This window comes from Bombina bombina, chromosome 2 (genome assembly GCF_027579735.1).
Source record: "Bombina bombina isolate aBomBom1 chromosome 2, aBomBom1.pri, whole genome shotgun sequence".
NCBI classification, from domain to species: Eukaryota; Metazoa; Chordata; class Amphibia; order Anura; family Bombinatoridae; genus Bombina; species Bombina bombina.
In genome coordinates this window covers 1,360,342,560-1,360,414,648 of record NC_069500.1, presented here as the reverse complement: position 1 = coordinate 1,360,414,648, position 72,089 = coordinate 1,360,342,560, and positions in this window count along the sequence as shown.

Below are 72,089 nucleotides of genomic sequence, written 5' to 3'. Positions count from 1 at the left end.
GTCATCCCAGGCAGATCTTATAGGGAAATGAAACCCCAAATTGTTCTTTCATGATTCAGATAAAGGGCTCCATTTATGAAGCAGCGGCCTCTGCTTTGTAGTCCCTTTATTTCAGGTTCGCCTGAAATGGAAGTTGACGGATTGAAATCATACGGATCCGATCGGGACGATTGATAGCCTCTGCTAGTGGCCAATTGTCCACCAGTGAGCAGGGGCTGGCATTGCACACGCATTTCTAATGAAATGCTTGTGCAATGTTAAATGCAGACAGCGTATGCTTTCTGCATTTAGTGATGATGAGCAGACATGATTTGCTGTAGTGAATCATGTCCACTCAACAGTTTATAAATCTACCCTAGGGAATACAATTTTAAACAGCTTTCCAATTTACTTCTACTATAAAATTTGCTTCATACTCTTGGTATCCCTTGCTGAATTATTAGCAATGCACTACTGAGAGGTAGCTGAACACATCAGTTGAGCCAATAAGAAGAGGCATATATGTGCAGCCACATATCAGGAGCTAGCTCCCAGTAGTGCATTGCTACTAAAGAACAAAGAATACCAAGAACAAAACAAATCAGATATTAAAAAATTGGACAGTTGCTTAAAATGGCATGCTCTATTTAAATAAAAAAATTGGATTTCATGTCCCTTTAAGACCGCTGATCTCTTAACTTGTGGCAGAAGGCTGTCGCCAGCTCCAGAGTTGCATTTGCAGCTTCATGAATAAAGCTATAGAAATAATTGGAATGGGTGCCTGTATTTGTCAGCCCATGTATCTGTCTACACTTCTGTATTTATGTGCCTCTATATAATGTTTATCAGTTATGTGTCTGGTTATGAATATAAAACTTGCTTGATTCTCAGTCTAAGCAATGCTGCTTGCCATTCTTCACAAGGGATTATCCACTTGAATTCTTCCATTAAGTTTCCATTTTTCATTTGCATTTCATGAGATGAAAAATGGTTCTTCCGAAATCTTGTGTGATTTAATTTGATAACTCTGAATGCGCTAATGGAGTGAAATAAATAAGCTTAGTTATTGCTATGTACAATTTGTTGCACATTACAACTAAAACCCGTTCTCTCTTCTCTCTGGTGATTATATTTAAAAAAAAAAAAAAAAAATAGATGATCTGAAAAATAATCAAATTCAGATTATGTTACTCAACAAGTGCATTAGTAAAAAGGTGAAATATTTACTTTAGTCAGTAGAGCATTACATAAATGTATCTCCTGAGCTAGGAAAGTAAATCTCTGAATTCAACATTTTATCATATTTGTTTAATGCAAGTTAAGGTGTACCTGCAAAAAAAATAATAATATATATACTGTATGTTGGGTGTAATGTCAGATATCGGGTAATTCTAGGATTACCCAGGTAAAACTATTACCCAGTGGCTGTGGGTCAAGCCCGATGTAAGAGCGTACATCAGGCTTTACCCGGTTAATCCTAGTATTACCCAAACGCTTCTGGATAAAGCTAATCACAGCACTATTTTAGTCCTTTGAAGACAATAGTTCTTGCAAATCACTGCATCAAACATTTATATGATGTGCTATAATTCCCCATCTTCAGTATCTTTTTTGCCTCCAACTGGGGGGTTCAAGGTGGGCAAAGCTCCCCTTGTAAACCTCATTAAGGTTCACTTGGGGTGGATGCCAGAGGATCGGTGGGGTTCTCCCTTCAACCCCCCAAGTCAGAGGCAAAAAAAATTGTGCACATGGGCTTTATCCAGAAGCGTTACCTAGGATTACACGGGTAAAGCCCGATGTATGGTCTAATACCCTGTATATATATATATATATATATATATATATATATATATATATATATATATATATATATATATATACAAAACACAGAAGTGGACTGCACTCGCATACAAGGTCATAGGATGTGTACCCAGTCCAGTATCAGAGTTAAGTCCACTTTGGTGTTTTGTCTGTATCATGGGAGATTACAGAAGCCTGTGTACTCTTGGGAGGTTCCCAGTTTGTTTGAGAACTTGCATTGTTTAGCTGTATTAGGGACCCAAGATAGGGAGAGACCTTGACGTGGTTACTGGGCTTGACCCATTTTGTCCAAATGCAGTAACTAACTCTTCCAGTTTTGCTTTTAATCTTAGCGGAGTGCTTGCAAGAAGTGAGTGCCAGACTTCCTCTGTGTGTTGTGTATATATAATATATATATATATATATATATATATATATACAGTGGGGCAAAAAAGTATTTAGTCAGCCACCAATTGTGCAAGTTCTCCCACTTAAGAAGATGAGAGAGGCCTGTAATTTTCATCATAGGTATACCTCAACTATGAGAGACAAAATGTGGAAACAAATCCAGACAATCACATTGTCTGATTTGGAAAGAATTTATTTGCATATTATGGTGGAAAATAAGTATTTGGTCACCTACAAACAAGCAAGATTTCTGGCTCTCACAGACCTGTATCTTCTTATTTAAGAGGCTCCTCTGTCCTCCACTCATTACCCGTATTAATGGCACCTGTTTGAACTTGTTATCAGTTTAAAAGACACCTGTCCACAACCTCAAACAGTCACACTCCAAACTCCACTATGGTGAAGACCAAAGAGCTGTCGAAGGACACCAGCAACAAAATTGTAGACCTGCACCAGGCTGGGAAGACTGAATCTGCAATAGGAAAGCAGCTTGGTGTGAAGAAATCAACTGTGGGAGCAATAATAAGAAAATGGAAGACATACAAGACCACTGATAATCTCCCTCAATCTGGGGCTCCACGCAAGATCTCACCCTGTGGGGTCAAAATGATCACAAGAACGGTGAGCAAACATCCCATAACCACACTGGGGACCTAGTGAATGACCTGCAGAGAGCTGGGACGAACGTAACAAAGGCTACCATCAGTAACACACTACGCCGCCAGGGACTCAGATCCTGCAGGGCCAGACGTGTGCCCCTGCTTAAGCCAGTACATGTCCGGGCCCATCTGAAGTATGATTGGGAGAATGTCATATGGTCAGATGAAACCAAAGTAGAACTGCTTTGTGGAAACACAACTCGTTTGGAGGAGAGAGAGTGCTGAGTTGCAAGCAAAGAACACCATACCTACTGTGAAGCATGGGGGTGGCAACATTATGCTTTGGGGCTGTTTCTCTGCAAAGGGAACAGGAGACTGATCCATGTACATGAAAGAATGAATGGGGCCATGTATCGTGAGATTTTGAGTGCAAACCTCCTTCCATCAGCAAGGGCATTGAAGATGAAACGTGACTGGGTCTTTCAGCATGACAATGAACCCAAACACACCGCACAGGCAACAAAGGAGTGGCTTCGTAAGAAGCATTTCAAGGTCCTAGAGTGGCCTAGCCAGTCTCCAGATTCAACCCCATAGAAAACCTTTGGAGGGAGTAGAAAGTTTGTGTTGCCCAGCGACAGCCCCAAAACATCACTGCTCTAGAGGAGATCTGCATGCAGGAATGGGCCAACATACCAGCAACAGTGTGTGACAACCTTGTGAAGACTTACAGAAAACATTTGACCTCTGTCATTGCCAACAAAGGATATATAACAAAGTATTGAGATTAACTTTTGATATTGACCAAATACTTATTTTCCACCATAATTTGCAAATAAATTATTTCCAAATCAGACAATGTGAATGTCTGGATTTGTTTCCACATTTTGTCTTTCATATTTGAGGTATACCTATGATGAAAATTACAGGCTCTCTCATCTTCTTAACTGGGAGAACTTGCACAATTGGTGGCTGACTAAATACTTTTTTGCCCCACTGTATATAGTTCCAAGGTAATTTTGCACTCCAATAACCAACTCACTATGCAGCTGCCAGGGTGCAAAGTAAAAAATAATGCAGTTTTCCAGGAAGAGACTGCACTCACTGGGCTTGTATAAAAAAATAGCTTTTATTTAACACAGGTTAAATAGGGAATCGAGCGTGAGTTTCGATGCCTTACTGGCATCTTTATCAAATGTTCCCAAGTAGTTAGAATAGCAACATCACCAGTGTGATGTCCCAAAGGAGGTCTGGTTAAAAGTGAAAACGTTCTGACTTTTATAGTCACTCCTCTATGAGCAATCAGTAAACCGCATAGAGCGATGTGTAATTTAACTTGCCACTCCACATCTGATTCAATGTGTTCCATCGTTGCTTCATGCTGATTAGATCCTTCCTCACATGTGCCTTTCACTATGATGGAAAACAGAGAGCCACATGGCTAATTTGCATACTACCAACATGGCTGTTAAGCCCCACCCCTTTGGTATGCGTCATAGAGCCAGATAGTAGTCAGTGGGAATTTAAACACTTTTACTGTCGGGTGATACACACGTTATTGTTTCCAGTGACACCACCGTCACCTCTGGACATAAAACTTCATGAACGTGCCCCACATTTCATATAGCAGGTAATTCAGAGAAAATGTGTTAGTCCCATGGTTCTTCATATATTGCCAAATATCGTAGCCTCAAGTTGTTATGTTCAGGCTTCAACCACTTGCAGATGATGTTTCATATCGTGTTGAAGGGAAGATTGCTCATACTGGGAGAACTTAATTTGTTGGATAAGAAGGCATCCAACAATTTAGTGAAAATGACAAATAAAATCACTTACTGCCCCACTGCACACAATAGGAGAATAGTATGTATTGTCCCAGGAGGAGACTTTTGTGAATACTATTATAATTGCAGAACAATGCTTTTTATTTATATAGTCGAAGAGTTAACCACATTAATGATCTGTCATGCTCCGGTGTATATGCGCTCAGGACACAGACCCTCGGGGCAGTGGTAGGGAATTGGAGACAGGGACCCCTGACCCGGGGAAGAGTATACTGGACGTGGATAGATGATATTCTGTGATTCATAGTTGCAAGAAGTTATTGTAGAATTCATGGAAAGTGAACCATATGTATACAATATACAGGTATACCCGCTCATACAGCGGGTTAGGGACCGGAGCCCCGCTGTAAAGTGAAAACCGCCTGAAAGTGAAACAAGGCAGTTTTAGCTTTCTTTTCACTTGCCAGTGTGTTTAAAAACTTGAAAACGTGTTTGAACTAACTTATATTAGGGGTGCAATGGTGCTACGTTTAGTTTAACACTAGCACAGCACAGTATTCAATAAACACTGTACCTGTAAAATAGTGACAATTACTGTAGTACAATTTGCCAGACAATAGCACTGAGACACAGATTGCACTGTAATGCTGTAAACAGAGTGAACTAAGCATAACAAAATCGTGCCAGTCACTTTTCTCGCAATCTCAGGATGAATACAGCACTGTTTCAAAATCCTTGGAGGTTGACCTTCAGCTCCACAAAGCGCTGTATTAGCGAAGCGCTGTAAGTGAGGTATACCTGTATTCTGGCTTCAATGGAAACATAAATTGATACTGTGACTTATAGTTAATAGGTGTAGCTGCAGGATACATGAGTGAATATAACAATGCAAGATGTTCAGGCTTCAGAGTAAACTGGTAGAAGATTGACTCATAGATGCAAACTAAGGTTTGTTGCAGGTTCACAGAACATAATATTATATAGAGCCATATGTCAGTAATAAGCAGAGCAGCACAGGTGATAAACAAGTTGCAAGTTTAAGGCATCAAATACTGTTTGAGCATATATTGGAGAATCACAGGAAAACTGTTTAACTGAACACATAGATGCAGAGTTCTGAATATATTAACATATTTAGAGGAGGATATTTCAGCTATGACAACTTATGCAGAGAATAGTTATGAAGTTCTGAGTAAGATGCTGTTGTAGTAATTAGAGAGTGAATATAACCAAATGCATACTTGTAATTTAGAATAAAGTTCAGAGTTTGTTAAGTAGCAGTGTCCATGAAACAAAATGGATTTATATGGATACTTGTGATTAGATGATTTTAAGCATAGCTAAAAGGAAAGGTTGTAGTTTGAATATGCTGGTAAAATCCATGCTGGGACAGTCACAGACCTCTTTTCTGGAACAAAACTTTAAAGCTAATGCAATGCACATTAGGCCTGAGATGGTTTAAAAAGAGGCTGAGGAAATCAGGTGCATGAATGATTAATTAATTAGACAGGTAAGTTGAATGCAGATACTCCCCAAACAGTATGATTGTCAGTAGCAGGGAAGGCCTTCGGGCACCCAACCCAATCCAAATGGAGAGAGAACATGGAGAGCCGGTAGTAGCTGCATGGAGGTAGTCCAATCCGAAATCAAGAATGGAGGGTTGGAGATCTCTTGAAAAATCAAAATGACAATGCGAAGGCCATGGATTTCAGGTATCAAAAGATCTTGAAAATGATGAAAGAAAAACTTGTCGACTTTCTTGTAGTCTAGTCGACTTTCTTGTAGTCATCATGAGAATGCTTTAACATAACATACAATGAGCTTCCAACCACGGAATCATCCTGAGGGTTGATAGGAGAATGTACTTCATGACAGATTACCATGTACACAGCCAATGAAAAGGCACCCAGTCCTAGACTTATGAATAGGTTTCCTCCACTTGAGAAATAGAGATGCAGCATTCTGGATTGTAAACCAGATTATCCACTTTTGGATTAGAGATTTGAGTATCCTCAGAATTAATCTCTTGTTTGAGGATTAGATATACTCCAAAACAAAAAGCTATAGCCATGTCTACCCAATGTCAGGGTGCCAGGAATCAGACTGAGACGAGAAGTGCAAAAATAATCACACCTTTATTAATAACAAAAAGTAATAAAAAGTCCACAAGTCAAATAACAAGCCAGGAGTCAAAGCCAGAGCTGGTAGTCAGACGAGCCGAGTCAGAAACCAGGAGGTACATCAGACAGCCAGGTAATACACAGGAACAGGAACTCACAAACAGGTCTGAGACAACGCAAGGGCAAATTATACTGAACAGAGGCCCTTTTAATAATAAGTGATGACATCACAATTCTGAGACTGCAACCTGTCTCACACGGATGATGTACAACAGTTTTGGCCATAAGAGAGCGTGCAGGAAATGAGCAGCATCACACACTCTGCACCAGATTCAGCAAGAAAAGGTAAGCAAAATGGCTGCCAGCAGCACATGGCAAACAAGCAGGGGAAAAAACCCTGACACCCAAAAGCAGGGCTTTCTTCAAAGTAGGAGATAGGAGTGTAGAGTGTAAAAATGTGACCAGTTATTGCCATCTTCTGGTTCAATATCAAATGTGTCCTTACTGGATTCAGAATAAAGAGTGTCCTCACTAGGATCAGGTATATGAATACCTATTATGGGGCCAGGTTTAGGAATGTCCTCACTAAGATCAGGTAAAGGAATGCCCACACCAGGGCAAGGTTCAGAAATACCCACATCAGGGCAAGGTTCCGGAATATCCTCAGTAGGATAAGGTACAGGAATGCCCACTTCAGGGCAAGGTTCAGGAATGCCCACACCCGGGCAAAGTTTAGGAATATCCTCAGTAGGATAAGGTACAGGAATGCCCACACCAGGGAAGGTTTGAGTACAGAAGAACTGAGGACAGGTGTGCCAACATCAAGGCTTTGCTCATGGACAAGAGGCTTGAAGATTGTTATGCCCTCATTAGGGTTAGAAACATGAGTGTCCAAATTTGGGACAGTTGCTGAGATACTTGTACTGGGATATGGTTCAACTATAAAAAAAAGAAAAAGAACCCACTTTAGAGCTAGGAACCATACTCTCTTCTGAGCAAAGGGCAAGGCTTTGTTCAGGGTTCACAAACAAAGAATTTACAAGACCCACTTAAGAGCCAAGAACCATATGCGCTTCTGAGCAGAGGGCATGGCTATCTTCACGATCAAGTATTATTTACACCCATTTCCGGGTTAAACAAAGGAATACCCATACCAGGGTAAAAAACAGGAGAGTCCACCTTGATGCCAGGTTTAGTAGTATCATCAGGGGAAACAGGGAAAGGGAATGGCCACTGGGAAATCTTGTTGAAAATTTTTAGTACATGTTTCAGGGTCAAGAATGTCCACTTGGGAACTAGGTTTTATAATATCCTCATAGGGTTCAGTATCAGGAATTCCTGTACAGGGAACAGATGTAGTAGAAAATGTAGGTTGATGCAAAGTATCTCGCAAGGAAAACATTTTTTTAGATGCAGGAACAGAAGAACTTTGAGAAGGTGGAGTGTACTGAAATATGGCACTCTCAGGTACTGCACTGAGAGTCAGGCACTGACTCCTACTGATAACCAGTCGAATTTTGTGACCAAAAACCCCTGTACAATCCACCTTATAACAGTCTATACGCAACAGATGGGACATTTTGGGAATGACAAAAGTCTTGCGAGCTGGAGAAACAAACCTGCAAGGATGGTTTGTAACAGAGCAAGGAATGTTTTTGATCTGTTGGTCAAAATAGACCCCAAAAGATGTTACTAGAAAGAACATGGCTAAAATCTACAAGAGCGGGGTGCTTCAGCTGTGGAAATTGTGTCACTGCAACAGCTTACTCGTAGGAGAATCCTTTCAACACCCACCCGAAAATAAGCGATATGAACCCACATTTCCAATTCATTCATTCCTTTACTTCAATAAAACCAACACAAAGTTTTGGGGAAGAAAAGGCAGCAGCTTATTTATTAACAGAATAACAACTATTAAACTTTTGTTTACTCAACAATTGACAAACCATTTGTTTCTCTTTAAAATACTCCCAAGTGCTTAATTATTGACCTCTCTTTTAGCCCCCACCCTTTTAGGGGGGGCGTAAACCATCACTTTATTTTATGTTACCAACCAAAGTACCAGCCACTATCCATCAGGCGTAAGCCTCAATAGACCATAGCAAGCACCCCGCCATAGCTGCGACAAAACCCATTGAACCTAAACTCTGGGAGGGAGGGGGGGCAAAAGACACCTGCTGTACTGCTCCAGAAAATGGCTTCTGACATCTTCCAGCAAGGCAGGGTATATAACCCCTCCTATTCAACTCCACCCTTCAGCGGAACCATCCATTCTGATGGTAAGTAGGGGTCAATGCGCCCTTATTCTATTTCCTTCAAACGGGCTTTCTTGACCCCACATTTCCAATTCATTCATTCCTTTACTTCAATAAAACCAACACACAAGTTTTGGGAAAGGAAAGGCCGCAGCTTATTTATTAACAAAATAACAACCATTAAACTTTTGTTTACTCAACAATTGACAACCATTTGTTTCTCTTTAAAATACTCCCCAGTGCTTGCTTATTACCTCTCTTTTAGCCCCACCCTCTTAGGGCGGGGCGTCCATCATCACTTTATTTTCTGTTACCAACCAAAGTAGCAGCCCCCTATCCATCAGGCGTAAGCTTCAATAGAACATAGCAAAGCACCCCCGCCACAACTCGCTTTCAGCGAGTACCACCACACAAAGCCAAGGCCTTTTCGATCCCTTCCCTCAGTGGTAAAATTGAACAGGTGCAACCCCCACCTCTTTTAAATGCACCCCATCTTTCAGGTAGAAACACCTACCCGACTCGCCCTCAAATTCAACATGTCAGAGCCCAAAGCCCCCCCAATTTCTTCTACAAACCCGCTATACCATCCGTTTTTCCTTACGTCTAGATGCCTCCAGCTTCTTGATATCCCAGGCTGACCGCCAGACCAGCCTACTCTCAATCTCTGACCATATTATTATTAAACCCGGAAACAACTCCCGTAATCTCCTCAAACCCAACTTCATCTCTTCTACAAGATCCTTTTGGGGCATGCGACCCAAATCATTCCCACCCACGCGTGAACCACTAAAAACATGAGGTGGACTAAACCTTCTGGCATACTCCACCACTGTTCTCACAACCTGGCCCCACTTCATTCCCCATATCCCAAACCACCTCAAAGAGACCCTCTCCTCTGGGAAACCCGTTGCATGCTATTTTCTCTAACTGCCGCTGCCTTTCGTGCCGAATAAACATAGGAGTGTGCTAAGATCCAACACCTCACTGGACCTGTCAAATGAAAGAAATCATACCTCATCAGCCAACCCCGACGGCAGCACTCAACCCGGTCTCACATACCCCCCAGAATCTCTCTGACCGCCACCTACCGATCCTCCTAATGACCATCCGTATTTAGACCCAAACTTGCCGCCTTCCGTTGCCGCCCCAATCCGTGAACGAATGGACCCAAAATCCATTTCCCCTCAACCCCAATCACCGCCAGTCCCTTCCGCAATACCACCGTAAACTGGAATCTGGATAAAGATGAGCCATCTGCATGCACCAACAACGGCCCTGCAGAATGGTTGGTCGCCTAAAATACACCCGCACCACTCCCTCGGGCAGCAACGTCCCCCAATCTCCCTCAACAGCACCATAAACCCTTTACCTTCTGGTCCGACTTGGACTCCGAAACCCATAACTCCGCCACCTCCCATCTTTTAGCATCACCTCCCTGCCTCCCCAGGCCATTCCGATCCCCCCGATTCTTTCCCATACAGCTCCAACACCCCTGAATGCCCCAAAAAAGGCTAATACAAAAGCCAGTTCTAAACATATGTTCTACTGCGCCGTGAAGCACAAACCTCACCCCAATCTCTCTACCATACCTTCCAGAATGGCAAAAGTTATCGGCCTCCGGCCATCCGGCCTGGCCCCACCCCTGCACAGTCCTCTCACCGCCATACGCAACCACGAACACTTTAGTCCAATCCTCACCTCCCAACATCTGAAACAAAAATGCCAATGCCGCCATCCTCTTGCAACATTCCGAAGGCAATAGCCTCTCCCTTCCCCAGCACTGTATCCAACGAAAAAGCAAACCTAACTCCCTTTCACCTGCCCTTTGTACATTCTCCTGCTCCACAAATTCCCACCACAGCTGACCACACTTGGGCGTCCGCCCCTCCATGTGCTCGGGGCTACCGCCCCTTTCACCAGATTCAATGCTCCTGACAACCAAGCTGCCACAGATCCCCCGCACATTCAACTTCTTCTCTGTCCGCCTCTGGGGCCACCTCCCGGAACCTGTCCCACTGGAATCGGGACAGAGAATCAGCAATCACATTGTACCGCCCCAGGACATGCACTGCCCTAAACAAAATATTGCAACGCAAACACTCCAGCACAGAGACTCTAAGCAGCCGTATCACCGACTGCGAATTAGCCGTAAGACGGTTAATGGCCCACACCACACCCAAATTGTCAGAATGAAAACAAACCCTCTTGTTACTTAACATTTCCGGCCAGATTCTCAAAGCTACCACCAACGGAAACAGCTCCAAGAACATTAAGTTCTTGGTCAGCCCCCAACCTACAGAGATAAGGGTATTCAATGACAAGGGTTTGTGATAAGATTCAAGAACATAAAAGACTATACAGATCTAATACAGGAGGAAGAGGGCCATGCTTACAGTCTACAGGTTGAATGTGCAGAGAAATAAGGTTTGGGGTAGATTATCACATGGATTGTAGTTGCAGAAGTGAGTCAACGCATTATTTCTTTTGAAAAATGATCATGGCTCATAGTACTCCACACAACATGAGACACACCTCCTGCCACTAGGAAGAGGCCAAGAACCCGTAAAAGGGCCCAAAATCCCTCCCACCTCCCATCTCGATTCAGTTTAGCTCTTGGCCTCTCAGGAGTTGGTTGAGAATAGAGTTGTTCCAGCTACTTGCTTATGGATTTATATTTGGCAGCTCAGACCAATGTGAGACCCTTAATCCCTGGGACTTTTCATTCACAAAGAAGACAGAAGAGAGACTTCACAGCAGTTGAATGATACAGGGACATAGGAATACCCTGTTATTTGCACAGTATTACCCTATGGGACTTAAGCCATAACTACCCCCTGGTCTGGTCTGTGCTTTTTAAGGCATGAAACAGACTGATATACTGCAGGAAAGTTCCTCTGTCCTGAAAAGCACTTGCTGTGCAAAAAGAGGCTGATTTGGTGTGGTAACTATAGAACAAGCTATTATGTTATAGGTGGTTCCTGTTTTGATCCATTCTCTTTTTGTGTGTGTATGTTTTCTGATATCAAACTATTAATAATCCTTGTACTTATGTCACATCCCTACAATGACTTCTGACTAGACAACAGCGTCATTAGCCTGATGGATGTGCTTGACTGTGGCAATTGTTTTAACTTACGCTTATAAATAACAACTCAAAGCTAATAAAACTACTCACATCCATTAAAAACGATAATTAAAAAGCTTGGACAAATGACAAATCATGTCATATAGCAAACACCACTTAAAGAGTTTTTTTATGTTTGTTGGATAAAAGACAACATTATGTAGAGTAGCTTAAGAAAACATAAATAACAATGTATAGAATTGCACTTATATTATAATTCATCCCTATACAAGTTGATATTACTGAGTAAATAAAAGAATACATCATTAAAACTGAGAGCTATGAACAGTACATCAGCAGCTACTGGGTCAGATATTATTGGATGTAATTGACTGATAACTAACATATGCTAGTAAACAAATATAGATCTGCAAGCTAATTCTATGTGTCAGCCAATGGATGTGAGTGGCAGGTACTATCTAGTCTAGAAAATTATCATCTTCCCCTCCATCTCCACAATACTTATACATCCATTCTTTTCAGTCTAACAGACGTGCATGAGATATTTATGGCTTTAACCATTTTGCTCAGTAGTTAAAGAAACGCCTTATAAATAATTCATACAGCGTTGCATCCAGAATATAGCTTAAATGATTGTACTATGCTTTCACATATTACAAATCCTCCTAAATGGTTTAACTGTACACAGCAAAAAACTTTGAAGAGCAGTTTCATTGTTTATTTTACCTGTAATTTAAATTTGACTTTTTTTTTTTTTCACCGCCACAACCACCACCGAGTAGATGGAGAACATTAAAGGGATAGTAAACACCAAAAATGTTATTTTTTAAAAAGATAGATAATCCCTTTATTTACCATTCCCCAGTTTTGCATAACCAACACTGTTATAGAAATATACTTTTTACCTCTGTGATTACCTTGTATCTAAGCTTCTGCAGACTGCCTCATTATCTCAGATGTTTTCACAGACTTGCATTTCAGGCAATTAGTGCTGACTCTTAAATAAATTCACGTGCGTGAGCACAGTGTTATCTATATGAAACACATGAACTAACACCCTCTAGCTGTGAAAAACTGTCAAATGCATTCAGATGAGAGACGGCCTTCAAAGACTTAGAAATTAGCATATGAGCCTACCTAGGTTTAGCTTTAAACTAAGAATAAAAAGAGAACAAAGCAAATTTGATGATAAAAGTAAATTAGAAAGTTGTTTAAAATGACTTACCCTATCTGAATAGGGTTGCCAGGTGTCTGGTATATGACTGGACAGTTCAGGTAACTGGCCGGTAAATTCTGTTTTTAAAAAACCAGACAAATAAATGTCAATTTTTTTTTAGCTCTTAGCATGATTCATGCCTCTCGGCCTCTCCAGCTATACCAAACCCAGCCCATGTTCCACCCACCATCACTTCTTCTGCGACTCTGTTACTGTCTGGAGCTGGACTCCGGAGTACTGGCAGCAGCAAGCAGACAGGACAGCTTACTTCCCTGTAAGACTCAGTGACTGAGTGTCGGACATCACGTGATCATACATGTGACGTCACGTCAGCGGTAAGACCCACACTGCATTCATTCATACATGCTGCTGTGTGACATTCAGCAAGCAAGATTAAATACATCAATCTAAAATACTTTTGCAGCCTGTGACGGTTGTCAGCTGGACTGAGATTAGATGAGTTACAAATTACACATACATGAGGTATGTCTAATCTTAGTTTAATTGTTATATAGTACTTATATACTGTCTATGTCCACAATCTGCTTATATACACACACAAATATATCTTTTTTTCTGCCACAAGACCAACTACCACCCCCACATCGTTATCTGCTGACTGTCCAGTATTTTTTTGAAGGACAGAGGGGAACCCTATATCTGAATCATGAAATTCTAATTATGGACTTTACTATACCTTTAAGTTTTGCCACCTCGTCCATGTTCTTTTGTACAGATATGAATTACATGTTACAGGGTGGAACATACTCATGTGCTGCTGCAATATCAGTTTTCCTCCCTGTAGTATGTATAACTCATAGATGTCTAGGAGAACACGGGAGAGCTGGCAAACTAAGGGCTAAGTTACAAGTGCACGGTATATATTTTTTTGCGTTTGTGAAAACTCTGCTAGAGTTACTCTTATTGCACTAGTTGGGTTGTGCTTGTATTAAAAGCAAAAAAAATAATAATTAGCGCAAGCGGTAACCCGACTAGCACAAAAAACCATATCGCATGCACATTTACGTAATTCCCCATATAAGTCAATGGAGACAAAAAAGTTTAAAAAAAACCCTAACATCCGATTCTCTTGCGCACACACCATGACATATTCTCATTCTCGTTAACCCAACATGAAAATATGAATATTTCATATTCCAATTTTGTTTTCATAATAAAATATGTTCTATTTATACATGAAGAAATATTTATACATATATCTGATGTTTTTTTACACAAATATAAATTATACCTCTATATCTATATGATTATATATATGTATAGATATATAGAGGTATATTGAAATATCTATTTGTAAATACATAGAACATATTGTGCTATGTGCATACCATTGGAATGTGAAATATTTTCAGTATATACATAGTTAAACAAATCTATATACATAAAAATGCATCATTAGTTATGTATCTGTATGAATCTCTATGTTAAAGCCCTTTACTTGCTTTTTTTCTTTTAACACCTAAGATTTCATATGTTTGATCCCTTATAACTTTTGTGTGCAATATTTTTTTAATATTTTTTATTAGATAGTGTTATTATGAGTGTAAGTGTACTTTGTAATGTATTTTTAATGTGTTTTGTGCAAATTTTTATTTTTGGAAAACATTTAACCACAGCTCTGAGATTGCAGTAATGATTCTGGCGTAAATCAAGATTGCGCAATGAAATCGCATTTCCACTCCAATTATAATATCAGCGCAATGAAAAATGCTTGCATAAACACAATATTTCCTACGCAAAACCGTTTGTGCCTCGCTTGTAATCTAGCCCTAAGTAATTGCTATGAAATTCAGAAACCTACATGCTGCAGAGAAGATCCATGGACAGGTTTAAGGGACATGAAATCCAAAATATATTTTTCATGATTCAGACAGAGAGCCTGATACTCAAAAACTCCCCAGCATAGACACAGCTTATTATGCTAAGCATTCAGGGGCGTATTAACGGATAGGCCAACAAGGCCAGTGCCTAGGGTGGCGGATTTTGGGGGGCGGCACTTGTCCACACCACACTGCACTAACGCTGCTAATTGCTTTGAAAAAAATATTTTTTTTTTACTTTGAGCAGGCGTTCACGGGTCAACCAGCCTACTTCCACTATCTGCCGCACATCAGTTCTTGAGCCCGGGAGTCACGCATATGCACACGTGATCTCCCAGGCCAGACGGCAATGGAGGTGAGACTGAGTCACAAGAATGTCAGGGCGCCAGAGAGATGGGGAACGGGAAAGTAAGGTATGCCAAGGCCTTTTTTACTAGTGATCATGCAAGTAAAGGTTCCATCAGGGGTGGGGTGTGTTACACTAGTGTCAGGCTGTCAGCACATTCTCAGACACTTGCAGTCTCAGGCATTTCCTCTCTGTTCTTCTGCTCGCAGTCCTTTCTGATGTTTTTACCACAGGGCTGTGAGAAGAAGCAGAGAGAGAAAAATGACTGAGAGGTCATAAACACTTTAGCTCAGTGCTGGCAGCAGTGATGTAAATGGGGACACAGAAGCAGACTGGAGGTGTGACAGATTCCAATGTGCAGTGAGGTACTTGACAAACTGTTGGCTCAGCTGGCCTCCTTCCCTACCTGCTCTCTTCATAGTACGTTCCTCATTACTGGGTCTTTAAACTTTTATAAAATCTTTCAGAGAGTGCAGGGCCAAGCGGTGCCGAAGCAGTTGTTACAGATTACATCAACACTGTTTGGCCCTGCACACTCTGAAAGATTTAATAAAAGTTTAGAGATCCAGTAATGAGGAACGTACCATGGAAAAAGCTGGCAGGGAAGGAGTCCAGTCCCCGCCCTCACTGAGACCACCGTCTGCCCTCCCCTGCTACTGCAAGTTAAGCATTTGCACAGCTATTAGTTACAGTTTTTCTTCAGTTATTGCATTTTTTGTCAGCAATTTTTCATATTGAGTACTCAGTTGGTCAGGTGGATTAGTAGTAAGGTGGACAGGATGAACTTAAATGAGCGGCACAGAATATTTTTTAAAGTTTAAAACAGTGTTGGGCTGTTAGAAGACAGGGCAGATTGCAGATGATCAGTTGTATTTTAAAGAAGGAGGCTCCTATATTAGTGTAAAATTATTTTAAAAATATTGAAATGCTAATGGTGTACATATGCATACTGTGCATCACCTACTTTACTAACATAGTGGATTATATGTTATTGAATAAATAAATATATTAAAAAGTTAGGATAATAAGCAAAACAAAACCCTATAAACAAGGTTGAATTGAATCCGCAGTAAAGACACTCAGACCTTACAACATAAATGTACCTCCAGGTGCTGATAAATGCATACTAGGCATTCACAGTCCCCCAAATAAACTGTTCATGTATGTTTGTGTATGAGTGTATATATGTATGTATGTGTGTGTGTGTATGAGAGTGGCTGTGTGTGTGTGTGTGTGTGTGTGTGTGTGTGAGAGTGGCTGTGTGTGAAGGAGAGTGGCTGTGTGTGTGAGGGAGAGTGGCTGTGTGTGTGTGTGAGGGAGAGGGGTTGTGTGTGTGTGTGAGGTAGAGGGGTTGTGTGTATATATATATATTAAAATTATACCATGACCAAAAATGATTATGGCCGAAAAACAGCCTAAAACTTAGGGGGGGTAGGGGGCAGCAGAATTTTAAGTGCCTAGGGCAGCACAAAACCTAAATATGCCACTGCAAGCATTATTTTGTCAGTAAGTGTCTCTCCTTCACAAAAAGCATATTTCGTGATCGCCAGTCTATGACATACACAATCCCAAGGTAAACTGTTCCTTTAAAACAATCCCAGAGTAATACTGGTGAAGCATCTTATAGAATCTCACCAGACCAGAGAGCTTTATATAGTAACATAGTAACATAGTAGATGAGGTTGAAAAAAAAGACAGAAGTCCATCTTTTTCAACTTATACATATCTATTATACTTACAAAAAGCTCCAATTGAACTTAAATTAATCCCATTAAAAGGTGACCCATTTAGCTTAAGAGAATCGGACCCAGAGTGTTAAATGTAAAAAAAAAAAACTTTCCAATTTACCATTATCAAATGTATTTAATTTTCTCTGTAACCTCTGTTAAAAAGTAGCAAGGTATGCTCAAAAGTACTGGCCTTGTGTGCCTTAGACAATTACAGTTTACCTACCTAGGTATTCTCTTCTACAAAGAATATCACCAGAATGAAGAATATTTGATAATTCTGGTTAACTTACAGCAAGCACAGCTCTGATGATCCTACAGACACCCAGAACCTACCAACTCCAGCCTAAAATTCCTCAACTCCTCACACCTCCAGCATACAAGTATCTAAACACAAAGGCCTCTAGCTATCAAGCCATCAACCGCAAATACGCTAGAATTCTGCAGCGTATTTGTGGCGAGGCTGATTCGCCTTAGTTATCAAGCCCTACAGCCCGGCAAAAGTACAATTTAGTGATGTAACCTACGATCCGCCGGACTCAGTCTGACACAGATCGATGGTTACGTCACTACAGATGTTCCAAACGCATGTTTGGCACAATCTGACTACTTTTGGTAGTTATCAAATACCTACCAGGTACGCTCGCCACTATTCCGGGCCACCATACCTGGTTTTCAATCCGCCGCCCTAGAGGCAGCGGTTCCCATAGGAATCAATGGGAGTCTGACAGCAGCGAGAGCTCATGTTCGTTGCTGCCCGATATCCCATTGATTTCTATGGGAAGTGTCTACACCTAACACCCTAACATGTACCCCGAGTCTAAACACCCCTAATCTGCCCCCCCTACACCGCTGCCTACATTATACTTATTAACCCCTAAATCGCCACTACCGGACCCCGCCGCAACTAAATAAACTTACTAACCCCTAAACAGCCGCTCCCGGACCTCGTCGCAGCTATAATAAATATATTAACCCCTAAACCGCCGCTCCCGGACCCCGCCTCCACATACATAATACCTATTAACCCCTAATCTGCCGCCCCCTATACCGCCGCCACCTATATTAAATTTATTAACCCCTATCCTGCCCCCTATACCGCCGCCACCTATCTTAAACTTATTAACCCCTATCCTGCCCCCCTACACCACTGCCACCTATCTTAAACTTATTAACCCCTATCCTGCCCCCCCCTACACCGCTGCCACTATATTAAACTTATTAACCCCTAAACCTAAGTCTAACCCTAATCCTAACACCCCCTAACTTAAATAATATTTTAATAAATCTAAATAAAAATTACTATTATTAACTAAATTATTCCTATTTAAAAATAAATACTTACCTATAAAATAAACCCTAAGATAGCTACAATATAACTAATAGTTATATTGTAGCTATTTTAGGATTTAATTTTATTTTACAGGCAACTTTGTATTTATTTTAACCAGGTACAATAGTTATTAAATAGTTATTAACTATTTAATAACTACCTAGCTAAAAAACTTACAAAATTACCTCTAAAATAAATCCTAACCTAAGTTACAATTAAACCTAACACTACACAATCATTAAATTAATTAAATAAATTAACTACAATTACCTAAAATTAAATTTAATTAAATAAACTAAACTATAGTACAAAGAAAAACACACTAAATTACAGAAAATAAAAAAAGAATTACAAGAAGTTTAAACTAATTACACCTAATCTAAGCCCCCTAATAAAATAGAAAGCCCCCAAAATAAAAAATGCCCTACCCTATTCTAAATTACATAGTAATCAGCTCTTTTACCAGCCCTTAAAAGGGCTTTTTGCGGGGGGCGTGTCTAGGCGGCGTCCATGACAGGACGTGTTATCAGGAGCTCTAGAAGAATATCTGTACAATCCGCCGATTATACACAGATAATTGCGGCATATATGGGAAAAAAGCATTTTCTTTGCCTGCAGTATAATCCACTGAACTGATCAATACCAAATTTGCTGACTTAATGACTCTGGAGCGCTGATCTGGACCGCTGTGGCCTCTGGCGGCGGCCTCTACTGAGACCTCAGCACCCCCCCCGGTCATCCGGGTAAGGCATTCCCTACTGGATTGCAATCCTTCTCTATAGGAGAAAACACCTACCATTCATGCCACCTATGTCTGCTATGCCATCCTTGTTCTGGGGGATAAACAGGAGTGAGGATTGAGAGATTTCACTACTACTCGAGTATCTGTAAGAAATGGCGCCTTGTTTCACTATGCTACTTCAGACTGTGACCCGCTTACTAGAGGAGCATCACGACAGGATACTACAGACCTTGCTGGCTGAAACCGATAGTCTGCGAGAGCTCATAAAGCAAGCTAGACTTCCATATAATGCCCCAGAAGCTTCCCCGGAGAAAGTAGACAAAGAAGCCAGCCCCCAAGCGCACCTCCTAAACACACCAGAGCCCTCGCTACAGGTCCAGGTCCCGGATGGGACATCACAGTACCGTGGTCTGAGTACACCGGTAGGTACCGCTTTAAGGGTGCAGGATTCCTCTGATCACTCATCGGGAAAGTTAGCGGTAACGAGAGGTTCCTTTGTGGGGAGACCCGCGTGCACAGCTAGAGCGGATTTGAATGTCGCCTCTCCCGGTCTTGAGGGGACCTATCGTGGGCAGAGACACGGGAGGAGGCTGGCCTTGGTGATATCGCCATATCTGCTGTCAGAGGACACCACACTGGGGACACTTATCTCGCCTAGATTTATAGGCAAAAGCCACCGCACTGAAAGTTCCACAAAGAGGGGAGGGTGGTCCGAGCCTAGCCTCTGCAGCATACCCAATACACAGTTTACACCGCACAGTCCCCCTTTTTATGGGTCACAACCCCTACTATTTACAAATGAAGATGCAACAAGGAGAACAGGCATCGGATAAGGAGTTGCTCTCTCTGGTTTTGATGTGCGGCATTTAGACAGATTGTCGTATCAGCATACCCGCAGAACTCACTATAAGGATCAGCAGACATGTTCATTCCCTGCTTATACTATGTACGGGGTCACTTTCCACTATGAACATTGATAGACTGGGAAATTTGCCAACTACATTAAGTCCTTTGTTTCTTACAGGATAACATAAGGAACATTAACCGACAGCTCAATGTAGAACAGAACTAACTTATAAAGCAGGTTGAACAATCTATATGTTAAAGGCTTTTGGCCCTACACTCTGCTTTCTTTCCTATGTGCATGCCTCTATAGTTAAGCCGCACCTACATGTGTCACTGTACAACAGTAATTAATGTGGCAGCATCTCTTGCTTAGACCTAAATGTAAATATTCTGCTCTACATTGCTATGCTCCCTAAGTGTTTCCCCTTACAAACTACCTATATGTCACAAAATGACTTATGTTAATGTCTGTGTTGGGGGTAATATCTGGTGATCTATTAGAGTTATAATGGGCACTGTTGTATTTTTATATATGTCCTTTACTAGAAGTGCTTTGTTGCGGGGGGTGGGTAGGCTCATCTTCCTACTCCAGGATCAGGGGTATTACTCCACTTTGATGTCATATGGAGGAAAGATATTTCATCAGGATAGTGCCCCGCAAACACATGTTTTTTGTTTTTTTTTTTGTTTCCATGTTTGTAGTTATGTTAGTTGAATGGGAGATATCTTCCTAATTTTTAGAGCAGTATCTACGTTAGTTTGCTATTCAGTATTTTGGAGTGATCTGACTGTGCATTCTGGGCGACCCTTCTCCTCACAGGCTATCCCTATGTACTTAGAGGCCCCCCTGCAGAAGTTAACTAGAAAATAGTCCTCATAATGGATAATAGCTAACATAACATCAGTTAATCCTCTTTTTTGCGCAGCCAGCGGCCGAGGTAGCGCAATACTTTGAGGGTAACTACTGGGAAGAAAAAAATAACAAACGGGAGAGCCAAGTAATAGTGGGCTTGACTAAGGGGCTGCCCTGGTTTGGGATTTAAAACACCCGAAATGTCACTATCTGGGAGAACCGGAGGTCACTTATGGCCTAAGGAGGTTGGCTCTGTAGTTGAAAGATATATTAATGGCAGCAAAGATAGTTCAACACCCCTATTTGAAGTCACCTTTAGTCCCCTGTCAACCTTAATGTGTAATAGGGTTCGCCATGTTCAACTCCAATTCTCCTTCATTGCGGACATAGGCTTAGTCAAGAGAGAGTACGCTTAGAACAAGCTTTGGACACCAGTGTCATATGTCCCTTATAATTGATTATTATCCTCATTTTTCCTGTAATTTTACTTTGATATGGCAGACATAGGAATATATCACTTTGTGTCATTATAAAATTCTACGGTCCACAAGTGACCGCACTTATCATTAGTGTCCCCCTATTGAGTCACATATATTTTCATGGGTCCAAGAGTGGCCCCTAGAAGTGTGGGGGGCATATACCTATATATTAAAAACATCAAATGAGGTTTATTACTAGTGTTAAATAGCTTTACTTACTATTCTATTGGTTTGACTTTTAATTATCTTTGTATCTTATTGTTATGCACTTCCATGTCATGCTTGGGTAACATAATGTATCTACTGTATTCACTATTGAGCATTGTCTTGGAGCTGTATTTATGAATAACCTCAATAAAAAAAAAAAAAAAAAAAAAAGGGCTTTTTGCGGGGCATTGCCTCAAAGAAATCAGCAATTTTACCTGTAAAAAAAAATACAACCCCCCCAACATTAAAACCCACCACCCACATACCCCTACTCTAACCCACCCAAACCCCCCTTAAAAAAACCTAACACTAACCCCCTGAAGATCACCCTACCTTGAGCCGTGTTCACCCAGCCAGGCCGAATTCTTCATCCAAGCGGGGCAAGAAGAGGTCCTCCATCCGGCCGAAGTCTTCATCAAAGCAGGGCAGAAGAGGTCCTCCATCCGGTAGAAGTCTTCATCCAAGCGGTGTCTTCTATCTTCATCCAACCGCAGCTCCATCTTGCAGACCTCCGACGCGGAACATCCTGCTGGCCCGACGACTACCCGACGAATGAAGGTTCCTTTAAGGGACGTCATCCAAGATGGCGTCCCTCGAATTCCGATTGGCTTATAGGATTCTATCAGTCAATCGGAATTAAGGTAGGAAAAATCTGATTGGCTGATTCAATCAGCCAATTGGATTAAAGTTCAATCCGATTGGCTGATCCAATCAGCCAATCGGATTGACCTCGCATTCTATTGGCTGTTCCGATCAGGTGATCTTCAGGGGGTTAGTGTTAGGTTTTTTTAAGGGAGGTTTGGGTGGGTTAGAGTAGGGTTATGTGGGTGGTGGGTTTTAATGTTGGGGGGTTGTATTTTTTTTACAGGTAAAAGAGCTGATTACTTTGGGGCAATGCCCCGCAAAAAGCCCTTTTAAAGGCTGGTAAAAGAGCTGATTACTTTGTAATTTAGAATAGGGTAGGGCATTTTTTTTATTTTGGGGGGCTTTATTATTTTATTAGGGGGCTTAGATTAGGTGTAATTAGTTTAAACTTCTTGTAATTCTTTTTTTATTTTCTGTAATTTAGTGTTTGTTTTTTTTTGTACTATAGTTTAGTTTATTTAATTGAATTTAATTTTAGGTAATTGGAGTTAATTTATTTAATTAATTTAATGATAGTGTAGTGTTAGGTTTAATTGTAACTTAGGTTAGGATTTATTTTACAGGTAATTTTGTAAGTATTTTAGCTAGGTAGTTATTAAATAGTTATTAACTATTTAATAACTATTGTACCTGTTTAAAATAAATACAAAGTTGCCTGTAAAATAAAAATAAACCCTAAAATAGCTACAATAAAATTATTAGTTATATTGTAGCTATCTTAGGGTTTATTTTACAGGTAAGTATTTATTTTTAAATAGGAATAATTTAGTTAATAATAGTAAGTTTTATTTAGATTTATTTAGGGGTTATATTTAGGGGTTAATAATTTTAATATAGGTGGCGGCGGGGTCTGGGAGCGGCGGTTTAGGGGTTAAACATTTAATTTAGTTGCGGCGGGGTCCGGGATCTTATTATAGTTGCGGCGGGGTCCGGGAGCGGCGGTTTAGGGGTTAATATGTTTATTTTGTTGCGGGGGGCTCCGGGAGCGGCGGTTTAGGGGGTAAAACAGTATAGTATAGTGTGGGTGCTTAGTGACAGGCTAGCAAGAAAGCTGCGAAGAAGCCGAAGAGCAGCGAGATCGATGACGGTCAGTTAACAACAGTCCGCTGCTCATTGCTCCGTACTTGGTGCGCGGCTTCTTGACAGTTTTCTTCAACTTTGGTGAACTTATTCAGGTCCGCGACGGCGATGGTAGGTGAGCTTAGACGAGCATATTGGGCTGGTGAATGCAGGAAAGTAGACAGCTTGATAACTAGAGACCAAAATATCTTCAGCCTGCATTGCTTTGAGAATTCTTCCTACACTCCAGAACATAACAAGTGCAAAGGCAAGAATCTGAGAAATGAGACATTATGATATATGACCTCCTTGCAATGTTCATTTTTTTTCTGATGGACTCACAGGTCTTTACAGTTTGTTATCTTAACCTAAATACATCATGTTCACAAGATAATTGCCCACCATGGTATAAGTTCATTTTCCCTTTAGCATTTTATGTTATTATCTATTATATCAATTCCAGGAAAGAAAGGCGAATGTAAATTCTCACTTTTATGTTTCACAAACTGAAATAAGGTGACCTCTTGAAGATATGGGGTCCTATATTACAACAGAATCAACCTTTATTTTTAATAAAAATGCTTTGTTTATAAATAAATAATTATAATCACATTTTAGCATTTATCAACATATTTTGGCATATTTATTATAAAACCCACTATACAAAAACAATTACTGCTTCTCATGATCCTGTGGCAAGCTGGTTTCATGCAGCTGAGGAAGTAAAATGTCTTGAATTTGATGTAATAATTGCAGCTGAAACCAGGAATCTGTGTATGTATTGATCCACATATGCAAAAGGTAAATTATTCGTTTGAAACATGGGCTCTCTTCACAGCATTATACTGAAGTAGGAACAAGCTCATGTCCTAGACATTATGGCAGTGTGTATAGCAGTGCTATAAAAAAACCTGTAAAGGGAATGCATGGGCTTCAAAATAAGCTGTATAGCTTGTAGCACTGTTTAAGCAAGAAGACATATGGGGGCCGATTTATCATTGTCTGTCTGAAATGATACGCTGTAGCGTATCATGTCCGACAGATATCGGTGAATGCCGACAGCATACGCTGTCGGCATCTAACATTTGCGGCCGCTAGCAGGGGGCTTCAATCAACCCGATCGTACACAATCATTAGGATTGCAGACCGCAGCCTCAGAGGCAGCGGACCAGTTATGGAGCAATGATCTTAAGATCGCTCTACAGGTTGCTTGTATAACATTGCTATGTACACGGGTGCACAGTGCTTTAGGGCCATTAAATATATTAGAATGGCATAATCAACAAATACATAATAAAAAGACAATGCAATTACACTTACCCTGAATGTCAAATGAGCGTATATAATTTGATACTAGTAAATTTGAAAGTTTTTTTTTTTTTTATTGCATGCTCTGAATCCTAAAAGAAACAATTTGACTTCAGTGTCCCTTTAAGATACATGCACAAATTTCGTCGCACATCGATAAATTGCGACAGCATATGCTGTCGGCATTTATAATTGCACAAGCATTTCTAGTGAAATGCTTGTGCAATGCTGCCCCCTGCACATTTGCAACCAATCAGGCGCTAGCAGGGGGTGTCAATCAAACCGATCGTATCTGATTGGGCTGATTGCTGTCCGACACCTCAGAGGTGGCGGACGAGTTAAGGAGCAGTGGTCTTATGACCGCTGCTCCTTAACTTACATTTCCGGCGAGCTGGAAAGTACAGGGGTAGATAACAGCATCCACTGCTTGGTAAATCTACCACTCAGTCTGTTCTCATCGAAGGGGTCAAGTTTTAATCAAGTAGACTTAAAGGGACATGAAACCCATTTTTTTAATTTCATTATATAGAAAGAGTATGCAATTTTAAACAACTTTCTAATTTACTTCTATTATCTAATTTGTTTTATTCTCTTGATATTCTTTGCTGAAAAGCATATCTAGATAGGCTCAGTAGCTGCTGATTGGTTGCTACACTTAGAAGCCTCATGTGATTGGCTCACTCATGTGCATTGCTTTTTCTTCAACTAAGGATATCTAAAAAATTAAGCAAAATAAATAATAGAAGTAAATTGGATTGTTGTTTAAATTTGTATTCTCTTTCTGAATCATAAAAGAAAAATGTTGGGTTTAGTGTCCCTTTAAGTAGATACTTTTTTCATTTGGTTGTGATAAAGTGAAACCATATCTCCCAGCATGCTGCAGTCTAGACAATAAATCACTGTACATGCATATATATAAATTATATATAAACTAGTCCTAAAGCCCGTTCACACGGGCCAATTTTTGCAGTACAGCGGTCCCACCCCTTGCTCTCTCTCTCTCCCCCTCTCTTTTGCTCTCTCACCCCCTCTCTTTGGTGCTCTATCTCCCCCTCTATTTTGCACTCTCTCCCCCCCTCTCTTTTGCGCTCTCTTCCCCTCTCTTTTGCGTTCTCTCTCGCTCCACCTCTCTTTTGCTCTCTCTCTCCCCCCTCTCTTTTGCTCTCTCTCTCCCCCTCTCTTTTGCTCCCTCTCTCTCACCCTCTCTTTTGCTTTCTCTCCCTTCTCTTTTGGTCTCTCTCCCCTTCTCTTTTGCTCTCTCTCCCCCTCTCTTTTGCGTTCTCTCTCCCCCTCTGTTTTACGCTCTCTCTCTCCCCCTCTCTTTTGCATTCTTTCTTTTGCGCTCTCTCTCTCCCCTCTTTTTTGCGCGCTCTCTCTCCCCCTCTCTTTTGCGCTCTCTCTCTCCCCCTCTTTTGCACTCTCTCTCTCCCCCCCTCTCTTTTGCGCTCTCTCTCCCCCCCTCTCTTTTTCACTCTCTCTCCCCCCTCTCTTTTGCTCCCTCTCCCCCCTCTCTTTTGCTTTCTCTTCCCCTCTCTTTTGCTCTCTCTCCCCCTCACTTTTGCGCTCTCTCTCCCCCCTCTCTTTTACGCTCTCTCAACCCCTCTCTTTTGCGTTCTCTCTCTTTTGCGCTCTCTCTCTCCCCCCTCTTTTGCGCGCTCTCTCTCCCCCACTCTTTTGCACTTTCTCTCTCCCCCTCTCTTTTGCACTCTCTCTCTCCCTCTCTTTTGCGCTCTCTCTCTCCCCTCTCTTTTGCGCTCTCTCTCTCTCCCTCTCTTTTGCTCTTTCTCCCCCTCTTTTGCTGTCTCTCTCCCTCTCTTTTGCTCTCTCTCCCGCTCTTTTGCTGTCTCTCTCCCTCTCTTACCCCCTCTCGTTTGCTCTCTCTCCTCTCGTTTGCTCTCCTCTCTTTTGCTGTCTCTCTCCCTCTCTTTTGCTTTCTCTCCCCCTCTCTTTTGCACTCTCTCCCCCTCTCTTTTGTGCTCTCTACCCCTGTCTTTTGCGCTCTCTCCCCCTCTCTTTTACACTCTCCCCCTCTCTTTTGTGCTCTCTTCCCCTCTCTTTTGTGCTCTCTCCCCCTCTCTTTTGCGCTCTTTCCCCCCTCTCTTTTGCGCTCTCCCCCTCTCTTTTGCGCTCTCTCCCCCTCTTTTGCGCTCTCTCCCCCTCTCTTTTTGCGCTCTCTCCCCCTCTCTTTTGCACACTCTCCCCCCTCTCTTTTGTGCACTCTCCCCCTCTCTTTTGCTGTCTATCTCCCCCTCTCTTTTGCTGTCTCTCTCCCCCTCTCTTTTACTGTCTCTCTCCCCTCTATTTTGCTGTCTCTCTCCCCCTCTCTCTTTTGCTGTCTCTCTCCCCCTCTCTCTTTTGCTGTCTCTCTCCCCCTCTCTCTTTTGCTGTTTTCTCTCTATCCCCCCTCTTCTGCTCTCTCTATCCCCCCTCTTTAGAGCTCTCTGTCTCTCTGCATCTTGCCCCGCCCGCGTCACGCCGGGCCAAGCCCACGTTGCACCCGCCCCACCATGCCCACGTCGCACCTGCCCGGCCACGCCCACTTTGCACCCATCAGGCCACGCCCACTCCACAACATCAGGTCAGTTGGAAGGCCAGGTGTGTTTGTCCTCGCGCGCAGTCTCTACTGCACCTGACAGCTTCGGACAAACACACTTGGCCTTTTATTATATAGGATAAATTAAGGCGCAAACATTGTGGAGCATACATTCAAGGTAAGTGCACACACTGTCGCCAGAGACAAGAGACATATTTATACAGAATGCCACCAATATTTGCAGCACATCAACCATTAGTTTAGTTTATAATGTATTTTTCTTAAAGGGATAATCTACTCCAGAATGTTTGTTTTGTTTAAAAATATAGATAATCCCTTTATTACCCATTCCCCAGTTTTGCATAAACAACAGTTATATTATTATATATGTTTTACCTCTGTGTTTACCTTGTATCTAAGCCTCTGCAGACTGCCTCCTTATTTAAGTTATTTAGAAAGACTTGCATTTTAGCCAATCAGTGCTGACTCATAAATAACGCCATGGGAGTGAGCACAATTTTATTTTTATGGCACACATGAACTAGAGCTTTCTAGCTGTGAACAACTGTCAAAATGCCCTTCAAGGGCTTATAAATTAGGTTTAACTTTCAACAAAGAATACCAAGAGGACAAAGTACATTTTATGATAACAGTAAATTGGAAAGTTGTTTAAAATTGCATGCCCTATCTGAATCATGAAAGTTTATTTTGTACTAGCCTGTCCCTTTAACATAGTCTCAGATATAATCAAACTGTCGCTATTATGTCAAATAACACTTAATTTTAGCCAATCAGTGCCCTCTCATAAATAACTACACGGGTGTGAGCACAATGTTATCTATATGGCACAAATGAACTAACGTTTTCTATATGGCGCATATGAACTAACACTGTTATCTACAGTATATGGCACAAATGAACTAACGCCTCTTATATGAATGCCAAATGCATTCAGAAAAGAGGCGGCCTTCAAGGGCTTAGACATTAGCATATGAGCCTAGCTAAGTTTAGCTTTCAACTAAGAATACCAAGAGAACAAAACAAATTTAATTTAAAAAGTTAATTAGAAAGTTGTTCAAAATTGCATGCCCAATCTGAATCATGAAAGTTTAATTTTCACTACAATGTAATTTTAAACAATTTTCCTATTTACTTTTATCACCAATTTTGCTTTGTTCTCTTGGTATGCTTAGTTAAAGCTAAAACTAGGAGGTTCATGTGCTAATTTCTAAGCCCTTGAAGGCCGCCTCTTCTCTCAGGGCATTTTGACCGTTTTGTACCACTAGAGGGAGTTAGTTCATGTGTGTCATATAGATAACACTGTCCTCACGGACGTGGAGTTCAGGTGAGCCAGCTCTGATTGGCTACAATGGATGTCTGTCAAAAGAACTGAAATAAGGGGTCAGTTTGCAGAGGCTTAGAAACAAGGTAATCACAGAGGTATAAAGCGTATTTATATAACTGTGTTGGTTATGCAAAACTAGGGAATGGGTAATAAAGGGATTATCTATCTTTTTAAACAATAACAATTCTGGTGTAGACTGTCCCTTTAATAATCATCTATGACATGTTGTGTTATGAGGTACCCCCCAAATGCTTGAAAAAAGTTGTGGGTAATGAATACGTTAGTTGTCTTAGCACAGCTCTTTCTTTTTTTACCATATTCCTTCTGATATTTTCAGTCACAGCAGGAGAAACCGGAAAAGCTTCTAACAAGCAATGTTTAATATTCAACCATCCTTTTGAAGTGGAAGTTTAAGGATCTTCATCAGCAAGGCCCAGAGTATCTTTACTTAAAGGGACATGAAACCCAAAACTCTTTTTTCATTTTTATACAACTTACATGTATTAGCAAATGTGCCTCATTGTCTTGGCATCCTTTGTAGGAGGAGCAATGCACTACTAGAAGATAGTTGAACACATCTGTTAGCCAATGACAAGAGGCATATATGTACTGCCACCAATCAGCAGCCAGCTCCTAGCTCTTAAAACCTACCAAGGTATCCTTTTAAACAAATGCTACCAAGAGAACAAAGTAAATTAGATCATAGAAGTAAATTGGAATGTTGTATAAAATTGCCTGCTCTATCTGAATCACAAAAGAAAAAAATTGGGGTTTTATGTCCCTTTAATAATAAGTGGTTATATAGATGTATTGAAATGTATATAGCTTCTATAATCATTAATAAATAAACCAATTTTATTTTCCACTTCAAGAGGAAAGGAAGTTTCTGCAGCAGATTGCAACTGGTAAGATGTGAAGTAACATTTAAAAGTTGACTTAAAAATGTAGCACATTATTTCATGTCAGTCAATAAACGGAACATGCGGCACACATTTACTGATTATTTTCTGAGCCATTACAGGATGCTATTTCATGCTTATGCTTGTAAACATGGCTGCATGAAAGGACTCAAGGCTACAACAACCAGATATTGCAGCCTTACAAATCCAAATAAAATACTTTTCAGACAGGTATTTCAGGTAGTCCTGTAAAGCTTCTTTATAACAGTGTTTTTCAACCAGTGTGCCGTGGCACACTAGTGTGCCATGAGAGATCCTCAGGTGTGCCACGGCAGACTGACAACAGTGTGACATATTTTTTTAAACTTTGCTTGTTTTTTACTCCCAGTGCAGGGGTAGTTTGTAGGAGGCATGGCATAACAGCACAATACATACAGTATGTGTGTGTGTATGTGTATATATATGCTGTATTAGGCTACAATGTGTGATTTTTTTTAAATTTTGGGATGGTGGTGTGCCACAGGATTTTTTTTATGTAAAAAAGTGTGCCACGGCAATAAAAAGGTTAAAAATCACTGCTTTATAAGAAACAAAGGGCACAAATCCCAATGCATTAACTGTAATAAAAGAGCATAGTGAAGAAAAAGCATTGTCACAGGGCAGAGTGAAGAACAGAATGTAGTGGAACAAATTAGACTTACAAGAAAATGAGAAAACCACCATCCATATGAAGCATATTCTTTAGATGACTTACAACGCATGTCTTTTATGGGGTTAAATGGGCATAATACACTTTGACATTGTAATATAAAATATTTACTTATGTGTAATAAAATCCTTTGCTTTATATATTTTGTCCCATTTTCCTGTAAATTTTGGGTTAACAAAAGCCTTAACAAGCCTAAACCTACCACTAATTGGTTATAGAAGACATAATAAGATTGTATACTTGAAAACAATGTATTGTAACCAAAATGACAGTGAATCGGCTCCTCCAAAAGTCAAGGGTTAAGAGGAATTTGACCATTAAAAAAAAAAATTGTTCAGAAAATTTTTCAAAGTTGGTTAATTACAAGTGGCAAGATTATAAGTGGAGCACTATAGCTAGCGAGAGGAGTGTAAACGTGATCACAAGATTGTGTTGTTCTTTATGCATATTACAAGTGGTGCCCTGTTTGAATTTCTACAAATTTGTTTGCATGAACTTGCTGTTTTTAACGATCCTCATATTTTCTATGGACGACGTTGAGCGGTAATGTCCGCTTATATTATATTAATCGGACATTACTTTTTACATGTCCTGAAAGGCCATAGGAAACAGTTGCACTAAACTACTCTATTAACCCCTAAGCCGCCTCAGTCCCCACAGCAAAATACCCCTCTCCACTATTAACCCCTAAACCGCCACAACCCCATCACAAACTATCCCTCAACACTATTAACTCCTAAACCGCTACAACCCCCACCACAAAACACCCACCAAAATCTAAACCCCTTAACCAGCTAAACCCCCTAATCTAACACCCCCTAAGTTACCCCCAAAAAAATTAACAGTACCTTAATAAAAAAAAACTAACAATACCTGAATTTTTTTTTAAAAAACTACCATTACAGAAAAAACAAAACAAAAAAAAACCAGTTATGCCTATTCTAAAATTAAAGCCCCACTTTAAAAAAAAATTAAAACAAAAAACCCATTAGATCATTCTATAAGTAACCCCCCACCACCCCAAAAAAGACTATCTAAAAAAACTACTATAAAAATTGCCAAGAAAAGGGCGTTTGGCTGGGTATTGCCCTTAGAAGAGCATTTAGCTCTTTTTGGTAATTTGTATTTTTTTCTGAAATGGTATTTTTTTATTCTATAATGGTAGCTTTTTTTTAAAGGTACTGTTAGGGTTTTTTTTCAGGTAAGGTTAGGTTTTTTTTCCAGGTAAGGTTAGGTTTTTTGGGGGGTAACTTAGGAGGGTGTTAGGTTAGGGGGGTTAGCTGCTTAGGGGGTTTAGATGTTAGTGGGTATTTTGCAGTGGGGGTTGTGGCAGTTTAGGGGTTAATAGTGTAGAGGGGTAGTTTTTGATATGCGGGTGTGGGGATTTAGAGGTTAATAGTATAGTGGAGTAGTTTGTGATATGGGTGTGTGGTGGTTTAGGGGTTAATAGTGTAGTGGGGTAGTTTGTGATATGGGGGTGTGGCAGGTTAGAGGTTAATAGTGTAGTGGGTAATTTGCAATGTGGAGTTGTGGCGGTTTAGAGATTAGTAGTGTAGTGGGGACTTTGCGGTGGGCTATGTGGCAGGTTAGAGGTTAATAGAGTAAAGGGATAATGGGGATTCGGGTTTGCACGAGTATGGGTGTTAGGTATTTTCAACTTTTCTCTCTCCATTCAAGTCTAAGGGGAGTACATTAACCCCTTAATGACAACTGACGTACCAGGTACGTCATGTATTAACAAGCAGTTAATGACAATGGACGTACCTGGTACGTCAGTTGTCTAACAGAGTGCTGGAAGTGATCACAATCACTTCCAGCAGCTCTGAGGGTATTGCAGTGATGCCTCAATATGGAGGCATCCTGCAATACCCCTTTACAAGACTCCGATGCAGAGAGAGCCACTCTGTGGCCCTCTCTGCACCGGTAGTGATGGTGCCGATGGTGCCTTTGTCTGGTGGGAGGAGGGAGCGTGTGTGCTCGCGTGCACGATGCGTGCGCGTGCACGTGCACGCGTGCAAGTGCGTGGGTGTGCGTGTGCACGTGGGCGCGCGTGCACGTGCACATGCGCGCATTAGCCACACTGACACCAATGAAAAAGGAAGGGGAAAAAAAGTTTTGTTTTTTTTTACATTTAAAAGGATCTGGGAGGGGGAGGGGGTGGGGGTATTGTGGGGGGGCTGCTACACTACAGAAATAATTAAACATACAAATAAAAGTTATAAATAAAATTAAAATAGTTTGGTTTGTGGGGCCAAACTGGGTACTGGCAGACAGCTGCCAGTACCCAAGATGGCGGTAATTAGGTAGGGGAGAGGGTTAGAGAGCTGGAGGGGGGGATCAGGGAGGTTGGTGCTAAGGCAGGGGTCCATCACAACTAAAATATTTTATAATTTTTATTTAAAAAAAAAAAAAAAACTCTTTTATTTAGTACTGGCAGACTTTCTGCCAGTACTTAAGATGGCGGGAACAATTGTGGGGTGGCGGAGGGAAGAGAGCTGTTTGGGAGGGATCAGGGGGTGGGATGTGTCAGGTGGGAGGCTGATCTCTAAAATTAACCCTGCAAGCTCCCTACAAGCTACCTAATTTAACCCCTTCACTGCTGGGCATAATTCACATGTGGTGCGCAGCAGCATTTAGCGGCCTTCTAATTACCAAAAAGCAACGCCAAAGCCATATAAATCTGCTATTTCTGAACAAAGGGGATCACAGAGAAGCTTTTACAACAATTTCTGCCATAATAGCACAAGCTGTTTGTAAATAATTTCAGTGAGAAACCTAAAATTGTGAAAAATGTAAAGTTTTTTTTTTTTAATTTGCTCGCATTTGGCGGTGAAATGGTGGCATAAAATATACCAAAATGGGCCTAGATCAATACTTGGGGTTGTCTACTACACTACACTAAAGCTAAAATTAACCCTACAAGCTCCCTACAAGCTCCCTAATTAACCGCTTCACTCCTGGACATAATACACGTGTGGTGCGCAGCGGCATTTAGCGGCCTTCTAATTACCAAAAAGCAACCACAAAGCCATATAAGTCTGTTATTTCTGAAAAAGGGGATCCCAGAGAAGCATTTACAACCATTTGTGCCATAATTGCAGAAGCTGTTTGTAAATAATTTCAGTGGGAAACCTAAAGTTTGTGACAAAATTTGTGAAAAAGTGAACTTTTTTTTTTTTTTATCGCATTTGGCAGTGAAATGGTGGCATGAAATATACCAAAATGGGCCTAGATCAATACTTTGGGATGTCTTCTAAAACAAAATATATACATGTCAAGGGATATTCAGGTATTCCTGACAGATATCAGGGTTCCAAAGTAACTAGCGCTAATTTTGAAAAAAAGTGGTTTGGAAATAGCAAAGTGCTACTTGTATTTATTGCCCCATAAATTGCAAAAAAAGCAAAGAACATGTAAACATTGGGTATTTCTAAACTCAGGACAAAATTTATAAGCTATTTAGCATGGGTGTTTTTTGGTGATTGTAGATGTGTAACAGATTTTGGGGGTCAAAGTTAGAAAAAGTGTGTTTTTTTTTCCATTTTTTCCTCATATTTTATCATTTTTTTATAGTAAATTATAAGATATGATGAAAATAATGGTATCTTTAGAAAGTCCATTTAATGACGAGAAAAACGGTATATAATATGTGTGGGTACAGTAAACGAGTAAGAGGAAAATTACAGCTAAACACAAACACAGCAGAAGAAATGTAAAAATAGCCATTGTCATTAAGGGTAAGAAAATTGAAAAATGGTCCGGTCATTAAGGGGTTAATGTGCTCAAGATATTCTAACTTTGTCTCTTTACTAGTATGGTCTTCTTCCTTAGTGACCACAGGGTTCTGTTGTCACATGCACCACACAGGGGGCATGGTTGGGATGTTCAACTACATCAAAGGACCATAAAACACCTTGGGCTAGATTACGAGTGGATCGGTAATTAGCGCTCCCACTCGTATGCTAGCTCCTCGATTTCTGAACTTTGCGACCGCCGGGTTAGCGCATGAGCGATAAACATTTACTTTCAACTTGTAATACGCGCTACCTGACGCACGCAAAGAGCAGAAGTTGAGGAGATAGTGTGATAGCAGGAGTGGTAATGACAGTTCCACTCGTAATCTAGCCCAAAGTGTTTTAGGGTCCTTTAATGCAGTTGCACATCCCAACCGTGACCCCCGTTTGGTGCATGTGACACTAAGGAAGAATACCACACTAGTAAGGTATGTATTCATGGGCAATGGCAGATCCAAATGCATACAAAATGACACAGTACACTAGCCCAGAAACTCTTGTAACATGATAAATAAGGGTTATAAGAAAACTAGAGGCTTCTCACAGAATTTAATCAATAGAACAAAATGCAGTGTGAAATGTCTTAAAATATAAAGGATTAAAAGCTCTACAGCCTTACAGAGCTTAGTCGACTAACCCTCCCTAAGACCCAGACACACTAAAGACTGCATCAAAAAACCTCAACTGAATGCCGTCCCTTTAACCAATAACCGGGAGGACGGGTGGGAAGCTTCTTGAATCCAGAAGAAAAGAGGCGGCTGAACTTTTGACCTTTTCCTATAAGGTAAGGAAAAACTCCACCTCCCCACTTGGTAACAAAGTTGCAACATAGACACACTGAGATCATAAAGGCATTCAACTTTGGGTGCGCTCTGGGCTAGGAGGCCCTACGCTATCTTTTTTTTTTGTATGTAAACAGTCTTTAATTGCTGATATATATTATGCGTATATATAAAAAAGACGTGAATTAAACCATGAAGTTAAAGTTTTACTTTAAGGTTATTTTATCAATAAAAGTAAATTTATTTTTTTCAATTTATTAACTCTAAGATGGCTATTTTCTTGCCGATTAGCATTAAATATAAATGCCTCCACTTTCAAAACAATTTATTTTCATGCCCTAGAATTAACGTCAGTAGTGTGACCCTATTATAGTCTTTCACTTTTCCACTTAATCCTGTTATTATTCTGTGCTCAGAGAGTTTTAAACTTATTATGGTTATAGTTATTTCTATATGAAATTGCACCCTCATGGATCATTTATGGAATGTTATTATCAGCACCTGCTTTGAATGTTTAAGATGCTGTGAAGTTGAAATGTCATATTGTGACTGGGGACCAGCTACTGGATGAGTTTTATCTTCTATTCATTTGCATCCTTGTAATCTGTACACAACAAATGCTAATTTGTGTCAAAGGTTCTTAATTATCTTTTGTAAAATAATAAATACAACAACATCCTGTGATTTATTCTACTGAACACTTTCATCTAAGGCAGGGCCCGACTGGGAAATCAATTTTTGAAGACCAGCTCCAAAACCCCGGCTCTGACTTCATTCCCCCTATCTTGCCTAGGGCCTTTTTTTGCTTCTACAGGGCGCCACACCCTCATCAGGAGAAGAGCGGCCTTGAAGAAATGTGCTATGCATACGCCCAAGGCTTGCTCCGTGACTTCCCTGACGAAGGATCCTACCCAATTCAGCACTAATCTAAAGTAAGATTCAGTGCTTGGTGGAAGCACTGACTGAGTTCTGTTTTTTTCGTTTGCCAGTGAAATGCAGGGTGGAGTTTTGGTAAACCGTGAGCAGACTTACACCCAGCCTGGGATTGGGTGGGCTGGAAATTAGGTGAAGCTTACTAAGGAGTAGGTGGATTGGGGGTGTGGCTGAGTAGTTCTTGGAAAAACAATCCCACAAAATGGCTTGGAGCTATAGCATTTCTCCTGAGACCTGGCCCTCCTTTTTTCATGAAATAATATTAATATATTAAATTATAAAGGAACATTGTACTGGAAATTTGTCTACCAAGTTAATGAACGAGCAACATTTACACAAGTTTAAATATGTTTGTGCCTGAAAAAAAAGCGACAATTAGCTGATAAGTGTTCATTGTATTGCAAGTATCTCAGCAACACCCTTTTAAGGGCTAGATTATGAGTGGCGCACTAACTGTTGCGAGGAAACAAAAAGGGGTTTATCACAGCTCTTTGTGCTCATCAGAAGTAACGCGTCTATTACAGGTTGAAAGAAATGCGTTTGCTTAAAAGCAATTTGATTTAACTTGTGTCGGGATAGCAGGATTTTAGAGCTCTAGTTAAAGGGACAGTTTACTCAAAAATGTTAAACCCTTTAATTTTTTCCCAATTATTTCCCACATTTTACCTGCTGGAGCGTATCAAATTGTTTACAAACAAACAATTCCTTTACCATTATATTGGCATTTGAAATAGTTGATTCAGCCTGTGGTATCCCCACCTATCCTGAAAGTTTTTGGCCTTAAGGCCAAGCTATAAATAAGCTGTGTAAACATAGCTAGTAGAAGAAATTATACTCCAGTGCGGTATAGAAGAGATAAGGTAATAAAATGTTAATTTTCCATTGTTCTCTCCAAGTATTGGTGATTGGTTTACGGACAGATATAAGATAAAGAAGCATGTATATGTACACAATGTGATAAAGTAATGAGATCTGATTATACCTACAAGCTTAACTTATTTTATTAGGTTGTGGCTTCAAAACACAAAATCAGCTAATTCATATCAAATAACAAATAAACAAATAAACCTTAAAAAGCAAATTCTCATACATTTTATACTCTGCAGCTGGTAAAAAAAGTTATTGGAAACACAGTAAGGGAAAAACAATTTTACAATGTATTGTCCCTTTAACTGTTACGTTTGATTAAAAAGTTGCAAAAAAAAAAATAATCAAAAATACATTTAAAAGTACATTTACACTCATAATAACACACTCTAACAAAAATTATTAAAAAATAATTCAAATAAAAAGTTATAAGGGCTCAAAGATATGAGGACTGCAAAGGGATTTAACAAATAAATAAATACATGCATATGTCAAAATATGGATATGTATGTGTATATATATGGATATATATGTGTACATATGTTTTTATGTTTTTATATGTGTATATATGTATTTACAGACACATATACACATATAAACACATAAATACATAAGTATACATTTATAGGTATATGTAAGTGCATTTGAGACCTTTGCAGTGAAGTAGCTGAAAACATGAAAAATCATATTTATGCAATATTCATATTTAATAAAGTGTTTGTGTATTTACTGTAAATATTTCAAATTCCAATGTTATTCACATAGGGGAATATGTTTTCAGTATTCCTATATATTTATATATCTTTATATAACCTTACTTAAAGGGACACTGAACCCAAATTTTTTCTTTCATGAATCAGAGAGAGCATGTTATTTTAAGCAACTTTATAATTTACTCCTTTTATCAATTTTTCTTTGTTCTCTTGATATCTTTATTTGAAAAAGAAGGCATCTAAGCTTTTTTTTTTGTTCAGAATTCTGGACAGCACTTTTTTATTGGTGGAGGAATTTATCCACCAATCAGCAAGAACAACCCAGGTTGTTCACCAAAAATGGGTCGGCATCTTAACTTACATTCTTGCATTTCAAATAAAGATACCAAGAGAATGAATACAATTTGATAATAGGAGTCAATTAGAAAGTTGCTTAAAATGTCATGCTCTATCTTAATCATGAAAGAAAAAAAATTGGGTTCAGTGTCCCTTTAAATATGTATATATATATATATATATATATATATACATATATATATATATGTAAGTTAAAGGGACAGTCTAGTCCAAAATAAACTTTCATGATTCAGATAGGGGCCTCTAGTTATCAAGCCGTCAACCTCAAATACGCTGGAATTCCGCAGCGTATTTGTGGCAAGGCTGATTCGCCTAAGTTATCAAGCCCTTTACACCGTCAAAAGTAGAATTTTGTGACGTAAGCTTCGATCCCCCGGACTCAGTCCGACACAGATCGATTCTTACGTCACTCCAGATGTTCCGCACACAAGTTCGGCACAATCTGACTACTTTTGCTAGTTATCAAAAAACTAGCAGGTACGCTCGGCACTTTTCCGGCCCAGCGTACCTGGTTTTCAAACCGCCGCCCTGGAGGCGGCGGATCCCATAGGAATCAATGGGAGTCTGACCATAGCGAAAGCTCATGTTCGCTGCTGCCCGACATCCCATTGATTCCTATGGGAAGTGTCTACACCTAACACCCTAACATGTACCCCGAGTCTAAACACCCCTAATCTGCCCCCCCTACACCGCCGCAACTAAATACATTTATTACCCCCTAAACCGCCACTCCCAGAGCCCACCGCAAGCTACATTATACATATTAACCCCTAATCTGTCCCCCCTTACACCGCCGCAACTAAATAAAGTTATTAACCCCTAAACCGCCGCACCCGGACACCGCCGCAACTATAATAAATGTATTAACCCCTAACCGCCGTTCCCGGACCCCGCCGCCACCTATATTAAACTTATTAACCCCTAATCTGCCCCCCCCACACCATCACCACCTATAATACATTTATTAACCCCTATCCTGCCCCCCCTACACCGCCGCAATCTATAATACATTTATTAACCCCTATCCTGCCCCCCCTACACCGCCGCAACTATAATAAAATTATTAACCCCTAAACCTAAGTCTAACCCTAACACCCCCCTAACTTAAATATTAATTAAATAAATCTAAATATTATAACTCTTATTAACTAAATGAATCCTATTTAAAACTAAATACTTACCTTTAAAATAAACCCAAATATAGCTACAATATAAATAATAATTATATTGTAGCTATCATAGGCCTAGATTTAGAGTTTGGCGGTAGCCGTGAAAACCAGCGTTAGAGGCTCCTAACGCTGTTTTTAGGCTACCGCCGGTATTTGGAGTCGATCAAAAAAGGGTCTAATGCTCACTTTTCAGCCGCGACTTTTCCATACCGCAGATCCCATTACGTAAATTACGTATCCTATCTTTTCAATGGGATCTTTCTAATGCCGGTATTTAGAGTCGTGTCTGAAGTGAGCGTTAGAATTCTAACGACCAAACTCCAGCCGCAGAAAAAAAACAGGAGTTAAGAGCTTTTTGGGCTAACGCCGGTTCATAAAGCTCTTAACTACTGTGCCCTAAAGTACACTAACACCCATAAACTACCTATGTACCCCTAAACTGAGGTCCCCGCACATCGCCGCCACTCGATTAAAATTTTTAACCCCTAATCTGCCGACCGCCACCTACGTTATACTTATGTACCCCTAATCTGCTGCCCCTAACACTGCCGACCCCTGTATTATATTTATTAACCCCTAACCTGCCCCCCACAACGTCGCCGCCAGATACCTACAATAATTAACTCCTAATCTGCCGACCGCAAAGCGCCGCCACCTACATTATAGCTATGTACCCCTAATCTGCTGCCCCTAACACCGCCGACCCCTATATTATATTTATTAACCCCTAATCTGCCCCCCTCAACGTCGCCTCCACCTGCCTACACTTATTAACCCCTAATCTGCCGAGCGGACCGCACCGCTACTATAATAAAGTTATTAACCCCTAATCCGCCTCACTAACCCTATAATAAATAGTATTAACCCCTAATCTGCCCTTCCTAACATCGCCGACACCTAACTTCAATTATTAACCCCTAATCTGCCGACCGGAGCTCACCACTACTATAATAAATGTATTAACCCCTAAAGCTAAGTCTAACCCTAACACTGTTCTGATCAGCCAATAGAATGCGAGCTCAATCTGATTGGCTGATTGGATCAGCTAATCGGATTGAACTTGATTCTGATTGGCTGATTCCATCAGCCAATCAGAATATTCCTACCTTAATTCCGATTGGCTGATAGAATCCTATCAGCCAATCGGAATTCGAGGGACGCCATCTTGGATGACGTCCCTTAAAGGAACCGTCATTCGGCTAGTAGGTGTCGGGAGAAGAGGATGTTCCGCGTCGGAGGTCTGCAAGATGGATCCGGAAGAAAGAAGATTGAAGATGCCGTTGATAGAAGACTTCATCCAGATCATGGACCTCTTCAGCTCCCGCTTGGATGAAGACTTCATCCGGATCATGGACCTCTTCAGCTCCCGCTTGGATGAAGACTTCATCCGGATCATGGACCTCTTCAACCCCCCACTTGGTTTTGGATCAGGACATCGGAGGAGCTCTTCAGGACGGATCGGTGAACCTGATAGGGTGAAGACAAGGTAGGAAGATCTTCAGGGGCTTAGTGTTAGGTTTATTTAAGGGGGGTTTGGGTTAGATTAGGGGTATGTGGGTGGTGGGTTGTAATGTTGGGGGGGGAATTGTATGTTTTTTTTACAGGCAAAAGAGCTGAAATTCTTGGGGCATGCCCCGCAAAGGGCCCTGTTCAGGGCTGGTAAGGTAAAAGAGCTTTTAACTTTAGTAATTTAGAATAGGGTAGGGCATTTTTTATTTTGGGGGTCTTTGTTATTTATTAGGGGGCTTAGAGTAGGTGTAATTAGTTTAAAATTGTTGTAATATTTTTCTTATGTTTGTAAATATTTTTTTATTTTTTGTAACTTAGTTCTTTTTTATTTTTTGTACTTTAGTTAGTTTATTTCATTGTAGTTATTTGTAGATATTGTATTTAATTAATGTATTGATAGTGTAGTGTTAGGTTTAATTGTAGGCAATTGTAGGTATTTTATTTAATTAATTTAATGATAGTATAGTGTTAGGTTTAATTGTAACTTAGGTTAGGATTTATTTTACAGGTAATTTTGTAATTATTTTAACTAGGTAACTATTTAATAGCTATTGTACCTGGTTAAAATAATTACAAAGTTGCCTGTAAAATAAATATTAATCCTAAAATAGCTACAATGTAATTATAATTTATATTGTAGCTATATTAGGATTTATTTTACAGGTAAGTATTTAGCTTTAAATAGGAATAATTTATTTAATAAGAGTTAATTAATTTCGTTAGATTTAAATTATATTTAACTTAGGGGGGTGTTAGTGTTAGGGTTAGACTTAGCTTTAGGGGTTAATACATTTATTATAGTAGTGGTGAGCTCCGGTCGGCAGATTAGGGGTTAATAATTGAAGTTAGGTGTCGGCGATGTTAGGAAGGGAAGATTAGGGGTTAATACTATTTATTATAGGGTTAGTGAGGAGGATTAGGGGTTAATAACTTTATTATAGTAGCGGTGCGGTCGGCTCGGCAGATTAGGGGTTAATAAGTGTAGGCAGGTGGAGGCGACGTTGAGGGGGGCAGATTAGGGGTTAATAAATATAATATAGGGGTCGGCGGTGTTAGGGGCAGCAGATTAGGGGTACATAGGTATAATGTAAGTAGCGGCGGTTTACGGAGCGGCAGATTAGGGGTTAAAAATAATATGCAGGGGTCAGCGATAGCGGGGGCGGCAGAATAGGGGTTAATAAGTGTAAGGTTAGGGGTGTTTAGACTCGGGGTACATGTTAGGGGGTTAGGTGCAGACATAGGAAGTGTTTCCCCATAGCAAACAATGTGGCTGCGTTAGGAGCTGAACGCGGCTTTTTTGCAGGTGTTAGGTTTTTTTTCAGCTCAAACAGCCCCATTGTTTCCTATGCGGGAATCGTGCACGAGCACGTTTTTTAGGCTGGCCGCTTGCGTAAGCAACTCTGGTATCGAGAGTTGAAGCTGCGTTAAGAATGCTCTACGCTCCTTTTTTGGAGCCTAATGCAGCCTTTTTGTGGACTCTCAATACCAGAGTTATTTTTATGGTGCGGCCAGAAAAAAGCCGGCGTTAGCTACGCGGCTCCTTACCGACAAAACTCTAAATCTAGCCGTTAGGATTTATTTTTATTTTTCAGGCAAATTTCAATTTATTTTAACTAGGTACAATAGCTATTAAATAGTTATTAACTATTTAATAGCTACCTAGTTAAAATAAGGAGAAATTAACCTGTAAAATAAAAACTAACCTAAGTTACAATTACACCTAACACTACACTATACTTAAATAAATTATTCCTATTTAAAACTAAATACTTACCTGTAAAATAAACCCTAAGATAGCTACAATGTAATTAATAATTACATTGTAGCTATTTTAGGATTTATATTTATTTTACAGGTAACTTTGTATTTATTTTAGCTAGTTGGAATAGTTATTAAATAGTTATTAACTATTTAATAACTACCTAGCTAAAAGGAATACAAAATTACCTGTAAAATAAATCCTAACCTAAGTTACAATTAAACCTAACACTAAACTATTATTAAATTAATTAAATAAATTACCTACAAATAACTACAATTAAATACAATTAAATAAACTAACTAAAGTACAAAAAAAAAAATCTAAGTTACAAAAAATAAAAAAAATAAGTTACAAACATTTCAAAAATATTACAACAATTTTAAGCTACTTACACCTAATCTAAGCCCCCTAATAAAATAACAAAGCCCCCCAAAATAAAAAAAATGCCCTACCCTATTCTACATTAAAAAGTTACCAGCTCTATTACCTTACCAGCCCTTAAAAGGGCCTTTGCGGGGCATGCCCCAAAGAAAACAGCTCTTTTGCCTGTAAAATAAAAATACAACAGCCCCCAACATTACAACCCACCACCCACATTCCCCTACTCTAACCCAAACCCCCCTTAAATAAACCTAACACTACCCCCTGAAGATCATCCTACCTTTAGCCATCTTCAGCCAGCCGACCACCGATGGAACTGAAGAGGAGATTCGGAGCGGCAGAAGTCATCATCCAAGGGGTGCTGAAGAAGTTTTCCATTCGATTGAAGTCATCATCCAAGGGGCGCTGAAGAAGTCTTCCATCCGATTGAAGTCATCATCCAGGCGGCATCTTCAATCTTCATCCATCCGGAGCGGAGCGGAGCCATCTTCAGACGAGCCTACGCGGAGCCATCTTCTTCCACTGAGGACTGAACGACGAATGACGGTTCCTTTAAGTGACGTCATCCAAGATGGCGTCCCTCAAATTCCAATTGGCTGATAGGATTCTATCAGCCAATCGGAATTAAGGTAGGAAAAATCTGATTGGTTGATCCAATCAGCCAATCAGATTGAGCTTGCATTCTATTGGCTGATCGGGACAGCCAATAGAATGCAAGCTCAATCTGATTGGCTGATTGGATCAGCCAATCAGATTTTTCCTACCTTAATTCCGATTGGCTGATAGAATCCTATCAGCCAATCGGAATTCGAGGGACGCCATTTTGGATGATGTCACTTAAAGGAACCGTCATTCGTCGTTCAGTCCTCGGTGGAAGAAGATGGCTCCGCGTAGGCTCGTCTGAAGATGGCTCCGCTCCGGATGGATGAAGATTGAAGACGCCGCCTGGATGATGACTTCAATCGGATGGAAGACTTCTTCAGCGCCCCTTGGATGATGACTTCAATCGGATGGAAGACTTCTTCAGCGCCCCTTGGATGATGACTTCTGCCGCTCCGGATCTCCTCTTCGGTTCCATCGGTGGTCGGCTGGCTGGCGATGGCTAAAGGTAGGATGATCTTCAGGGGGGTAGTGTTATGTTTATTTAAGGGGGGTTTGGGTTAGAGTAGGGATATGTGGGTGGTGGATTGTAATGTTGGGGGGGGGTTGTATTTTTATTTTACAGGCAAAAGAGCTGTTTTCTTTGGGGCATGCCCCGCAAAAGGCCCTTTTAAGGGCTGGTAAGGTAATAGAGCTGGTAACTTTTAAATGTAGAATAGGGTAGGGCATTTTTTTATTTTGGGGGGTTTTGATATTTTATTAGGGGGCTTAGATTAGGTGTAAGTACCTTAAAATTGTTGTAATATTTTTGAAATGTTTGTAACTTATTTTTTTTATTTTTTGTAACTTAGCTTTTTTTTTGTACTTTAGTTAGTTTATTTAATTGTATTTAATTGTAGTTATTTGTAGGTAATTTATTTTTATTTTACAGGCAAAAGAGCTGTTTTCTTTGGGGCATGCCCCGCAAAAGGCCCTTTTAAGGGCTGGTAAGGTAATAGAGCTGGTAACTTTTTAATGTAGAATAGGGTAGGGCATTTTTTTATTTTGGGGGGTTTTGATATTTTATTAGGGGGCTTAGATTAGGTGTAAGTAGCTTAAAATTGTTGTAATATTTTTGAAATGTTTGTAACTTATTTTTGGAATTTTTTGTAACTTAGCTTTTTTTGTACTTTAGTTAGTTTATTTAATTGTATTTAATTGTAGTTATTTGTAGGTAATTTATTTAATTAATTTAATGATAGTGTAGTGTTAGGTTTAATTGTAAATTAGGTTAGGATTTATTTTACAGGTAATTTTGTATTTCTTTTAGCTAGGTAGTTATTAAATAGTTAATAACTATTTAATAACTATTCTAACTAGCTAAAATAAATACAAAGTTACCTGTAAAATAAATATGAATCCTAAAATAGCTACAATGTAATTATTAATTACATTGTAGCTATCTTAGGGTTTATTTTACAAGTAAGTATTTAGTTTTAAATAGGAATAATTAGGTGTTAGTGTTAGGTGTAATTGTAACTTAGGTTAGTTTTTATTTTACAGGTTAATTTCTCTTTATTTTAACTAGGTAGCTATTAAATAGTTAATAACTATTTAATAGCTATTGTACCTAGTTAAAATAAATTGAAATTTGCCTGTAAAATAAAAATAAATCCTAAGATAGCTACAATATAATTATTATTTATATTGTAGCTATATTAGGGTTTATTTTAAAGGTAAGTATTTAGTTTTAAATAGGAATAATTAATTTAATAAGAGTTAAATTTATTTAGATGTATTTAATTAATATTTAAGTTAGGGGGGTGTTAGGGTTAGGGTTAAACTTAGGTTTAGGGGTTAATAATTTTATTATAGTGGCGGTGGTGTAGGGGGGCAGGATAGGGGTTAATAAATTTATTATAGGTGGCGACAGTGTAGGGGGGTCAGGATAGGGGTTAATAAGTTTAATATAGGTGGCGGCGGGGTCTGGGAGCGGCGGTTTAGGGGTTAAACAATTTATTTTGTTGCGGCGGGGTCCGGGATCGGCAGGATAGGGGTTAATAAATTTATTAAAGGTGGCGGTGGTATAGGGGGGGCAGGATAGGGGTTACTAGGTATAATGTAGGTGGCGGTGGGCTCTGGGATCGGCGGTTTAGGGGTTAATACATTTATTATAGTTGCGGCGGTGTCCGTGAGCGGCGGTTTAGGGGTTAATAACTATATTTAGTTGCGGGGGATTCCGGGGGCGCCGGTATAGGGGGTAGAACAGTGTAGCTTAGTGTGGGTGCTTAGTGACAGCTTGTCAATAAAGCTGTCAAAAAGCCGAAGAGCAGCGAGATCGGATGAGTGATAACTATCACAGTCCGCTGCTCATCCCCCCGTACTTGGTGCGCGGCTTTTTGACAGATTTATTGATAACTTTGGCAAGATTTTTCAGGTCCGTGGCGGCGATGGTAGGCGAGCTTAGGCGGGCATATTGGGCCGGCGAAGGCAGGTAAGTAGACACGTTGATAACTAGCAGCCAGGGCATGTAATTTTAAACAATTTTCCAATTTACTTTTATCACCAATTTTGCTTTGTTCTCTTGGTATTCTTAGTTGAAAGCTTAACCTAGGAGGTTCATATGCTAATTTCTTAGACCTTGAAGGCCACCTCTTTTCAGAATGCATTTTAAAAGTTTTTCACCACTAGAGGGTGTTAGTTCATGTGTTTCATATAGATAACACTGTGCTCATGCACGTGAAGTTATCTGGGAGCAGACACTGATTGGCTAAACTGCGTCTGTCAAAAGAACTGAAAAAGAACTGAAATAAAGGGGTAGTTTGCAGAGGCTTAGATACAAGATAATCACAGGTTAAAAGTATATTAATATAACAGTGTTGGTTATGCAAAACTGGGGAATGGGTAATAAAGGGATTATCTATCTTTTAAAGCAATACAAATTCTGGTTTAGACTGTCCCTTTAACTCGGGACTGATAAATAGCGCTCCACTCGTAATCTAAACCCTAAATGGGCTGGACACACTCCCACCCGCACTGGAAAGTTTCTTTCTGCTGTTGGTTATTGATTACATAGGTTTTCTATACAGAATACTACAGTACTGGTGTTTTCAACAGGCAAAAAAAGAAGCTATTTGAAAAGATCAAAATACGGATAAACAAAAATTTGTAAACAGATTAATACACTCAGCGGGTTAAATGGATTTCTGGGAACACATTAAAAGGATATGAAGCCCCAATTTTTTATTTTGTGATTTAAATAGAACATGCAAGTTTAAACAAATATCATGTGGTATCTTTTGTTGGACATATACTATATATTTACTGCGAACACACAGTTCCCATAGACCGCAATGTAAAGGCACTCCTGCCAACTTTACTTCCAAAATACTGCCTAGTACATTAATTTTATTTAAAAATAAAGATGCCACTATATTTTGAGGGCATATGGGGAACATTTATAAATGTAACTGCTTAGTTTGTACACACACTTACAGGATAGTAATAAAACTTAAACAAGAGCTGCTATTGCACAACCACCAATTGTGCAGACACTCACCTGTCAGTCCCCCCGAACTAGATTTATCTCTGCCACCTTAGAAACTGCTTCTTAAATTTATGGTTGCAGACTTACTCATGCAAGCCTACACCACAACTAATCCGAAGCTGCAAATACAGCTTGATGCATTTCCCTTCTAAAGTGGCCTGTTCAACTTCATCTCAATATAAATAGTATTATCTAAAAACTAGACAGTCATACATGCATATCCCTAATGAAAATACGCAAATTTGTTTTGTTTTCACAAAGTGAATATCCCAACAAATGCACTAACTAATTTAATGAAAACAAATATATCTTAAAAAATGTATTAGTATACATGGTAAAATACTTCCCTATAGCACACTGGGGGAGCCACACTAATACGAATTTCTCTTCAGAGCCTAGTTCTGTGCTTATAGGAGGCTTAGCAAAGCAAATCACAGAGCCTGCACTAAAGGAAAAGGTGTTTTAGAGTTGGCTCAGGGACCTGCCATGCTAAGCCTCCTATTACCACGGCCGAGGGCTCTAAAAAAAGATCTGTATTAGTGCGGCAGTGGCTCCGCCAGTGTGCTATAGGGAAGTATAAATCTACAGGTGCTATAGGAAGTGTAAAACTGCAGGTGCTATTGGAAGTATAAAACTACAGGTACTATAGAAAGTATAAAACTACAGGTGCTATAGGGAAGTATAAAACTACAGATGCTATAGGAAGTATAAAGCTACAGGTGCTATAGGGGGTATAAAGTTACAGGTGCTATAGGGAAGTATAAAACTACAGGTGCTATAGGAAAAATAAAACTACAGGTGCTATAGGAAGTATAAAACTACAGGTGCTATAGGAAATATAAAATTACAGGTGCTATAGGGAGTATAAAACTGCAGGTGCCATAGGAAGTATAAAACTACAGGTGCTATAGTAAGTATAAAACTACAAGTGCTATAGGAAGTATAAAACTACAGGTGCCATAGGAAGTATTAAACTGCATATGCCATAGGAAGTATAAAACTACAGGTGCTACAGGAAGTATAAAACTACAGGTGCTATAGGAAGTATAAAACTACAGGTGCTATAGGAAGTATAAAACTACCGGTGATATAGGGAAGTATAAAACTACAGGTGCTATAGGGAAGTATAAAACTACAGGTTCTATAGGAATTATAAAACTACAGGTGCTATAGGAAGTATAAAACTACAGGTGTTATAGGAAGTATAAAACTACAGGTGCTATAGGGAGTATAAAACTACAGATGTTATAGGGAGTATAAAACTACAAGTGCTATAGGAAGTATAAAACTGCAGGTGCTATAGGAAGAATAAAACTACAGGTGCTATAGGAAGTATAAAACTACAGGTGCTATAGGGAAGTATAAAACTACAGGTGCTATAGGAAGTATAAAACTACAGGTGCTATAGGAAGTATAAAACTACAGTTGCTATAGGGAAGTATAAAACTACAGGTGCTATAGGAAATATACAACTACAGGTGCTATAGGAAGTATAAAACTACAGGTGCTATAGGAAGTATAAAACTACAGGTGCTATAGGGAAGTATAAAACTACAGGTGTTATAGGAAATATACAACTAAAGGTGCTATAGGAAGTATAAAACTACAGGTGCTATAGGAAGTATAAAACTACAGGTGCTATAGGAAGTATAAAACTACAGGTGCTATAGGGAAGTATAAAATTGCAGGTGCTATAGGAAGTATAAAACTGCAGGTGCTATAGGAAGTATAAAACTGCAGGTGCTTTAGGAAGTATAAAACTACAGGTGCTATAGGGAGTATAAAACTACAGATGCTATAGGAAGTATAAAACTACAGGTGCTATAGGAAGAATAAAACTACAGGTGCTATAGGGAAGTATAAAACTACAGGTGATATAGGGAAGTATAAAACTACAGGTGCTATAGGGAAGTATAAAACAACAGGTGCTATAGGAAGTATAAAACTACATGTGCTATAGGAAGTATAAAACTACAGGTGCTATAGGAAGTATAAAACTACAGGTGTTATAGGGAAGTATAAAACTACAGGTGATATAGGGAAGTATAAAACTACAGGTACTATAGGGAAGTATAAAACTACAGGTGCTATAGGAAGTATAAAACTACATGTGCTATAGGAAGTATAAAACTACAGGTGCTATAGGAAGTATAAAACTACCGGTGATATAGGGAAGTATAAAACTGCAGGCGCTATAGGAAGTATAAAACTACAGGTGCTATAGTAAAGTATAAAACTACAGGTGCTCTATGAATTATAAAACTACAGGTGCTATAGGGAAGTATAAAACTACAGGTGCTATAGGGAAGTATAAAACTACAGGTGATATAGGGAAGTATAAAACTACAGGTGCTATAGGGATGTATAAAACTACAGGTGCTATAGGAAGTATAAAACTACAGGTGCTATTGGTAAGTATAAAACTACAGGTGCTATAGGAAGTATAAAACTACAGGTGCTATAGGGAAGTATAAAACTACAGGTGCCATAGGAAGTATAAAACTGCAGGTGCTATAGGAAGTATAAAACTACAGGTGCTATAGGAAGTATAAAACTACAGGTGCTATAGGAAGTATAAAACTGCAGGTGCTATAGGAAGTGTAAAACTACAGGTGCTATAGGAAGTATAAAACTACAGGTGCTATAGGGAAGTATAAACCTACAGGTGCTATAGGAAGTATAAAACTACAGGTGCTATAGGAAGTGTAAAACTACAGGTGCTATAGGAAGTATAAAACTACCGGTGATATAGGGAAGTATAAAACTGCAGGCGCTATAGGAAGTATAAAACTACAGGTGCTATAGGAAAGTATAAAACTACAGGTGCTATATGAAGTATAAAACTGCAGGTGCCATAGGAAGTATAAAACTACAGGTGCTATAGTAAGTATAAAACTACAAGTGCTATAGGGAAGTATAAAACTACAGGTGCTATAGGGAAGTATAAAACTACAGGTGATATAGGGAAGTATAAAACTACAGGTGCTATAGGGAAGTATAAAACTACAGGTGCTATAGGAAGTATAAAACTACAGGTGCTATTGGTAAGTATAAAACTACAGGTGCTATAGGAAGTATAAAACTACAGGTGCTATAGGGAAGTATAAAACTACAGGTGCCATAGGAAGTATAAAACTGCAGGTGCTATAGGAAGTATAAAACTACAGGTACTATAGGAAGTATAAAACTACAGGTGCTATAGGAAGTATAAAACTGCAGGTGCTATAGGAAGTGTAAAACTACAGGTGCTATAGGAAGTATAAAACTACAGGTGCTATAGGGAAGTATAAACCTACAGGTGCTATAGGAAGTATAAAACTACAGGTGCTATAGGAAGTATAAAACTACAGGTGATATAGGAAGTATAAAACTGCAGGTGCTATAGGAAGTATAAAACTACAGGTGCTATAGGAAGTATAAAACTACAGGTGCTATAGGAAGTATAAAACAACAGGTGCTATAGGAAGTATAAAACTACAGGTATTATAGGAAGTATAAAACTGCAGGTGCTATAGGAAGTATAAAACTGCAGGTGCTATAGGAAGTATAAAACTACAGGTGCTATAGGAAGTATAAAACTACAGGTGCCATAGGAAGTATTAAACTGCATATGCCATAGGAAGTATAAAACTACAGGTGCTACAGGAAGTATAAAACTACAGGTTCTATAGGAATTATAAAACTACAGGTGCTATAGGAAGTATAAAACTACAGGTGTTATAGGAAGTATAAAACTACAGGTGCTATAGGGAGTATAAAACTACAGATGTTATAGGGAGTATAAAACTACAAGTGCTATAGGAAGTATAAAACTGCAGGTGCTATAGGAAGAATAAAACTACAGGTGCTATAGGAAGTATAAAACTACAGGTGCTATAGGGAAGTATAAAACTACAGGTGCTATAGGAAGTATAAAACTACAGGTGCTATAGGAAGTATAAAACTACAGTTGCTATAGGGAAGTATAAAACTACAGGTGCTATAGGAAATATACAACTACAGGTGCTATAGGAAGTATAAAACTACAGGTGCTATAGGAAGTATAAAACTACAGGTGCTATAGGGAAGTATAAAACTACAGGTGCTATAGGAAATATACAACTAAAGGTGCTATAGGAAGTATAAAACTACAGGTGCTATAGGAAGTATAAAACTACAGGTGCTATAGGAAGTATAAAACTACAGGTGCTATAGGGAAGTATAAAATTGCAGGTGCTATAGGAAGTATAAAACTGCAGGTGCTATAGGAAGTATAAAACTGCAGGTGCTTTAGGAAGTATAAAACTACAGGTGCTATAGGGAGTATAAAACTACAGATGCTATAGGAAGTATAAAACTACAGGTGCTATAGGAAGAATAAAACTACAGGTGCTATAGGGAAGTATAAAACTACAGGTGATATAGGGAAGTATAAAACTACAGGTGCTATAGGGAAATATAAAACAACAGGTGCTATAGGAAGTATAAAACTACATGTGCTATAGGAAGTATAAAACTACAGGTGCTATAGGAAGTATAAAACTACAGGTGTTATAGGGAAGTATAAAACTACAGGTGATATAGGGAAGTATAAAACTACAGGTACTATAGGGAAGTATAAAACTACAGGTGCTATAGGAAGTATAAAACTACATGTGCTATAGGAAGTATAAAACTACAGGTGCTATAGGAAGTATAAAACTACCGGTGATATAGGGAAGTATAAAACTGCAGGCGCTATAGGAAGTATAAAACTACAGGTGCTATAGTAAAGTATAAAACTACAGGTGCTCTATGAATTATAAAACTACAGGTGCTATAGGGAAGTATAAAACTACAGGTGCTATAGGGAAGTATAAAACTACAGGTGATATAGGGAAGTATAAAACTATAGGTGCTATAGGGATGTATAAAACTACAGGTGCTATAGGAAGTATAAAACTACAGGTGCTATTGGTAAGTATAAAACTACAGGTGCTATAGGAAGTATAAAACTACAGGTGCTATAGGGAAGTATAAAACTACAGGTGCCATAGGAAGTATAAAACTGCAGGTGCTATAGGAAGTATAAAACTACAGGTGCTATAGGAAGTATAAAACTACAGGTGCTATAGGAAGTATAAAACTGCAGGTGCTATAGGAAGTGTAAAACTACAGGTGCTATAGGAAGTATAAAACTACAGGTGCTATAGGGAAGTATAAACCTACAGGTGCTATAGGAAGTATAAAACTACAGGTGCTATAGGAAGTGTAAAACTACAGGTGCTATAGGAAGTATAAAACTACCGGTGATATAGGGAAGTATAAAACTGCAGGCGCTATAGGAAGTATAAAACTACAGGTGCTATAGGAAAGTATAAAACTACAGGTGCTATATGAAGTATAAAACTGCAGGTGCCATAGGAAGTATAAAACTACAGGTGCTATAGTAAGTATAAAACTACAAGTGCTATAGGGAAGTATAAAACTACAGGTGCTATAGGGAAGTATAAAACTACAGGTGATATAGGGAAGTATAAAACTACAGGTGCTATAGGGAAGTATAAAACTACAGGTGCTATAGGAAGTATAAAACTACAGGTGCTATTGGTAAGTATAAAACTACAGGTGCTATAGGAAGTATAAAACTACAGGTGCTATAGGGAAGTATAAAACTACAGGTGCCATAGGAAGTATAAAACTGCAGGTGCTATAGGAAGTATAAAACTACAGGTACTATAGGAAGTATAAAACTACAGGTGCTATAGGAAGTATAAAACTGCAGGTGCTATAGGAAGTGTAAAACTACAGGTGCTATAGGAAGTATAAAACTACAGGTGCTATAGGGAAGTATAAACCTACAGGTGCTATAGGAAGTATAAAACTACAGGTGCTATAGGAAGTATAAAACTACAGGTGATATAGGAAGTATAAAACTGCAGGTGCTATAGGAAGTATAAAACTACAGGTGCTATAGGAAGTATAAAACTACAGGTGCTATAGGAAGTATAAAACAACAGGTGCTATAGGAAGTATAAAACTACAGGTATTATAGGAAGTATAAAACTGCAGGTGCTATAGGAAGTATAAAACTGCAGGTGCTATAGGAAGTATAAAACTACAGGTGCTATAGGAAGTATAAAACTACAGGTGCTATAGGGAAGTATACAACTACAGGTGCTATTGGGAAGTATAAACCTACAGGTGCTATAGGAAGTATAAAACTACAGGTGCTATAGGAAGTATAAAACTACAGGTGATATAGGAAGTATAAAACTACAGGTGCTATAGGAAGTATAAAACTGCAGGTGCTATAGGGAAGTATAAAACTATAGGTGCTATAGGAAGTATAAAACTACAGGTGCTATAGGAAGTATAAAACTGCAGGTGCTATAGGAAGTATAACACTGCAGTTGCTATAGGAAGTATAAAACTGCAGGTGCTATAGGAAGTATAAAACTACAGGTGCTATAGGAAGTATAAAACTGCAGGTGCTATAGGGAAGTATAAAACTACAGGTGCTATAGGGAAGTATAAAACTACAGGTGCTATAGGAAGTATAAGACTACAGGTGCTATAGGGAAGTATAAAACTACAGGTGCTATAGGGAAGTATAAAACTACAGGTGCTATAGGAAGTATAAAACTACAGGTTCTATAGGAAGTATAAAACTGCAGGTGCTATAGGGAAGTATAAAACTACAGGTGCTATAGGAAGTATAAAACTGCAGGTGCTATAGGAAGTATAAAACTACATGTGCTATAGGAAGTATAAAACTACAGGTGCTATAGGAAGTATATAACTACAGGTGCTATAGGAAGTATAAAACTACAGGTGCTATAGGAAGTATAAAACTACAGGTGCTATAGGAAGTATAAAATTACAGGTGCTATAGGGAAGTATAAAACTACAGGTGCTATAGGAAGAATAACACTGCAGTTGCTATAGGAAGTATAAAGCTACAGGTGCTATAAGGAAGTATAAAACTACAGGTGCCATAGGAAGTATAAAACTGCAGGTGCTATAGGAAGTATAAAACTACAGGTACTATAGGAAGTATAAAACTACAGGTGCTATAGGAAGTATAAAACTGCAGGTGCTATAGGAAGTGTAAAACTACAGGTGCTATAGGAAGTATAAAACTACAGGTGCTATAGGGAAGTATAAACCTACAGGTGCTATAGGAAGTATAAAACTACAGGTGCTATAGGAAGTATAAAACTACAGGTGATATAGGAAGTATAAAACTGCAGGTGCTATAGGAAGTATAAAACTACAGGTGCTATAGGAAGTATAAAACTACAGGTGCTATAGGAAGTATAAAACAACAGGTGCTATAGGAAGTATAAAACTACAGGTATTATAGGAAGTATAAAACTGCAGGTGCTTTAGGAAGTATAAAACTGCAGGTGCTATAGGAAGTATAAAACTACAGGTGCTATAGGAAGTATAAAACTACAGGTGCTATAGGGAAGTATACAACTACAGGTGCTATTGGGAAGTATAAACCTACAGGTGCTATAGGAAGTATAAAACTACAGGTGCTATAGGAAGTATAAAACTACAGGTGATATAGGAAGTATAAAACTACAGGTGCTATAGGAAGTATAAAACTGCAGGTGCTATAGGGAAGTATAAAACTACAGGTGCTATAGGAAGTATAAAACTACAGGTGCTATAGGAAGTATAAAACTGCAGGTGCTATAGGAAGTATAACACTGCAGTTGCTATAGGAAGTATAAAACTGCAGGTGCTATAGGAAGTATAAAACTACAGGTGCTATAGGAAGTATAAAACTGCAGGTGCTATAGGGAAGTATAAAACTACAGATGCTATAGGGAAGTATAAAACTACAGGTGCTATAGGAAGTATAAAACTACAGGTGCTATAGGGAAGTATAAAACTACAGGTGCTATAGGGAAGTATAAAACTACAGGTGCTATAGGAAGTATAAAACTACAGGTGCTATAGGAAGTATAAAACTGCAGGTGCTATAGGGAAGTATAAAACTACAGGTGCTATAGGAAGTATAAAACTGCAGGTGCTATAGGAAGTATAAAACTACATGTGCTATAGGAAGTATAAAACTACAGGTGCTATAGGAAGTATATAACTACAGGTGCTATAGGAAGTATAAAACTACAGGTGCTATAGGAAGTATAAAACTACAGGTGCTATAGGAAGTATAAAATTACAGGTGCTATAGGGAAGTATAAAACTACAGGTGCTATAGGAAGAATAACACTGCAGTTGCTATAGGAAGTATAAAGCTACAGGTGCTATAGGAAGTATAAAACTCTAGGTGTTATAAGGAAGTATAAAACTACAGGTGCTATAGGAAGTATAAAACTACAGGTGCTATAGGAAGTATAAAACTACAGGTGCTATGGGAAGTATAAAACTACAGGTGCTATAGGAAGTATAAAACTGCAGGTGCTATAGGAAGTATAAAACTACAGGTGCTATAGGAAGTATAAAACTGCAGGTGCTATAGGAAGTATAAAACTACAGGTGCTATAGGAAGTATAAAACTACAGGTGCTATAGGAAGTATAACACTGCAGTTGCTATAGAGAAGTATAAAACTATAGGTGCTATAGGAAGTATAAAACTACAGGTGCTATAGGAAGTATAAAACTACAGGTGCTATAGGGAAGTATAAAACTACAGGTGCTATAGGAAATATACAACTACAGGTGCTATAGGAAGTATAAAACTACAGGTGCTATAGGAAGTATAAAACTACAGGTGCTATAGGGAAGTATAAAACTACAGGTGCTATAGGAAATATACAACTAAAGGTGCTATAGGAAGTATAAAACTACAGGTGCTATAGGAAGTATAAAACTACAGGTGCTATAGGAAGTATAAAACTACAGGTGCTATAGGGAAGTATAAAATTGCAGGTGCTATAGGAAGTATAAAACTGCAGGTGCTATAGGAAGTATAAAACTGCAGGTGCTATAGGAAGTATAAAACTACAGGTGCTATAGGGAGTATAAAACTACAGGTGCTATAGGAAGTATAAAACTACATGTGCTATAGGAAGTATAAAACTACAGGTGCTATAGGAAGTATAAAACTACAGGTGCTATAGGGAAGTATAAAACTACAGGTGATATAGGGAAGTATAAAACTACAGGTGCTATAGGGAAGTATAAAACAACAGGTGCTATAGGAAGTATAAAACTTCATGTGCTATAGGAAGTATAAAACTACAGGTGCTATAGGAAGTACAGAACTACAGGTGTTATAGGGAAGTATAAAACTACAGGTGATATAGGGAAGTATAAAACTACAGGTACTATAGGGAAGTATAAAACTACAGGTGCTATAGGAAGTATAAAACTACATGTGATATAGGAAGTATAAAACTACAGGTGCTATAGGAAGTATAAAACTACCGGTGATATAGGGAAGTATAAAACTGCAGGCGCTATAGGAAGTATAAAACTACAGATGCTATAGTAAAGCATAAAACTACAGGTGCTATATGAAGTATAAAACTACAGGTGCTATAGGGAAGTATAAAACTACAGGTGCTATAGGGAAGTATAAAACTACAGGTGATATAGGGAAAGATAAAACTACAGGTGCTATAGGGATGTATAAAACTACAGGTGCTATAGGAAGTATAAAACTACAGGTGCTATTGGTAAGTATAAAACTACAGGTGCTATAGGAAGTATAAAACTACAGGTGCTATAGGGAAGTATAAAACTACAGGTGCCATAGGAAGTATAAAACTGCAGGTGCTATAGGGAAGTATAAACCTACAGGTGCTATAGGAAGTGTAAAACTACAGGTGCTATAGGAAGTGTAAAACTACAGGTGCTATAGGAAGTATAAAACTACCGGTGATATAGGGAAGTATAAAACTGCAGGCGCTATAGGAAGTATAAAACTACAGGTGCTATAGGAAAGTATAAAACTACAGGTGCTATATGAAGTATAAAACTACAGGTGCTATAGGGAAGTATAAAACTAGGGGTGCTATAGGGAAGTATAAAACTACAGGTGATATAGGGAAGTATAAAACTACAAGTGCTATAGGGAAGTATAAAACTGCAGATGCTATAGGAAGTATAAAACTACAGGTGCTATTGGTAAGTATAAAACTACAGGTGCTATAGAAAGTATAAAACTACAGGTGCTATAGGGAAGTATAAAACTACAGGTGCCATAGGAAGTATAAAACTGCAGGTGCTATAGGAAGTATAAAACTACAGGTACTATAGGAAGTATAAAACTACAGGTGCTATAGGAAGTATAAAACTGCAGGTGCTATAGGAAGTGTAAAACTACAGGTGCTATAGGAAGTATAAAACTACAGGTGCTATAGGGAAATATAAACCTACAGGTGCTATAGGAAGTATAAAACTACAGGTGCTATAGGAATTATAAAACTACAGGTGATATAGGAAGTATAAAACTGCAGGTGCTATAGGGAAGTATAAAACTACAGGTGCTATAGGAAGTATAAAACTACAGGTGCTATAGGAAGTATAAACAACAGGTGCTATAGGAAGTATAAAACTACAGGTATTATAGGAAGTATAAAACTACAGGTGCTATAGGAAGTATAAAACTGCAGGGGCTATAGGAAGTATACAACTACAGGTGCTATAGGAAGTATAAAACTACAGGTGCTATAGGGAAGTATACAACTACAGGTGCTATTGGGAAGTATAAACCTACAGGTGCTATAGGAAGTATAAAAATACAGGTGCTACAGGAAGTATAAAACTACAGGTGATATAAGAAGTATAAAACTACAGGTGCTATAGGAAGTATAAAACTGCAGGTGCTATAGGGAAGTATAAAACTACAGGTGCTATAGGAAGTATAAAACTACAGGTGCTATAGGAAGTATAAAACTGCAGGTGCTATAGGAAGTATAACACTGCAGTTGCTATAGGAAGTATAAAACTGCAGGTGCTATAGGAAGTATAACACTGCAGTTGCTATAGGAAGTATAAAACTGCAGGTGCTATGGGAAGTATAACACTACAGGTGCTATAGGAAGTATAAAACTGCAGGTGCTATAGGAGGTATAAAACTACAGGTGCTATAGGAAGTATAAAACTACAGGTGCTATAGGGAAGTATAAAACTACAGATGCTATAGGGAAGTATAAAACTACAGGTGCTATAGGAAGTATAAAACTACAGGTGCTATAGGGAAGTATAAAACTACAGGTGCTATAGGGAAGTATAAAACTACAGGTGCTATAGGAAGTATAAAACTACAGGTGCTATAGGAAGTATAAAACTGCAGGTGCTATAGGGAAGTATAAAACTACAGGTGCTATAGGAAGTATAAAACTGCAGGTGCTATAGGAAGTATAAAACTAAATGTGCTATAGGAAGTATAAAACTACAGGTGCTAAAGGAAGTATATAACTACAGGTGCTATAGGAAGTATAAAACTACAGGTGCTATAGGAAGTATAAAACTACAGGTGCTATAGGAAGTATAAAATTACAGGTGCTATAGGGAAGTATAAAACTACAGGTGCTATAGGAAGTATAACACTGCAGTTGCTATAGGAAGTATAAAGCTACAGGTGCTATAGGAAGTATAAAACTCTAGGTGTTATAAGAAAGTATAAAACTACAGGTGCTATAGGAAGTATAAAACTACAGGTGCTATAGGAAGTATAAAACTACAGGTGCTATGGGAAGTATAAAACTACGGGTGCTATAGGAAGTATAAAACTGCAGGTGCTATAGGAAGTATAAAACTACAGGTGCTATAGGAAGTATAAAACTGCAGGTGCTTTAGGAAGTATAAAACTACAGGTGCTATAGGAAGTATAAAACTACAGGTGCTATAGGAAGTATAACACTGCAGTTGCTATAGAGAAGTATAAAACTACAGGTGCTATAGGAAGTATAAAACTACAGGTGCTATAGGAAAGTATACAACTACAGGTGCTATAGGAACTATACAACTACAGGTGCTATAGGAAGTATAAAACTACAGGTGCTATAGGGAAGTGTAAAACTACAGGTGCCATAGGAAGTATAAAACTGCAGGTGCTATAGGGAAGTATAAAACTACAGGTGCTATAGGGAAGTATAAAACTACAGGTGCTATAGGAAGTATAAAACTACAGGTGCTATAGGAAGTATAAAACTACAGGTGCTATAGGAAGTATAAAACTACAGGTGCTATAGGGAAGTATAAAACTACAGGTGCCATAGGAAGTATAAAACTGCAGGTGCTATAGGGAAGTATAAAACTGCAGGTGCTATAGGGAAGTATAAAACTACAGGTGCTATAGGAAGTATAAAACTGCAGGTGCTATAGGGAAGTATAAAACTACAGGTGCTATAGGAAGTATAAAACTACAGGTGTTATAGGAAGTATAAAACTACAGGTGCTATAGGAAGTATAAAACTACAGGTGCTATAGGAAGTATAAAACTACAGGTGCTATAGGAAGTATAAAATTAGAGGTGCTATAGGGAAGTATAAAACTACAGGTGCTATAGGTAGTATAAAACTACAGGTGCTATAGGAAGTATAAAACTACAGGTGCTATAGGAAGTATACAACTACAGGTGCTATAGGAAGTATAAAACTACAGGTGCTATAGGGAAGTATAAAACTACAGGTGCCATAGGAAGTATAAAACTGCAGGTGCTATAGGGAAGTATAAAACTACAGGTGCTATAGGGAAGTATAAAACTACAGGTGCTATAGGAAATATAAAACTACAGGTGCTATAGGAAGTATAAAACTACAGGTGCTATAGGAAGTATAAAATACAGGTGCTATAGGGAAGTATAAAACTACAGGTGCCATAGGAAGTATAAAACTGCAGGTGCTATAGGGAAGTATAAAACTACAGGTGCTATAGGGAAGTATAAAACTACAGGTGCTATAGGAAGTATAAAACTACAGGTGTGATAGGAAGTATAAAACTACAGGTGTTATAGGGAAGTATAAAACTACAGGTGATATAGGGAAGTATAAAACTACAGGTTCTATAGGGAAGTATAAAACTACAGGTGCTATAGGAAGTATAAAACTACATGTGCTATAGGAAGTATAAAACTACAGGTGCTATAGGAAGTATAAAACTACCGGTGATATAGGGAAGTATAAAACTGCAGGCGCTATAGGAAGTATAAAACTACAGGTGCTATAGTAAAGTATAAAACTACAGGTGCTATATGAAGTATAAAACTACAGGTGCTATAGGAAGTATAAAATTACAGGTGCTATAGGGAAGTATAAAACTACAGGTGCCATAGGAAGTATAAAACTGCAGGTGCTATAGGGAAGTATAAAACTACAGGTGCTATAGGGAAGTATAAAACTACAGGTGCTATAGGAAGTATAAAACTACAGGTGTGATATGAAGTATAAAACTACAGGTGTTATAGGGAAGTATAAAACTACAGGTGATATAGGGAAGTATAAAACTACAGGTACTATAGGGAAGTATAAAACTACAGGTGCTATAGGAAGTATAAAACTACATGTGCTATAGGAAGTATAAAACTACAGGTGCTATAGGAAGTATAAAACTACCGGTGATATAGGGAAGTATAAAACTGCAGGCGCTATAGGAAGTATAAAACTACAGGTGCTATAGTAAAGTATAAAACTACAGGTGCTATATGAAGTATAAAACTACAGGTGCTATAGGGAAGTATAAAACTACAGGTGCTATAGGGAAGTATAAAACTACAGGTGATATAGGGAAGTATAAAACTACAGGTGCTATAGGGATGTATAAAACTACAGGTGCTATAGAAAGTATGAAACTACAGGTGCTATTGGTAAGTATAAAACTACAGGTGCTATAGGAAGTATAAAACTACAGGTGCTATAGGGAAGTATAAAACTACAGGTGCCATAGGAAGTATAAAACTGCAGGTGCTATAGGAAGTATAAAACTACAGGTGTGATAGGAAGTATAAAACTACAGGTGTTATAGGGAAGTATAAAACTACAGGTGATATAGGGAAGTATAAAACTACAGGTACTATAGGGAAGTATAAAACTACAGGTGCTATAGGAAGTATAAAACTACATGTGCTATAGGAAGTATAAAACTACAGGTGCTATAGGAAGTATAAAACTACCGGTGATATAGGGTAGTATAAAACTGCAGGCGCTATAGGAAGTATAAAACTACAGGTGCTATAGTAAAGTATAAAACTACAGGTGCTATATGAAGTATAAAACTACAGGTGCTATAGGGAAGTATAAAACTACAGGTGCTATAGGGAAGTATAAAACTACAGGTGATATAGGGAAGTATAAAACTACAGGTGCTATAGGGATGTATAAAACTACAGGTGCTATAGAAAGTATAAAACTACAGGTGCTATTGGTAAGTATAAAACTACAGGTGCTATAGGAAGTATAAAACTACAGGTGCTATAGGGAAGTATAAACCTACAGGTGCTATAGGAAGTATAAAACTACAGGTGCTATAGGGAAGTATAAACCTACAGGTGCTATAGGAAGTATAAAACTACAGGTGCTATAGGAAGTATAAAACTACAGGTGCTATAGGGAAGTATAAAACTACAGGTGCTATAGGGAAGTATAAAACTACAGGTGATATAGGGAAGTATAAAACTACAGGTGCTATAGGGATGTATAAAACTACAGGTGCTATAGAAAGTATAAAACTACAGGTGCTATTGGTAAGTATAAAACTACAGGTGCTATAGGAAGTATAAAACTACAGGTGCTATAGGGAAGTATAAACCTACAGGTGCTATAGGAAGTATAAAACTACAGGTGCTATAGGAAGTATAAAACTACAGGTGCTATGGGAAGTATAAAACTACAGGTGCTATAGGAAGTATAAAACTGCAGGTGCTATAGGAAGTATAAAACTACAGGTGCTATAGGAAGTATAAAACTGCAGGTGCTTTAGGAAGTATAAAACTACAGGTGCTATAGGAAGTATAAAACTACAGGTGCTATAGGAAGTATAACACTGCAGTTGCTATAGAGAAGTATAAAACTACAGGTGCTATAGGAAGTATAAAACTACAGGTGCTATAGGAAAGTATACAACTACAGGTGCTATAGGAACTATACAACTACAGGTGCTATAGGAAGTATAAAACTACAGGTGCTATAGGGAAGTATAAAACTACAGGTGCCATAGGAAGTATAAAACTGCAGGTGCTATAGGGAAGTATAAAACTACAGGTGCTATAGGGAAGTATAAAACTACAGGTGCTATAGGAAGTATAAAACTACAGGTGCTATAGGAAGTATAAAACTACAGGTGCTATAGGAAGTATAAAACTACAGGTGCTATAGGGAAGTATAAAACTACAGGTGCCATAGGAAGTATAAAACTGCAGGTGCTATAGGGAAGTATAAAACTGCAGGTGCTATAGGGAAGTATAAAACTACAGGTGCTATAGGAAGTATAAAACTGCAGGTGCTATAGGGAAGTATAAAACTACAGGTGCTATAGGAAGTATAAAACTACAGGTGCTATAGGAAGTATAAAACTACAGGTGCTATAGGAAGTATAAAACTACAGGTGCTATAGGAAGTATAAAACTACAGGTGCTATAGGAAGTATAAAATTAGAGGTGCTATAGGGAAGTATAAAACTACAGGTGCTATAGGTAGTATAAAACTACAGGTGCTATAGGAAGTATAAAACTACAGGTGCTATAGGAAGTATACAACTACAGGTGCTATAGGAAGTATAAAACTACAGGTGCTATAGGGAAGTATAAAACTACAGGTGCCATAGGAAGTATAAAACTGCAGGTGCTATAGGGAAGTATAAAACTACAGGTGCTATAGGGAAGTATAAAACTACAGGTGCTATAGGAAGTATAAAACTACAGGTGCTATAGGAAGTATAAAACTACAGGTGCTATAGGAAGTATAAAATTACAGGTGCTATAGGGAAGTATAAAACTACAGGTGCCATAGGAAGTATAAAACTGCAGGTGCTATAGGGAAGTATAAAACTACAGGTGCTATAGGGAAGTATAAAACTACAGGTGCTATAGGAAGTATAAAACTACAGGTGTGATAGGAAGTATAAAACTACAGGTGTTATAGGGAAGTATAAAACTACAGGTGATATAGGGAAGTATAAAACTACAGGTACTATAGGGAAGTATAAAACTACAGGTGCTATAGGAAGTATAAAACTACATGTGCTATAGGAAGTATAAAACTACAGGTGCTATAGGAAGTATAAAACTACCGGTGATATAGGGAAGTATAAAACTGCAGGCGCTATAGGAAGTATAAAACTACAGGTGCTATAGTAAAGTATAAAACTACAGGTGCTATATGAAGTATAAAACTACAGGTGCTATAGGAAGTATAAAATTACAGGTGCTATAGGGAAGTATAAAACTACAGGTGCCATAGGAAGTATAAAACTGCAGGTGCTATAGGGAAGTATAAAACTACAGGTGCTATAGGGAAGTATAAAACTACAGGTGCTATAGGAAGTATAAAACTACAGGTGTGATATGAAGTATAAAACTACAGGTGTTATAGGGAAGTATAAAACTACAGGTGATATAGGGAAGTATAAAACTACAGGTACTATAGGGAAGTATAAAACTACTTGTGCTATAGGAAGTATAAAACTACATGTGCTATAGGAAGTATAAAACTACAGGTGCTATAGGAAGTATAAAACTACCGGTGATATAGGGAAGTATAAAACTGCAGGCGCTATAGGAAGTATAAAACTACAGGTGCTATAGTAAAGTATAAAACTACAGGTGCTATATGAAGTATAAAACTACAGGTGCTATAGGGAAGTATAAAACTACAGGTGCTATAGGGAAGTATAAAACTACAGGTGATATAGGGAAGTATAAAACTACAGGTGCTATAGGGATGTATAAAACTACAGGTGCTATAGAAAGTATAAAACTACAGGTGCTATTGGTAAGTATAAAACTACAGGTGCTATAGGAAGTATAAAACTACAGGTGCTATAGGGAAGTATAAAACTACAGGTGCCATAGGAAGTATAAAACTGCAGGTGCTATAGGAAGTATAAAACTACAGGTGTGATAGGAAGTATAAAACTACAGGTGTTATAGGGAAGTATAAAACTACAGGTGATATAGGGAAGTATAAAACTACAGGTACTATAGGGAAGTATAAAACTACAGGTGCTATAGGAAGTATAAAACTACATGTGCTATAGGAAGTATAAAACTACAGGTGCTATAGGAAGTATAAAACTACCGGTGATATAGGGTAGTATAAAACTGCAGGAGCTATAGGAAGTATAAAACTACAGGTGCTATAGTAAAGTATAAAACTACAGGTGCTATATGAAGTATAAAACTACAGGTGCTATAGGGAAGTATAAAACTACAGGTGCTATAGGGAAGTATAAAACTACAGGTGATATAGGGAAGTATAAAACTACAGGTGCTATAGGGATGTATAAAACTACAGGTGCTATAGAAAGTATAAAACTACAGGTGCTATTGGTAAGTATAAAACTACAGGTGCTATAGGAAGTATAAAACTACAGGTGCTATAGGGAAGTATAAACCTACAGGTGCTATAGGAAGTATAAAACTACAGGTGCTATAGGAAGTATAAAACTACAGGTGCTATAGGAAGTATAAAACTACCGGTGATATAGGGAAGTATAAAACTGCAGGCGCTATAGGAAGTATAAAACTACAGGTGCTATAGGAAAGTATAAAACTACAGGTGCTATATGAAGTATAAAACTACAGGTGCTATAGGAAGTATAAAACTACAGGTGCTATAGGGAAGTATAAAACTACAGGTGCCATAGGAAGTATAAAACTGCAGGTGCTATAGGAAGTATAAAACTACAGGTGTGATAGGAAGTATAAAACTACAGGTGTTATAGGGAAGTATAAAACTACAGGTGATATAGGGAAGTATAAAACTACAGGTACTATAGGGAAGTATAAAACTACAGGTGCTATAGGAAGTATAAAACTACATGTGCTATAGGAAGTATAAAACTACAGGTGCTATAGGAAGTATAAAACTACCGGTGATATAGGGAAGTATAAAACTGCAGGCGCTATAGGAAGTATAAAACTACAGGTGCTATAGTAAAGTATAAAACTACAGGTGCTATATGAAGTATAAAACTACAGGTGCTATAGGGAAGTATAAAACTACAGGTGCTATAGGGAAGTATAAAACTACAGGTGATATAGGGAAGTATAAAACTACAGGTGCTATAGGGATGTATAAAACTACAGGTGCTATAGAAAGTATAAAACTACAGGTGCTATTGGTAAGTATAAAACTACAGGTGCTATAGGAAGTATAAAACTACAGGTGCTATAGGGAAGTATAAACCTACAGGTGCTATAGGAAGTATAAAACTACAGGTGCTATAGGAAGTATAAAACTACAGGTGCTATAGGAAGTATAAAACTACCGGTGATATAGGGAAGTATAAAACTGCAGGCGCTATAGGAAGTATAAAACTACAGGTGCTATAGGAAAGTATAAAACTACAGGTGCTATATGAAGTATAAAACTACAGGTGCTATAGGGAAGTATAAAACTACAGGTGCTATAGGGAAGTATAAAACTACAGGTGCTATAGGTAGTATAAAACTACAGGTGCTATAGGAAGTATAAAACTACAGGTGCTATAGGAAGTATACAACTACAGGTGCTATAGGAAGTATAAAACTACAGGTGCTATAGGGAAGTATAAAACTACAGGTGCCATAGGAAGTATAAAACTGCAGGTGCTATAGGGAAGTATAAAACTACAGGTGCTATAGGGAAGTATAAAACTACAGGTGCTATAGGAAGTATAAAATTACAGGTGCTATAGGGAAGTATAAAACTACAGGTGCTATAGGTAGTATAAAACTACAGGTGCTATAGGAAGTATAAAACTACAGGTGCTATAGGAAGTATACAACTACAGGTGCTATAGGAAGTATAAAACTACAGGTGCTATAGGGAAGTATAAAACTACAGGTGCCATAGGAAGTATAAAACTGCAGGTGCTATAGGGAAGTATAAAACTACAGGTGCTATAGGGAAGTATAAAACTACAGGTGCTATAGGAAGTATAAAACTACAGGTGCTATAGGAAGTATAAAACTACAGGTGCTATAGGAAGTATAAAACTACAGGTGCTATAGGAAGTATAAAACTACAGGTGCTATAGGGAAGTATAAAACTACAGGTGCCATAGGAAGTATAAAACTGCAGGTGCTATAGGGAAGTATAAAACTACAGGTGCTATAGGGAAGTATAAAACTACAGGTGCTATAGGAAGTATAAAACTACAGGTGCTATAGGAAGTATAAAACTACAGGTGCTATAGGAAGTATAAAATTACAGGTGCTATAGGGAAGTATAAAACTACAGGTGCCATAGGAAGTATAAAACTGCAGGTGCTATAGGGAAGTATAAAACTACAGGTGCTATAGGGAAGTATAAAACTACAGGTGCTATAGGAAGTATAAAACTACAGGTGTGATAGGAAGTATAAAACTACAGGTGTTATAGGGAAGTATAAAACTACAGGTGATATAGGGAAGTATAAAACTACAGGTACTATAGGGAAGTATAAAACTACAGGTGCTATAGGAAGTATACAACTACATGTGCTATAGGAAGTATAAAACTACAGGTGCTATAGGAAGTATAAAACTACCGGTGATATAGGGAAGTATAAAACTGCAGGCGCTATAGGAAGTATAAAACTACAGGTGCTATAGTAAAGTATAAAACTACAGGTGCTATATGAAGTATAAAACTACAGGTGCTATAGGAAGTATAAAATTACAGGTGCTATAGGGAAGTATAAAACTACAGGTGCCATAGGAAGTATAAAACTGCAGGTGCTATAGGGAAGTATAAAACTACAGGTGCTATAGGGAAGTATAAAACTACAGGTGCTATAGGAAGTATAAAACTACAGGTGTGATAGGAAGTATAAAACTACAGGTGTTATAGGGAAGTATAAAACTACAGGTGATATAGGGAAGTATAAAACTACAGGTACTATAGGGAAATATAAAACTACAGGTGCTATAGGAAGTATAAAACTACATGTGCTATAGGAAGTATAAAACTACAGGTGCTATAGGAAGTATAAAACTACCGGTGATATAGGGAAGTATAAAACTACCGGTGATATAGGGAAGTATAAAACTGCAGGCGCTATAGGAAGTATAAAACTACAGGTGCTATTGTAAAGTATAAAACTACAGGTGCTATATGAAGTATAAAACTACAGGTGCTATAGGGAAGTATAAAACTACAGGTGATATAGGGAAGTATAAAACTACAGGTGCTATAGGGATGTATAAAACTACAGGTGCTATATAAAGTATAAAACTACAGGTGCTATTGGTAAGTATAAAACTACAGGTGCTATAGGAAGTATAAAACTACAGGTGCTATAGGGAAGTATAAAACTACAGGTGCCATAGGAAGTATAAAACTGCAGGTGCTATAGGAAGTATAAAACTACAGGTGTGATAGGAAGTATAAAACTACAGGTGTTATAGGGAAGTATAAAACTACAGGTGATATAGGGAAGTATAAAACTACAGGTACTATAGGGAAGTATAAAACTACAGGTGCTATAGGAAGTATAAAACTACATGTGCTATAGGAAGTATAAAACTACAGGTGCTATAGGAAGTATAAAACTACCGGTGATATAGGGAAGTATAAAACTGCAGGCGCTATAGGAAGTATAAAACTACAGGTGCTATAGTAAAGTATAAAACTACAGGTGCTATATGAAGTATAAAACTACAGGTGCTATAGGGAAGTATAAAACTACAGGTGCTATAGGGAAGTATAAAACTACAGGTGATATAGGGAAGTATAAAACTACAGGTGCTATAGGGATGTATAAAACTACAGGTGCTATAGAAAGTATAAAACTACAGGTGCTATTGGTAAGTATAAAACTACAGGTGCTATAGGAAGTATAAAACTACAGGTGCTATAGGGAAGTATAAAACTACAGGTGCCATAGGAAGTATAAAACTGCAGGTGCTATAGGAAGTATAAAACTACAGGTGCTATAGGAAGTATAAAACTACAGGTGCTATAGGAAGTATAAAACTGCAGGTGCTATAGGAAGTGTAAAACTACAGGTGCTATAGGAAGTATAAAACTACAGGTGCTATAGGGAAGTATAAACCTACAGGTGCTATAGGAAGTATAAAACTACAGGTGTGATAGGAAGTATAAAACTACAGGTGTTATAGGGAAGTATAAAAATACAGGTGATATAGGGAAGTATAAAACTACAGGTACTATAGGGAAATATAAAACTACAGGTGCTATAGGAAGTATAAAACTACATGTGCTATAGGAAGTATAAAACTACAGGTGCTATAGGAAGTATAAAACTACCGGTGATATAGGGAAGTATAAAACTACCGGTGATATAGGGAAGTATAAAACTGCAGGCGCTATAGGAAGTATAAAACTACAGGTGCTATAGTAAAGTATAAAACTACAGGTGCTATATGAAGTATAAAACTACAGGTGCTATAGGGAAGTATAAAACTACAGGTGATATAGGGAAGTATAAAACTACAGGTGCTATAGGGATGTATAAAACTACAGGTGCTATATAAAGTATAAAACTACAGGTGCTATTGGTAAGTATAAAACTACAGGTGCTATAGGAAGTATAAAACTACAGGTGCTATAGGGAAGTATAAAACTACAGGTGCCATAGGAAGTATAAAACTGCAGGTGCTATAGGAAGTATAAAACTACAGGTGTGATAGGAAGTATAAAACTACAGGTGTTATAGGGAAGTATAAAACTACAGGTGATATAGGGAAGTATAAAACTACAGGTACTATAGGAAGTATAAAACTACAGGTGTGATAGGAAGTATAAAACTACAGGTGTTATAGGGAAGTATAAAACTACAGGTGATATAGGGAAGTATAAAACTACAGGTACTATAGGGAAGTATAAAACTACAGGTGCTATAGGAAGTATAAAACTACATGTGCTATAGGAAGTATAAAACTACAGGTGCTATAGGAAGTATAAAACTACCGGTGATATAGGGAAGTATAAAACTGCAGGCGCTATAGGAAGTATAAAACTACAGGTGCTATAGTAAAGTATAAAACTACAGGTGCTATATGAAGTATAAAACTACAGGTGCTATAGGAAGTATAAAATTACAGGTGCTATAGGGAAGTATAAAACTACAGGTGCCATAGGAAGTATAAAACTGCAGGTGCTATAGGGAAGTATAAAACTACAGGTGCTATAGGGAAGTATAAAACTACAGGTGCTATAGGAAGTATAAAACTACAGGTGTGATAGGAAGTATAAAACTACAGGTGTTATAGGGAAGTATAAAACTACAGGTGATATAGGGAAGTATAAAACTACAGGTACTATAGGGAAATATAAAACTACAGGTGCTATAGGAAGTATAAAACTACATGTGCTATAGGAAGTATAAAACTACAGGTGCTATAGGAAGTATAAAACTACCGGTGATATAGGGAAGTATAAAACTACCGGTGATATAGGGAAGTATAAAACTGCAGGCGCTATAGGAAGTATAAAACTACAGGTGCTATAGTAAAGTATAAAACTACAGGTGCTATATGAAGTATAAAACTACAGGTGCTATAGGGAAGTATAAAACTACAGGTGATATAGGGAAGTATAAAACTACAGGTGCTATAGGGATGTATAAAACTACAGGTGCTATGTAAGGTATAAAACTACAGGTGCTATTGGTAAGTATAAAACTACAGGTGCTATAGGAAGTATAAAACTACAGGTGCTATAGGGAAGTATAAAACTACAGGTGCCATAGGAAGTATAAAACTGCAGGTGCTATAGGAAGTATAAAACTGCAGGTGCTATAGGGAAGTATAAAACTACAGGTGCTATAGGGAAGTATAAAACTACAGGTGCTATAGGAAGTATAAAACTACAGGTGTGATAGGAAGTATAAAACTACAGGTGTTATAGGGAAGTATAAAACTACAGGTGATATAGGGAAGTATAAAACTACAGGTACTATAGGGAAATATAAAACTACAGGTGCTATAGGAAGTATAAAACTACATGTGCTATAGGAAGTATAAAACTACAGGTGCTATAGGAAGTATAAAACTACCGGTGATATAGGGAAGTATAAAACTACCGGTGATATAGGGAAGTATAAAACTGCAGGCGCTATAGGAAGTATAAAACTACAGGTGCTATAGTAAAGTATAAAACTACAGGTGCTATATGAAGTATAAAACTACAGGTGCTATAGGAAAGTATAAAACTACAGGTGATATAGGGAAGTATAAAACTACAGGTGCTATAGGGATGTATAAAACTACAGGTGCTATATAAAGTATAAAACTACAGGTGCTATTGGTAAGTATAAAACTACAGGTGCTATAGGAAGTATAAAACTACAGGTGCTATAGGGAAGTATAAAACTACAGGTGCCATAGGAAGTATAAAACTGCAGGTGCTATAGGAAGTATAAAACTACAGGTGTGATAGGAAGTATAAAACTACAGGTGTTATAGGGAAGTATAAAACTACAGGTGATATAGGGAAGTATAAAACTACAGGTACTATAGGGAAGTATAAAACTACAGGTGCTATAGGAAGTATAAAACTACATGTGCTATAGGAAGTATAAAACTACAGGTGCTATAGGAAGTATAAAACTACCGGTGATATAGGGAAGTATAAAACTGCAGGCGCTATAGGAAGTATAAAACTACAGGTGCTATAGTAAAGTATAAAACTACAGGTGCTATATGAAGTATAAAACTACAGGTGCTATAGGGAAGTATAAAACTACAGGTGCTATAGGGAAGTATAAAACTACAGGTGATATAGGGAAGTATAAAACTACAGGTGCTATAGGGATGTATAAGACTACAGGTGCTATAGAAAGTATAAAACTACAGGTGCTATTGGTAAGTATAAAACTACAGGTGCTATAGGAAGTATAAAACTACAGGTGCTATAGGGAAGTATAAAACTACAGGTGCCATAGGAAGTATAAAACTGCAGGTGCTATAGGAAGTATAAAACTACAGGTGCTATAGGAAGTATAAAACTACAGGTGCTATAGGAAGTATAAAACTGCAGGTGCTATAGGAAGTGTAAAACTACAGGTGCTATAGGAAGTATAAAACTACAGGTGCTATAGGGAAGTATAAACCTACAGGTGCTATAGGAAGTATAAAACTACAGGTGTGATAGGAAGTATAAAACTACAGGTGTTATAGGGAAGTATAAAACTACAGGTGATATAGGGAAGTATAAAACTACAGGTACTATAGGGAAATATAAAACTACAGGTGCTATAGGAAGTATAAAACTACATGTGCTATAGGAAGTATAAAACTACAGGTGCTATAGGAAGTATAAAACTACCGGTGATATAGGGAAGTATAAAACTACCGGTGATATAGGGAAGTATAAAACTGCAGGCGCTATAGGAAGTATAAAACTACAGGTGCTATAGTAAAGTATAAAACTACAGGTGCTATATGAAGTATAAAACTACAGGTGCTATAGGGAAGTATAAAACTACAGGTGATATAGGGAAGTATAAAACTACAGGTGCTATAGGGATGTATAAAACTACAGTTGCTATATAAAGTATAAAACTACAGGTGCTATTGGTAAGTATAAAACTACAGGTGCTATAGGAAGTATAAAACTACAGGTGCTATAGGGAAGTATAAAACTACAGGTGCCATAGGAAGTATAAAACTGCAGGTGCTATAGGAAGTATAAAACTACAGGTGTGATAGGAAGTATAAAACTACAGGTGTTATAGGGAAGTATAAAACTACAGGTGATATAGGGAAGTATAAAACTACAGGTGCTATAGGAAGTATAAAACTACATGTGCTATAGGAAGTATAAAACTACAGGTGCTATAGGAAGTATAAAACTACCGGTGATATAGGGAAGTATAAAACTGCAGGCGCTATAGGAAGTATAAAACTACAGGTGCTATAGTAAAGTATAAAACTACAGGTGCTATATGAAGTATAAAACTACAGGTGCTATAGGGAAGTATAAAACTACAGGTGCTATAGGGAAGTATAAAACTACAGGTGATATAGGGAAGTATAAAACTACAGGTGCTATAGGGATGTATAAAACTACAGGTGCTATAGGAAGTATAAAACTACCGGTGATATAGGGAAGTATAAAACTGCAGGCGCTATAGGAAGTATAAAACTACAGGTGCTATAGTAAAGTATAAAACTACAGGTGCTATATGAAGTATAAAACTACAGGTGCTATAGGGAAGTATAAAACTACAGGTGCTATAGGGAAGTATAAAACTACAGGTGATATAGGGAAGTATAAAACTACAGGTGCTATAGGGATGTATAAAACTACAGGTGCTATAGAAAGTATAAAACTACAGGTGCTATTGGTAAGTATAAAACTACAGGTGCTATAGGAAGTATAAAACTACAGGTGCTATAGGGAAGTATAAAACTACAGGTGCCATAGGAAGTATAAAACTGCAGGTGCTATAGGAAGTATAAAACTACAGGTGCTATAGGAAGTATAAAACTACAGGTGCTATAGGAAGTATAAAACTGCAGGTGCTATAGGAAGTGTAAAACTACAGGTGCTATA